The 72089-nt window shown below is 45.5% G+C and overlaps 1 protein-coding gene across 2 annotated transcripts; it reads left to right on the forward strand.

Annotated features, from left to right (window-relative positions):
• The first annotated feature begins 25357 nt into the window (after positions 1-25357).
• LOC146337943 (kallikrein-14-like) lies at positions 25358-54837 on the forward strand. Of its 2 annotated transcripts, XM_084814390.1 has the most exons (7): positions 25412-25661; positions 27577-27658; positions 29205-29301; positions 34717-34888; positions 50402-50655; positions 54160-54296; positions 54603-54837. In XM_084814390.1, exons 3-7 carry the CDS (start codon positions 29235-29237, stop codon positions 54780-54782), a joined length of 810 nt encoding a protein of 269 aa, XP_084670516.1. In that variant the 5' UTR covers positions 25412-25661; positions 27577-27658; positions 29205-29234; the 3' UTR covers positions 54783-54837. The 2 variants fall into 2 exon arrangements, with proteins under 2 accessions (XP_084670515.1, XP_084670516.1); XM_084814389.1 differs by lacking the exon at positions 27577-27658 and having other exon boundaries at positions 25358-25661.
• Positions 54838-72089: the final 17252 nt, after the last annotated feature.

Below are 72089 nucleotides of genomic sequence, written 5' to 3' on the forward strand. Positions count from 1 at the left end.
CAGAGGGGGAGCTTTTAGGAAGGTGAGAAAGAAAAATGTGTTCTTTTTCCTTCTCTCCTCCCTCTTTCCTGTGAGCCCCAAACACTCCTCTTCCATGTTGGATGGAGCCCTGAACAGAAGCATTCCTCTTAGGGGCTGAGGGGGATATGCCAAAATATATTGTTACAAGATCTCTGCTTGAAAATCACAGGCTGGCAGCTGAATCAAATATCTGGTGGATATGTGACACTAGATATGCAGCTGTGGGTTCTGCAGAGGTGGCTTCTTCCTCCACCCTGTCAGGGTGGAAACTGAGCCAATAGAGCCCCAGAGCAGTTCTGATTCTGAGGAGGAACAGCAATCTGTGGGAGAGGAGCCAGCTCATCTCTCACAAGCACAGCAGCTGGCAGAGATTCCTCCTGTCAGCATTCCTGGGATAGATAGTGACCCTGGCAGTGAGAGAGCGCTGGAGGGGGGCTTGCTGGATGCTCGGCACAGACGCAGGGAGCGACGACAGATGGAGGGCGCGGAAAGGAGACGTAGCGCTCGTTTGGCGCGCAAACAACAGTCGCATCCCAAGGACCCAAGGGAAAGAGGGAGGATCTCTCCCTAGCCCATACGTTCTGGGTCTTCCCATGGTTCTCCTTCAAACGGGGACCAACTGCCTTACCTGGAGCTTAGGCTACTCTGCTATCTTTCCCCAGTGCTGTTCCTTGCTTTGTCGCTAGTGATTAGTATTCTGAAAGAGTCATAAAGTAATAAAGGAATAAAGTCTCGGAAATAATTCCTCGTCATCTGTGTCCTGAGTTGGCTATTGATGGGGACTGCAAGAGGCAGCTAGGGTGCTCCTGACACACCCCTCCCATTGCACATTTGACGATCAGCACCATGATTTTTCTTATATCACCATTTCTGCCAGTGCCTGCCTCCCCTTTCTCCCCTGAACTTCCCTCCGAAGATCACCCATCTGCCTGATTGAAGTTGGCCATGTATCCTTCTTTACAGAGGACAGTCTCTATCAGAAGGCATCCTCTGTTTGAAGGGCTGCCTGGTCCGAGTCTGGTTTAAAGATAAAGAACCATCAGAAGAAAGAGCAGGACCTTGAAGCTGCCCATCCATAGTTAGCACCTGGGCAGCAGACTAACTATGCTGCTGGGACCAACGTATGACAAGTTACCTGGTACCAGTCTTCTTCCCTGCTACCGTATTCCTTTTAAATGGCAGCCATTAGTTCTAAGTTTGCATCTATACATATTGATCAGGTTACGCAAATCAGTGCCCGCTTTTGTTCTCTTTGGGGGTTGATGGATTTCCTCTTCTCTGGGGGTGATGTGTTTGTGGCCACCCTATTGTTCTCTCTCAACCACAGCTGCAGCTAAGCTTCAGAAACAAGCTACGCTCTCTTGCACCCCTGCTAACAAGCTTCCATCGGTGATATCTTGGGCAATGTGGGACAACATTCTATCACCCCATCCCACCGCTTCCCTGACTCCACTTAAGACCAAACGCAAACACAAAGATGAGCCAAGAAAGTTGGCATCTCTCTGAGCGGATGGCGAAGGTGAGGCAATGACTGAGGTGTGTATTAAGCTTAGAGGCTGCTAAACTGGAGACGCAAGTGAAATAGGAGAGACTAGGAGAAAAGGTGTCAGCCTTGGAAAAGAGATACAAAGTACCAAGCAAGCAGAAGGGATGAGGCCACAAGGCAGCAGAGCTCTCACCCACCAACTAAAGATGGTTTTAGTTGATGAATCACCTAGCTTTTAATCCATTCATACCAATCAAACATATGATGCAAATTCTAACATTGGTGCCTTTTCAAGAATATGTCTTAGTTCATTTTTAAAATCTCATCCTTCCTCTAAGGAAAAGAGAGTGGCGTACACAATTTCCATGCACACACCATTTATCCTCACTACAGCCCTGTAAGGTAGGTTAGTCTGAGACATAGGGGTTAGCCCAGGGTCACCCGGTGAGCTTCATGGCTGAGTGGGGATTTGAAAGAGTATGTGCCCTTTAGCAGTTAGAATGCCAGACTAGGAGACCATGGTTTGAATCTCCACTCAGCCATCAGGTTCACTGGGTAAGTTTCTCTCACTCAATCCCTCTAATTCTCTTCCTTCTCCAGTTTAGCAGCCCCGATCCAAAACATGCCTCAATCATAGTTAAATAAACAAACTTCAAGTAACCCTGAACGGAAAGGCTCCCAACAGCTTCTGTCCCCATGAGATGGCTACCATCTTGCCACTAGGACTTGATCTGAATTGGGACCACTGTGCCTGGTTAGGGGAGGTACCAATGGAGGCTTTTGTTTGTATTTTTAGTCCTATTCGTTTCGTTTCTATTTTTATTTATGCAGAGTGCAGAGCAGCACAGATGTGCATTACTGTTGTGGGAGCATCAAGAGAGGAACATAGAAAAATGCTTTATTTCAAGTCGGTCTGTCTAACTCAGTATTGTCTATGCTGATTGGCAGCAGCTCTATGGGGTCTTGAGCAGAGGTCTTTCCCAGTACTACTTGGTGAGGCCAGGGATTAACCTTTTGTATGCAAAGCAGGTGCTCTACCATTGAGTTACAGCCCTTCCCCATAATGAGAGAAGGGCCTTTGTGTTGACACTAGCGATTTGGATTCCTACCCAATTTCAAGGGTGGGGCTGTCATCCCAAAACATGCCGAGCCAGATTTTTTGAGGCCATTTATATGACTCCAATTAATTGTGGCTGCAATTATATGCCATTATATCTCAGACTCTGAGTGTACACCTGCTTATCAGCTAGTTAGACTGTCAAATGACATTATTACATGGCACCTATGGATAATTGTGGATGAAGAATGCCACACCCACAAAATTGCCCAGAGAATCCAGGATGAAAATCTGGTTTGAACTTTGAGGAACGTCTGGACCCCTCAGGATTCAAAGACTGGGGTGGGGGCAGAGAGAGAATGACAACAAGATAACCCATTTCAGAGGGAAAGTAATATAAATTCCTAAGCTGTGTACATTTGGTGGGGTACATCATGGATCATTTCCTCCTCCTTTCCCATCACTTCTAGCATACTGGAGTTCAGTCATCCCTGCTTTATGCCTGTAGCACCCTTATCTTATACAGAGGTTGATCTGTTGGTGGCTGTTTCATAAAGGAGCCTTCTTTGGAGCACCAAGTTGCAGTAAATGACTTTCCAGCCTGCCATCTTCCAGCCCTTGAAAGGGCTTTTGCAGATGCAAACCTAATTAATCTGAGTATACAAGGGGAGGAGTGAAAGGGGGGGGGAGAATGCATGGGACCAAGGCTCCCCCCCTCAAGCTCATTATTATCATTCATCTATATCTGAATATTTACACATTATTCAAACAATATGATTTCTTTACACAAAAGATGTGTATAATGCCCTCCAGTGAATAAGGAATTCTTAGGGCAGTTCACAGTAAATAAACAGTACTAGAAACATCATAGAACTGAAAACAGCAAATTAGGCAGTAGGGGAAATGCACACGCACGTGCACACTGCAGAAGAGATAAAAGCACAGCAATTAAGAAGCCTGGGAAAAATTAAAAGGTCTGTGCCTGGTGCCTAAAAGATAACAGCGTAGGCATCAGGAGAGCCACCCTAGGAGCAAATTCCACAGGTGGGATGCCACATGTGAGAAAACCTCTTTCCAAGTTGCCACCCATCTCACCTACAGTGGTGGGGGCAGCCAGAAGAGGATTTCTGGCTCTGAAGCTGATAATGGGCAGGTTGGCGTGGGTGATGTCTCTCCAGTAATCAGGTTCCAAGCTGTGCAGGGCCTTTAGAGGTAAGAGCCAGCGTGCCGGATTGTGTTTGGAAGCGGATATTCCCTTGGAACTAACATTGCTGTCGACGTCCTTGCTTCTGCATGCCTTTAATGCCTGCTCAACCTGTACATTTTTAAATGAATAGACAGTGCTAGCTCCAAGTTTTAGAGGGCCCTTGGCCAAGACATCCTCAATGAGCCCCCTCCTTCAGGGAGTCGACCTTCTCACCACCGTTGTCACCGGCTGCTATTGCCCCTCCTCCTCTTTCTCATCATTGGTATCACTTGGTTGCTTGGTAGATGGTGAGCCAGGGAGTGAGCAGGTGGGGGCATCTCCTGCTACTCCTTCTGACCACCACTATTGGCTGGGCCAGAGTGAGAGGTGGGTGAACAAACAGGTTGCAATGGCAAAGAGGAGGAGCAAGTTCAGGGGACTTTTGTCAGTGAACACCTGCTGGGACATGGACCCTTGGCAGGTGCCTGACCATGCCTTCCCTCCCGTGACACCAGCCCTGTGAATAGATGGTTACGAAGTCACCATTAAGCTTCCAGTGCTCCCCTCCAAAGGAGACTCGCCCTTATAAAGCTACTCTTCCATTCTCTCTACCTGCCATGAAAGAGCATCTTTTAATTTACCGTTGTATGTTTACTGCCAAGGAGGGGGAGTGGGGCTTGTGGGATTTTCTGCCTCAGGTGCCAAAATACTGACCAGCGTTGTGTACTACTACATACCTTGACTTGACAGAGGTTGTGGTGCCATTTGCTGCTCTGCTTCCGGCAGGAACATATCTTGGACCAGCGCTGTCTAAGATTTATGATAGGATATCGGATAACTAATTTAATATTTTCTTTTCATGCTCCTGCCAAAATCATGGTTGTACAAGTCAATCACGTTCATAGGATTTTCTGGTATACACACACACACACACACACACACACAGAGATGATAGAAATACTAACAACAGATGATGATGATGATGAGAGAGAGAGAGAGAGAGAGAGAGAGAGAGAGAGACTGGGTCTCCTATTTCAGTGGGCCAGTGAATCCACTCTGGGTTTCAGTCAGAACCATTCAGAACTCTAAAGGAGCTATCCAAAGTGCTGAACCCTATCCCCAAATGGGTTCAGAACTTTGGACAGCTCCTTTAGAGTCCTGACCAGTTCTGACTGAAATCCAGAGCGGATTCACTGCCCCACGGAAATCAGAGCTACCAGCCTCCACTGCATCTCTCTCTCTCTCTCTCTCTCTCTCTCTCTCTCTCACACACACACACACACACACACACACACACATAATGCTTTTATTGACATATTTTGGAGTTTGGCAAAATAACAAAGAAGAAAACAATGTTGGTAGCTAAAAAAAGATGTCGCACACAGTTGCATAGCATATCAGTTATCAATTTGGCACACACATTTCTAACATGGAAGATAAAATCTATAAAGGCCTTGGTAGAATGAAAGCCCAATAATCAAAAATAGTTATTGTTGACCACAAATTAATTAACAGCCAGTGTGTTCAGAACTAGTCTGCCAGTTTAGGTGTGTCAAATTACAGGCCTGTGTGTTGTAGAGCCAGGGCAGAGACTGATAGTAAGGGACAGGAACATGTATGAAATTAGAAACTATCACTGATTAAAAAAATAGAATCCAAAATTAACTATGGCCCCCTTAAGATTTACTTGGAGGCAGCAATGAGCAGCTGGGAAGAAGCCATTTAAAATTTCTAACCATGCCCCCCACATAGCGCTGTTCCAGGACCTTGTGAAAAATTTAAATGGCAGCCCCCAGGGGCATCTGGAAAATTTAAATGGTGGGAACCATTTTGATTTCCCAGAATGCGTGGGAGCGATGTTACCCCTGAGGCATTGTGGGAAATTTAAAATGGCTGCTTCACAGACTCAAGTGCCTGCTGTAGGAGCAGGTGCTTGAAGGTGCTGGGTGCTGATGGTAAACCTGACTTCAGGGACCTGGCCGGGGGGGGGGGATCCTATGGCCCTTAGACAGAGTTGGGGCGGGGGGGATAGGATAGTTCAGATTCCTGGAGCCAAGACTGGAGGCACTGATCCGACCTCGGAGCCAGGAGTGCAAGGTCCCCTCCCTCTCCCCCTCACAGCTGGCATGGAGAGAATCACACTGGCTGCCTCTCTGAGGTCTCAAAAGCTTGGAGAGGAGGGGAAGAGGAGGGAAAGTGGGGATGCTGGTGGCCAGGGAGGGCAGGGGTCTAGGGAGGCCGACTTACTATGTATCCTCAGGGCTTCCCAGCCTCCTTTCCTCCCGCTCTGCAGAGCCCCAGCTAGACAGACAAAAAAGCCTGCCTAGGCCTAGCTGAAATGCAGAGTGGAAGGACGGGGAAAGGGAAGATCGCTTCTGCCGGTCCTCCTGCTCTGCCCTGGATGGCTGCGAGCCTCTGAGTACAGAGGCTTACAGCCATCCCTATAGGACTGCCACCTTAATCGTTTGATTTGGCCATAATATGGATGGTTTCAGTTCCTTGCAGGTCACTATGTAACATTTTTCTTTTGGAAAGATTTCTTACCGTAGTACCAGCACCTACTTCTTCAGTCAATCAGATCCAGGAGGCCACGATCTCTCACAGCACTTTTAATTCTCGGAGTATTTTTTTTTAAATAGAATTGAAAGTAATTTGAGAAAGGCATCATTTACCATAGTATACACACTCTTTTGCCCCACTGTCAGCCCTGAAGAAACAGTTTTTGAAATGGTACACAGCCTGAAACACCTGTTTATCTGAGGTGGAAATGAGAGGAGTGTACATAAAACAATCAATGGTCCCTCTTTCAAACGCCTTCAGCTCTCTATAAAAATGTTGTCTTGTCTCCAGCGTGAGTCTTCCTCACCATGGGGAGGTGTGGAGACTCTCTTGGAGCCAGTGGTGCAGTGGAGCCAGGCCTCGCAGCAATGCAGCACCAACAGGTTTTTTTTATTAGCAGGGGTGCTGACTCATTTTTCAGCACACACACACCCCGCAGAATTCCCTCTGAGCTTAGCTGCAATTCTCACAGTAGCTGTGGGGAAATAAAAATTTCTGGTTGTAATGCAAAGTATTTGGGGTAGCTTGGCCTTCAGTGGGCACTTAAGACTAGGGATGTATGGACTGTGTAAAATCCATTCCGTTTGTGTTTCATGGATTGCCTGGTGCCTTTCTTTCCATCATCCACTCTTTGATGGAATTGGAATTTTTTTTATTCCCAAATTTGTGCAAATTCACTTTTGCGTAAATTCACATTTTGGGGTCACTTGTGAAAATGCAGAAATGCCCCCCAAATGCACATTTTCACGCTTTAGCCTATGGGGGAAATGCACATTTTTGGGTGGTTTTTTAAAATTTTGCCTATTTTTCTATTACTAAGTTTGCGCAAAATTTGGGAAAGTCCGAGGAATCTGCTTGACTGAGGAAAAGTTGGTCCACTGCAGAATCCACAAGTCAGTTCATAAAAATCCAAACTCATTTGATTCCGTTGTGGATTTCTGCAATATCCCTACTTAAGACCCATTAGCTTTACAAAAGACCTGTGCAGATAAAACTGCTAGAACTGGCTTGTTGATATGGATCAACAAGCTGCCTGAATGTTTGGACCCTCCTTGGGGGTGTGGCTATGGGGACTGTCATGATGAATGCCTGCACTTCAAATTTTACCACTTGTAGCTTTTAGATGCTAGGAAGATTGCCAAGATGTATTGGTCTTTGCTGCTAGAGATATAACACAGTGTAAATTTTTCATAGCACTGGCTCAAGACAGACCAAGGGAACATGGGACAGCTGTACATTTCCCCCCTGCATGAAGTGTGCCTCTGGAGCCAGTGATGAACAGGGGAATACATATAAAAATGTGTGAATGGACATGATAGAAATCAGTTTCCAGAGGGGTAGCCATGTTAGTCTGTTGCAGGCAGCAAGACCAAGAAAGAGATGCCATAATCTGCCAACAATGCCTTTCTGCTGTCTACATGGGAGAAATCAGCCAGTGTCTACAAAAGAATGAACTGGCACAGATCTGACATCAGATAAAGCAATTAAAAAAAATCAGCCTCCCAGGCCACTCTATGACAGTTCTTAAAGTGATCATCCTTCAACAAAGGAATTTCAAAGGGAAACTGCAACGAGAAACCACTGAATTGCGGCCATTTGATAAGCGCGTCAGTGCTATCTATCACCTGTGACTTAAATCAGGATAAAGGTTTCTTATCACACTATGTTAATTACGTTACCAATGCCAAGACGTTATCACCAACAACCGTTTTGTGAATGACTGCTGTTAATAATGTAAGTAATTATCACTATCTGAACTTCCTGCAGTTCATTTCCCACTGACCTCAGTGTTTACAGTCTGCCCACCCCCCACCATGTGTATATATACAGCTGCAACCTAGAATAACACTTCATGCATCTAAAGTGCTAGTCTTTAGTCTTTAGCATGCCCAACGATTCCTTGTTGTTTTGATAAAAATGAAGTAACTAATACATCACTTCCTTCCTCACAGTGAGGCACTGGGCGCAGCTGACAGTGGGCATCCAGTGGCCGGCAATCCATCTAGCAGGGGCAGGGCAGGGAGTGCGAAGCGAAGGTACAATCCACTGCCACTCCTTATATTCTCCCTAAGTCAAAGATCTTGCCCTGCCTCATGGAAGGGCCAGCCCTGGTGATAAGACCTGCTTCAGAGGCCCAGTTCTCTGGCCTATCCTTAGTGAAGATCAGGTTGGCAAGTACCAGGGACAGGGCCTTTTCAATGGTGGTTCCCCAAGTGGGGAATTCCCTACCCAGTGACTTCTGCCAGTCCTTCTCAAAACATGCACTGTGTATTGAAGACTCTTTTATTTCATCATCATCACATTTATATTCTACTTTTTTTTTAAATAGTACATTTACATGTCACCATTTTTCCTCTTACAAGGAACCTAACATGGCTTACACGGCCCTCCTCATCTCCATTTTTATCCTCACAACAACCCTGTGAGGTAGGGTAGGCCGAGACTTAGTGAATGGCCCAAAGTCACCCAACGGGTTTCACAGCTGAGTGGGGACTAGAACCTGGATCTCCAGAGTTGCAGTCCAACCCTCTAACCACTATGACACACTGGCTCTTTCATATGGCTCTTTTGGGGTAATTTTAATCTGGCTCTTATTTTTAACAGCTGCTGTGGATATATGTTTTCCATTTCTTAAGTGCTTTATTGTAATTTTATTTGTTCTCTTATCTTTTTCCTTGTGATCTGCCCTGGGAGAACATAATGTTCTTAATGTTGGAATATAAATACTTAGAATAACTTAATAAACAAATGAATGAACATTGAACAGTAGGATTTAGAGTGCAAAAAGGATAAACATGTATAAACCTGTTTCTAAATCTCTTTATTTTGTTCATGATTTGAGGTGGATTGACTTGTATTTTTAAAAAACATTTTAACAAGATGCTACTTGTCATATTCCCCAGGCTGCCAGAAAATGTATTGTACTTTGCAGCTTGTGTAAACCCTGATAAGAGGAAACTTCTCAATTAACTGATTAACTGATGATAATCTAGAAAGTGATCTTGCACTGGGGGCCTGATGCCTCTGCCATCAACATCCCACTCAGCAGAAAAGTCTCACATCAATAGAACATTGTGGCCTAGAATCTGAGGTCATGCGCACCAGGAAACATGGCAGGACCTGACTCTACCGTAAAGAGCAGGGCTGCATTATGCTGAGTTGAACGGTGGAGTCCCTTGGGGGTGTATGCCTGCAATTTCTGAACAAACAGCTCAGAATCAGCTTCTAAGGCCCTACCTACACATTACATTAAGTGCATAGCATTCAGCATCACCAACAGGGAATTTTCCCCTCCAATTAATACTGAGCGTGTCTCCACACACTAATTTTTATCACAACTGCAACGCACATGGAGGGGAAATTTAACCCTTCCCTCCCTAGCCAAGTTCTCCATGAAAATCACCAGTTCGAGCGCCTTCTTTTTCTTAAGGGTAATTGCTGTGCAGGAGGGTGGGGGCACTGGAGCATAGGAAGATGCCTTCTACTGAGTCAGACCATTGACCCTTCTAGCCCAGTACTGTAGACACTGACTGGCAGCAGCAATCCAAGTTTTCAGGCAGGATTCCTTCCTAGCCCTCCCTAGGCATGTGTGAATCGGCAACATTCGAGCTCACCAAAGTTCTCCGAATGCCATCTCAAAGCTTGTTCCAACTCGAGTCCATATCAGATTGCAAGCTTTGGTTTTTTTTTTTTTTCTTTTTGCATTAAAATCTGTGCGTATTTTTGTACGTATTGTTCCAAATGTTCTCACCATTTGTGCGCATCTTTGAAATGTACGCATTCTTCTCCCGCTGGTTAAAGTGCATTTCTGCACATTTTCAAAAGTACACCTTCTTTAATGTGCATTACTCAAATGTACACATGCTGTCAAACACATTTGGGGGGGGGGTCCCTGAATTACACTGCAGGCTCAGAATTGTACAGATTTGACCACAGATTGTGTCTGAGTCCGTGTTCGGTCTGGATGGTGAGAACTGGGTAAATCCTGATCAAAAACAGACTGTAACAAATTTCTCATACATCCCTAGCCCTACATAGGAACAGGCTCTCTGGCCCAATGTAGAGATACCAGGTATTGAACCCTGGACCTTCTCCATGCAAAGCATGTGCTGTACCACTGAGTTATGTTCCCTCCCTAATTGGGGGGGGGGGACTTTTGATGGTTTCACAGTTGCTGACAGAATGGTTAACTGCCCCCCCTGGATGCTGCAGTTCCAGGGTTGGGAGGATACTCAATATTAAATGTGTGTGTGTGTGGGGGGGGGTGATACTGTACCACTATGCATTTATGATACTGCACCACTACGCAGCACTATATATAATGGATAGTTACGATAGTGGGGGGGGGGCACAGGGATGACACTGCACTACTACGCATTTATGACACTGCACCACTACACACCACTGCGTGTAATGTATATGTATAATGCAAGATATACGTTACGGCGGGATATGGGAGAGGGCCTTCTCTGCTGTGGCACCCTGGTTGTGGAATGCCCTCCCCTTGGAGACCTGATTGACACAGACATTGGTTTCATTTTGACGCCAAATAAAAACATGGCTTTTTACCAAAGCTTTTGAGGGCTAAATGCATTCCCTAAAGTAGCACACTGTTATAACTGTTTTATTGTTTTAGATTTTAATTGGTATTAGCTTGTTTAATGTTTAATATGTTTTTACCTGCTTAAATTATTTATTGTTTTATACTGTTTAAATTGATTTTATCTGTACGCCCCCCTGAGATCTTAATGATATAGGGCGGGATATAAATGTTTTAAATAAATAAATACAATAAAAATAATGGATAGTTAAGCTTTAAAAAGACAGGACACCAGATTCATTTTGGCCAGAACAGAATGAGTTAAGAGCCAGGAGAGATTCTGATTCCATTGCAGTCTTGCCTCCTCCTCTTCTAGGCTATTGCAATTGTATCGTGCATAGAGTAGGCCGGTGAACTTATCAGCTGCTGGCTGTTTGTACAGTGCACTGTTAACGTTGCTCTGGCCAATTTTGTGTAGCCGCTTGTGTGGGCATAGATAGATCGATGGTGCCATCATTGGTCTTTGCACATTGTAAGCGGCCGCAGCAGAGGTCAAGCATCACAGCAGCTGCAATTCAGAACAGGCTCACGCTCTTCTGGGCATTTCTCAGAATCTTAGGTAACGCCTGCTTTGCACAGTACTGGATGCCAGAGAGACACAGTCAGGACCACCGGGGCTTGGCATCTGCCGGAAAAGCAGGGCTTCCAGCAACCAGTGGCAGGAACAGGCTGCTACCCCATGCCTGAATTATGAGAGGAAAGGTACTAGATGGGACTTAACAGAATCCACAACTCCACCCTTCGAATCCTCCCAGATTCAGCCAAATCATGGCCCTCCTGTAGCCCTCTAAAAACCATTGCTGACACAAAAAGGGTAAGAGGACTGGGTGTCCTTTGCCTCTCCTGTGGGTTGAAGTGCTGGGACTTTTTGATTAGCAGGGATGATGGCATTCTCTCCCACTCCACCCTGCCCCCAGGGCTTCCCTGTTCCCTCTGAGCTTAACTTCAATACTCACAGTAGCTGGGGGATTAATGGATTTTTCCCAGCAACACAATATATTGTTGTGAGCTATCCCTGATGTAATGTAAAGTATTTTGGAGTGGCTTGGTCTTGAATGGGTAATTAAGACCCATTAGCTTTACAAAGGGCCTACAAAAGACATATATGGAGGGGGGAGGGAGGGGGAGAGAGAGAGAGAGAGAGAGAGAGAGAGAGAAGCACAGTTTCCTGCATTTTTAGACTCTCCTTTGGGGCATAGTTATGAGGACTATCACGATGAGCTCCTGCACTTCAAAATTTACCCCTATGCTGCTGATTTTGATCAGTGCTGCCACATGAGCTCAGTGGGAGGAAATAAAGGCAAATAAAGACTCAGAGATCAAGGAGCAGTTCTTTGTGCATGTGTATGAGAGAGACTGGGCCACAAATTCCCTTTCCTGAGATACCTAGTTCCTTTTCTTATACTTATATGCAAAGTGGAATAGTAGCTCCTACCTGTGGCTGGGCATCTAAAGATGGGGAGTTCCTGCTTACAGACCACAGCTGGACCAGTGTTGCATTCAGATGAAAAAGTCTGGCCAGGGCTGCAGATCTCACCCAATTATCATCCTTCTCAGCACCTAATGTTTTCCAGCATTATTGGACCATTTCCAGAGGAATAGCCATGTACATCTGTTGCAGCATCTGTTGCCGCAAAAGCAACCTAGGAGTCTTGTGGCAGCTTAAAGAGTAACACATTGATAGTGGTGTTAGCCAGCCTTCCCCAACCTGGTGCCCTCCAGATGTTTTGGACTTCAACTCCCATCAGCCCCTGCCAGCATGGCCAATGGTCAGGAATGCTGGGAGTTGTGGTCTACAACATCTGGAGAGCACCAGGTTGGGGAAGGGTGACAGAAGCATTTATGGATCACAAGACTCTTTGTTATAACTGAACAGTATCACCTATGGAGCATCTCTACCAGATACATCTTGGATGGATAGATGATTGATTAGACAGATAGATAGATAGATAGATAGATCCATTAGTCTGATGTCTAGGGATCAAGCTGACAATGATGGTATCTTATTAAAACACATCACTTACGGTGCTGGGGCTGTGTTTGTGGTGATGCTGCGTTTCCACATTCTGCCTGCAGGCAGGTCTCCATCACTCAGATGATCCCACTGGGCAAAGCTAGTTTAGAATTAGAGACACAGGGCCTGCCACCCTTTCATTAGTACATCCCTAAGAAGGGCTTTTGTGTGGCTCTTCGTTGCAACACCATCCCGGCAGCTGCCTGCTTACAACGCTACACCCACCTGACCTCGATGAACCCTCTTTCTGTATCTATGAGTGGGATGATTTCCATGCACCACTAGCACCTCGCTCGATGCCACTGTGGGCATCCTCTTGTCCACAAGAGTACATGGATATGCCGTGATGAGAAAGGTCCATTTTTGCATGATACACACCCTGTTCGTTGGGACGGCTTCCGAGTGACTCAGAACCTCAAAATGCTTGAACTGGAACTGGATTGAGTGCCCTTATCAGGATGCTAATAAGTGAAGAGATAACCTCAGTTTGCCACCTCCTCATCACTTTAAGTGTCCTGCTTGAATGGTGGTGCATGATTGATATGCCAGGAAATTAAGACAGCTTCCGCCATGGGCGTTGACAACAACCTTTGTTTAGACTCCCAGAATGGAAGTCAGAAGAACAGAGAAAAATGAGTAACATGATTAACTGCAGCCATCCCATAATTTAAGGTGTGGAATCCCATTTCAAAGTATGCCATAAGATGGAATTGTCAATGGTTGAAATGGCTTTGGAGAAATCTTTTATGTTACATGCAAATGCATGTAACAGAGCACTATTAAAAACAAAATCAAAAACCTTAGGAGTCTTCATTGTTTGAGTAGAAGAGCAGTGGGGGAGTATGCTTAGTCCTTTTTTGCCAGCTGTTTTCAGCTCAAATTCACACCTGTGAGATGCTTTTTTCCTTGTGAAGTTCCAGATGCATATTTGTAAGGGTCAAAATGCATCTGAAACCCCATGGGGGTCAAAAGCAATGGAGGTCAATTTTGAGCAGAAAAAATCACCAGTGGGAAAAGGGTGTTAGACCCCTTCCCCATCACTGTGATCCAGAGGCTGATTTTTAAAAAACAAACAAACCATTAGGGATTTTTAACATACATTTGCACTATTATCTTAAATTAGTTCAGTTGCCATGGCATCCCCCAGGAATCTTGGGAACTCTAGTCATGTCTAACAAATTCTCTGAATCCCTTTCCAACCTCAAGTTCCTTGGATGGATCATGACAAACTGATAGTTTACAAACTGATTTAAATTTTATGCAGCCTCAGGTTCACATAGCTTGTCATTACAATATATTATGTAGGGCACACGGGAGCAAATAGATGTATAATCTAACCTACACCCAAATTACACTGGCGCTGGGATTTCAGCTCCTTTCCTCTCACTGACGTCAATTAGGCTAAATGTGCTTAAATCAAATTTGGTTACTTCAGTTTAACCGGGGTGTGTAGCATCCCATCATTCTAACAGTATGGGGGTTCAAGAGGTATGACAGTTGCTTGGGAATTGTGAGGAGTTAAATAGGTGAATGTATACTTTGGCTAAGTGATAAAACAGGAAAGGGTTTAGGTGGCAGGGCAGGAGCATCTCACAATTTAAATTCTTACGTTCATTTGCTGGCTTTGTGAAATCAAGATTTTGCTGTACTCGACATTGTGGATATGCATTAGTGGCTCCATTTCCATTTCGCTAATTTCATCAAAAAGATTAAGTTTGCAATCTCATACCGTGTACATGGAAGTAAGCCCCAGCGAAATCAGTGGGACTTACTTCTTTGTAGACAATTATTCGATTGTATGTAATAAAAGGACACTGTAGATGTTTGTACCCAGCGACATACAATGCAAATACACACAGCAGCACCCACAGTTTATACTGTATATTTGGATGGGTCTATTCCCCATTTTGACTTTTAAAATAAGTACATGTACAATCTATCACACAGGTGTTCATGTGTACGGACTCCTGTACATGATGTGTCCATCACAATGTGTGAACAGCTCTATAGTTAATTCTTCTAAATTCAGAGACAGCAGGTTCCTTATCCAGCAGGTTCACTATAGTACAGGCAATGACCCAGGGTAATGAGTGAGCATGGGTTGTTTTCTGTGATGACCAGACCTGGAAATGTAGATTATTGTGGGAGGAATAACCCACACCTGTAATCCATGGTTTGTTCTTGTGTTACAAATGTGGGCTGTTCCTCCCCCAACAACCCACAATTCTTTTGATTGGACATCAATTGTAGCCCATCATTTTTCCTCCTAATAGGTAGTTCATTTCCCACACCCTTTAATGTCTGGATCTGGCATCTATTGAAGTTCAGCTCATTTCCTCCCAATTTGACTGCATTGAGTAGAATCACCTACCACTCTTTCAGGAATTGCATTCTCCAGTATGTTGGAAAAATCCACAATGGATTCAAATGAGTTTGGATTTTTATAAATCCAATGTGGATTCTGCAGTGGACCAGCTTTTTCCAAGTCATGTGGTTTCCATGAATGTGCGGACCACGTTTTCATTTTTGGGGGTGGTCTGAGATCATTTGCGTTGGCACTGATTTGCATTGGCGCAAGCGCGTATTTGTTAATTTGCAATAGCAATGATTTCCATTAACTAATGCAGATTGCTGCATTTGTGCAAGTGCACATTAGTGCTAATGCTCACTTGCACTAATGTGAATTAGCACTAATGCGAATTAGCGCAAGTAGAATGAAATTATGGTAAAAACAGTTTGATTCTGTCAATGAGTGTATGATGGGGAAAAAGGTGCCTGACAATCCCTGAAACACAGGCGGAACAGATTTAACCAAATCCATACATCCCTACATTCCCCTGTCAGCTGCTAGAATGGGGACGGATGAGAAAAGATGAAAAGTAGGTAAAATCCTAATCTTTTTCTTGGGCAGTTTGCACTATCCTTAAAGAGGATAGTCCTCTGTTTGAAGGGCTATCAGAGGATAGTACTCTGTTTGAAGGGCTGACCAGTCCAAGCCCAGTTTAAAGATAAAGAGCCATAGAAAGGAGAGCAGGGACCCTGAAGTTGCCCATTGCCAGTTAGCACCTGGACGGCAGACTGAGCAGCAGGCACACAGGTCACCTGGTTACAGTCTTCCCCGTAATGGGGAGATGCACTGGATTTCAATTTCTACACTTGTATCTATCCATATACATTATTAACTTATGTAAATGTACCTCTTTGCTGGTGCTGTGCAAGAATTATGGAGAAATAGTTGGAACTTGGCTCACAGCATCCAGCTTTTGCAATTTCTTTTTAAAGTATCTTGTGCAACCTGCTTTAAATTTATCCTGAAAAAATGTGGTGCGGAGCAAATTATATCCCGAAGCTCTTCCTCATACTTTCAGAAGCACAATTCAACCAAGGCAAACACAATACATTTTGATGGCTGTCATAGGCAGTAGTGTGTTGGTGGGGGAACCGCAGGGGAGTACAGATCCCAGACTTCTTTCAAAGCAGGGGTAATGGCATCATCTGTCATTGGGCCAGGGTAATTGACTGTCCCTCCTTGCTCTGGCAAGTGCATGAAGTGATAACAAGGCTTTCAAGTTTCAGAACTGTGTGTGACAGATTAGCACAGACCATGGGTGGACAACCTCAGGCCCGCCAGCCTAGTATGGCCTGCAGAGGTTGCCCATCCAGCCTGGGGAGGCTTGGACTCTCTCAGTGGGCCCTGCCCACTTGCCTCCCCAAACCTCACCCTCTGGCCTGTAGGCTACCAGGGGCTTTGGGAGGAGGCAGGGAGAGGAATCCTGGGCAGGGAGAGGAATCCTCTTGTTATCTCCAATCTCTGATGGAGGTAACCAATGGAGCTCCATGGGTTCACCCAATGGAGGGCGAGCGGTGCACAGAGGAATCCCCCTTCTTAGAAGAGAAGAGGAGAGGAGGAATGGGTGAGGCCAGGGAGAGGCTAGGCTTGTTCTCATAATGCTAAACCATGGTTTATTGTCACATCCAAAGGCAACCATTATGTAGTTTGGCCCTGAGGCAACCACCTTGCCTTTCCTCTTAGTAGGGCTGCCTTCATCCTGGTGACCCTTGTTCCCCCTTCTTGCTGCATCAGAGCAGCATCAGCAGGAAGCGCAATAGTCATCCGTCATCCCCATCAACATTGTTTACTCTTGATGAAATTGCCCAAGTTAAGCATGACCTTAAATGACAGGTCCCTGCACTTCAGTGCACCTGACGCAAAGATGAATCCATATGCAAAAGGACCCAAGAAAACCCACAGAGCAGTAAGGTCCCACGCATAGATCACCAGTGCAGCACAACTACTTACAGAGTTCACCCCTTGGTCTGCAATTTCCAGTCTTTTCTTAATCCTTTTCTCAATTAATTTCTTAATTAACATTCTTAATTTAACACAAGGACACACTGTGACATGACACAAAGAAGCAGGGTGGCTACTTGGGCACTGCCAAAACAGAGGAAATGTGTCACCCCAAAAAGAAGAAAAAAAAAAGAAAAGAAAAGAGGAGACAGATCTGCCTCGTATTGGCAGATGCTACTTTGTATGTATAGATGCGAGTTCTGAAAGAAATACTGTCATTTAAATGGAAATACAAGACAGCTCACCACAGCAGGCAAGACTAAGACCAGGTGACCTGTGTACCTGCCCAGCCTGTTGTCCAGGCACTGAGTGTAGGTGAGCAACTTCAAGTCCCCTCCTGTTCTCCCTTCATTGGGTTCTTTCTCTTTAAAATGGCCTTGCCCTGGACAGCCCTTCAAATAAAGGACTGTCCTCTGTTAAGTAGACCACCCTACAAGGAAGAATCTAAACAGCTTGAGCCAGACGGGCTGACATGGCAGAGGCAGGAATGATCAGAGGAGAAGATCTTGTGCCGGCCAAACCAAAGTGCGAGATTTTTGTATATAAATTGGGACACAGGGCCATCCCAAGACATTTTGCTGCCTGAGGTGGACAAGATGCCCCCCCCTCCATCTACAGAAGCCAACTGGACTGGCATTTGAATCTTACTTCAGCACTGGTGATGGGACAACATCCTCCATCTCAGCTGAGGGCAGCAGGCTAGCTTAGGTATGCAGGGCAGGATGCCTGGAACACACAGCTCTGTCCTCCCACAGAGGGGAACAGCCCGGGGCCTGCCACTGCTGCCCCCTCCACACCACCCAGCATCTGCCTTCTGAGGGGACCACTTCAGTCTGCCTAATGGTAGGGCCGGCTCTGTTGGGACACACTTGCTGACGGAAATCTCAAACTTTGGAAACTCTTTTAACAAGATTTTTTAAAGCTGGATTTTGATCACACACTGCAGAACACACCCAGAAAACAGCAGGCTGTGAAAAATTCCAGTTTGCAACTTGGATTGCATCTTGGAGTCATCTTGGATTTCACCATCTTGGACTGGGGAAGGAGGGGTTTACTATGGTGGCAGTATGCAATCTGTCCTGGGTGGGGTTGCACTCCCCTTTAAGGATGAGTTTGCAGCTTGGCAGTGCTTTTACATCCAGCCTGACTCATGGATGCCCACGTAACATCTATGGCTCACGGCACCTTTTAACCAGCTTCAGCTGATGGATAAATGACCTATGGCAACTCCTAGAAAAGCAGGATTTTGCCACAGTTGTCCATATTTTAGGGAAAGTGGAAGGCAAAAGGAAGAGGGGCCGACCAAGGGCAAGATGGATGGATGATATTCTGGAGGTGACGGACTCGACCTTGGGGGAGCTGGGGGTGGTGACAGCCGACAGGAAGCTCTGGCGTGGGCTGGTCCATGAAGTCACGAAGAGTCGGAAGCGACTGATCAAATAAACAACAACAACAACATCCATATTTTGGCACTAACTTGCATAGTTTGGCTAAAGGGCAAAACATGCATGACACGAAATGTGTCACTTGGAAGCACATTGGGGTTATTTATTTATTTAAAAATAAATGCAACGGAGGGAGGTGATTTTCATTTGGATCGCAGCTGGGCAAGGACAGGTTAAACCTGCTACATTGGGGGTTACTTTACTAGAGCAACAGGCCAAGTTTTGGCTAATGGATGGCACAGAAATGTAATAAATAAATAAATAAAATAATGTTTACTCAGAAAAAAGGTCCACTGTGTTCAAGGAGGCTTAAACCCAAGAAAGCTGCAAAGGTTGCAGCCTTAGACTTCTTATAACAGTGTTCTTTCCTGCAAGTCTCAAGGGCCATTGGTGGCTCCCAGTCACCTCAAATGCGGCCCTCCACCTCTCTCTCTCTTGCTCTTTTTCTGTAGCTGCTCACTCTCAGCAGGGGCTCTCCGTCTTTGTGTTATTTGCAGTCCGCTGGCTGCTGTGATCTGGGCTTCTGGAGGAAGCTTTGGGGCTCGTCAGCTGTAAGGTGGTGGGGAGAGAGAGGAGAACGCAGGAGCAATCGGCGTACTAGCTGTGGTGTAAAAGGGAAAAGGCTTCCAGCTGCTTCCAGTGTAGAGTGTTGCCACTTGACTGGGAGACAGAGGGGAGGGGAGACTCCCGCTCCCCTATGGCTCAGGAAAGGCCACCAAGTGGCCTCAGCAGCGGTGCCTGGAGCCAGTGGCTCCTGCTTGAAAGACAGTGATCACTGTCTTATAATATAAAATAGAGCTGGAAAAAGTGCTAGGGCTGGGAAAAAGTGCAGAAGAGGGCAACTGAAATGATCGAGGGGCTGAGTATCTCCCCTATGAGGCAAGGTGACAACAGCTGGGATTGTTTAGCTTGGGAAAAAGGAGGGTAAGGGGAGACATGATAGAGGTGTACAAAATTATGCATGGTGTGGAGAATGTGGATAGGGGGACTTTTTTTTCTCCCCCACTCATAATACTAGAACCTGGGCTCATCCCATGAAGCTGATTGGCGGGAGATTCAGGACAGATAAGAGGAAGGACTTCTTCACACAGCGCATAGCCAAACTGCAGAATTCTCTCCCACAAGATGTAGTGATGGCCACCACCTTGGATGGCTTTAAAAGGGGGTTAGACAAATTCCTGGAGGAAAAGTCTATCAATGGCTACTAGGCTTGAGGGCTATGTACTACCTCCAGTACCTGAGGCAGTATACCTTTGTATACCAGTTGCTGGGGAACATGGGTGGGAAGGTGCTGTTGCACTCCTGTCCTGCTTGTGGTTTCTGGTCGACAGCTGGTTGGCCACTATGTGAACAGACTTCTGGACTAGATGGACCCTTGATCTGATCCAGTATGGCTCTTCTTATGTTCTTATGTCTTATTTTTATGTAGCCTATGAGGTTTCAAATACGTTACATGCAAAAGCATATAAGAAAAGCCCAAGCATTCATTTATGAAGATGATTTCATCTCTGCTTCCTATAAAGCAGGAGTGGGCAACCTTTTCAGGTTTGGGGCAGCAGTGGGTGGGAGCAGAACACACAGGACAAAATGCACCATGAATCCTACTTAGAGTAGACCTATTGAAATAAATGGAGCTTAAGTTAGTTCTGACTAACTTAAATCCCATTCATTTCAATGGGTTTAGTCCAAGTAGGGCTTATTTTGGATTTTGTGCGCACATGTGTGTGCGCGCACACACACACTCTGTCTCTCTCTCTCTCACACACACACACACCAGTGATCTCAATCAAGATAGCGGTTTCCTTGCTGCTAAACACAGCAAGAAAATGGCAATCTTGATTAGGATTGCTAGGGGTGAGTGGGTTACAGCCTCTCTCCCCCCAGTCCTGTGATCCCAAGATTCGTAATCTGTGGCTGCTAGATTGTGATGTGTTTAACACTGCTGTGTTTTGAACTGAGTTCTTTAAAAGTATTTTAAATTTAATTTTAATTGGATACATATTTCATTATTAAGAAAGGCACCTTGAACATCTATCTATATGAGGACAAGTAGGGAGATAAATCCTTCAAAGAAAGAAATACGTTCTTTGCGGCAGCCAGGAACGTATCTGTACTAGGCAGTGGTGTAGTGGAGGCAGGGCTGGCAGGGACGCAGCCCCGGCACTTTTTCATTAGCAGGGACTGTGATGTCATCTGCCACCCCCATCAGAAGTCCCTGTTCCCTCTGAGCTTAGCTGCGATCCTCACTGCAGCTGTACAGGGAATGAATTTTCCAAGCAGCAATATATTGTTCCATGTTGGAATGCAAAGTCTTTGGGATGCCTTGGTCTGGAATGGGCAATTAAGACCTATTCGCTTTACCAAAGACGTGCACCTGGTGGAGATGAAAACTCCTAGAACTGGACTGTTGATATGGATTGACACAGCTGCCTGACATTTTTGGGCTGCCCTTGGAAACTGTCACAATGAGCATTTCCAAATTTGCCTCTACACCACTGTGTGTGTGTAGTTCAATCCAGCTGGATGTGTGAATGTTTTTGTTGGAGGGGGGAGATATAATGAAGGAGCTTAGGGAAGGCTAATGGGTAATGTTGGGGCGCTAAGGGAGTGTGCAAGGAGGCTGTTTAAATGAGAAGGGATCTGTCCATGAGGGCTGAGTTGAGAGGGTGAAGCTTCCATAGAGGATCATATTTTGAAAACCTAAAATGTTTCTGTGTGAGTGAGTGAGTGAGTGAGTGAGTGAAGACGTTTTTAACACCCCTGCATTTTTTCTCAGATGTCCAGTTGAAATACCACTGCCTTACTCTCAGCTGCACTGCTTTTGGATCCCAGTTGAAGGCTGTATATCTTACAAGGTTGTATAATCTTGAAGGGGGCATGGCTCTGAGGGGACATGGCTGTGACTGTCATGAAGGGACCTGCACTTCTGAATTTGCCACTAAGCTACTGGTACTAGGAGAATGCAAGCTATATTTACTAACATGGAGATGACGATCAGAATACTGGCTTACCTTGCAGGCTTTGTGGCAGAGTTACAGAGATAGATTTCCGCAACCCACATAGAACCCACGCATCATTGATATGACCACATGGCAAATGTGCATTGCTCTCAGTTACAAATGGGCTGCACGGTTCATTCAGGGGAAAGGGCTCCATTCCCTTGCAGACACAGGGTGGCCCCTTACACATTGCCAAAAAAAAGAAGAGAAAATGAGGACAGAGATTTGGATAAAACTCTGCATGTGCTAATTGATAGATATAGATGCAAATTTAGGGCACAATCCTATGCATATTTAGACAGAGAAAAGGCCTACAACTCCCAACATGCCCCAGCCTGCAATGCTGGGAGTTGTAGGCCTCTTCTCTGTCTAAACATGCATAGGATTGTGCCCTGAGAAATAATGGCTATAATTTAAATAGAAATACAATACATCTCACCATAACAAGTAAGACTGTGGGGTTCATCACATGAGGCTAAAATCCCGCATCCTTACCAGAGCTTTCTGCTTCTGGATTCTTTGTGGGATTAAGATCGGCTCCTTTACATGGGCGGACATGTGCTTTGAATTGAGGACTTCCTTTCTTGGCACATTCTATATGTTTCTACATGTGTCATTTTACAGGCACTAGATGGCGCTGTGATTATAGTGCCATGCCATCATTACACACAGCCAACAGATCGGATTAACATCCCTTATCACATTATCTCCGATCTTTTAAAAAGTGGGATAAAGGTCATAAACTGCGGGAGGGGCCCTGGAGGACGATGTTGTGTAAAGGACCTGCAAAATTCCATGAGCAACCAATCTTGATTGCACAATATAGGCCCTGTGTGTGAAGAAGTTCTGTGACCCAGTGGTTGCTGTACCTCCTGTCCAGGCTTGAACTGGAGATGAGCAACTTCAAGCCCCTCCTGCTGTCCCTTCCTACAGATCTTTATCATTAAACCAGAGTTATGCTGAACAGCCTTTCGAAATTCTTCACTTTATTTGTGGGCTGAGAAACTGGGGAGACCATTCCACCAAATTTCTCCAGGAGGAGGAGAAATTCTGCAATAGTTTCTCACAGCTAGAGCTCACCGTTGGCTGAAGTTGTAGCACAGCTTCTTTCTTTTTTTCCTAAGGGCTTTTTCACCCTTGCAGCCACTGTAAGTGGCAACAGCATCAGCTGTGTTGGCAGCCTAGCCCCCATTTTGCATCCTCCACAATACAGGTGTGAGGGTGGCAGTGTTGTGACTAGCTCCAGGGAACAGATAGAAGTATTGCTATACAAAACTCTGTCCATCAGTTTCTTGAAATTTTCCTTCCCCCAGGAAAGAGGATTCCATTGTTCTGCTTCATTCGCAGGGCATTTTCTAATTTATTTTGAATTTATTTGGGTGGTGTTTTTGAGCTTACCTATTCACTGTGAAGTGGCCAAGGATGCTGTGTGGGTTCATCTTCTTTCTGTTAACATCTCTCCACTGCTCTGCAGCCTCCCAGGGTGTCTGCACTTCCTGATCTGAAAAAAAAAAAACTCTATGAGAGGAATTACTTCATAATGTCTTCCCTTGGGCTTTAATTAAAGCAAGGCTACTGTCTGCCAGAGATATTATTGTACAAGGAAAGACAGGCCACTCTTACACACTCCTTGGCCACCACATAAGGAAGGTAAACACAAGAACCCTGAACCCAGCCTACGAGAATTTCTCCAAAACATTCTTCTCTTTTGAATTTGTTTTCAAAAGCAATTTCTTTTCTATCCAATTGAATGAGACAATGGTTGAAAAACATGAAAAACATGGTGGCCCCCAAATTATGGAATGATCTCCCCAACGAGGCCTGCCTGGTGCCAACATTGTTATCTTTTCGGTGCCAGGTTAAGACCTTTCTCTTCTCCCAGGCATTCGACAGTATATGATAAGTCTTTAATCGATCCTGGAATGTCTTATGGTTATGGTTGTTTGTTTTTGAGATTGTTTGTTTGAAGTTGTTTTAGATATATGTTTATTTTGTGTATATTGTCTGTTCATGTGTTTTTTATGTAAATGGTTTTTAATCTCTGTATATTGTGTTTTTAATGTTTTTAATCTTTCTAAACTGCCCAGAGAGCTCCGGCTATTGGGCAATATAGAGATGTAAATGATGATGATGTGGAAGAGATATCTGGCACAGCTCTAAAATCAGGGACATTGATTATTCATTTATTTATTACATTTAAGGAGCCTTTTTCCCCCTCCTTAAGAAACCCAAGGCAGCGTACATAATCCTCCTCCTCCATTTTATCCTCACAGCAACAACCCTGTGAGGTTGGGCTGAGAGTCTGTGACTGGCCCAAAGTCACCCAGTGAGCTTCCATGGCTGAGTGGGGACTAGAACCCGGATCTCCTGACTCCCAGTCCAGCACTCTCACCACTATATCACATTGATCGCCAGGACAGTGGGAACCAGTGCTGCTGGTAGGATTTACAGGCCCAAAGCTGATGGAAGTAAAATGTCTACTTCACAGATATCCTAGGATCTTTCTGAGAATTGTCCTTGTGATATGTTGACCCTGAAAAGAAATCTTCAAGTCTATTTTTTTGGGGGGTGGCATATGAATTACTCCCAGTTATCTTATTAAATGAGATTTATAAAATACCCAACTGCAACTAATTTTCAGTGAATTTTCAGACTGCGGCAGAATCTGAAAGACCAAACTAGAGAGCCCTTCAAATAGAGGGAGCTTTCAGACAGAGCATTTGTGGGGAACCTTTGGCCCCTGAGCCTAATCAGGCCTGCAGAGAGTCCCCGCGTAGTCTGCAGAGGCTTAGGCTCTCTCTGTAGGTCCCACCTACTTCCTTCTGCAAGCCCCACCCCCTGGCCTGAGCAATGGCAGCCCAAGACTTTTTGCTGCCTGAGACAAAGGACAAGATGGTGCCCCCCCCATTTCATGTACAAAAGCCAACTGGATTGACAGATGGATCTGTCTTCAACACTGAGGATACTTTCCAGAGCAGTATCCTCCACTGCCCCTGAAGGCTGCAGGGTAACTTAGCCCATAGCTCTCTCCTCCAACACCTTGCTGCTGCCTCCCTGCATCTGCCGCCTGAGGAGACTGCTTCACTCTGGCTAATGGTAGGGCCAGCCCTGGCCTGGAAGCTACCGGGGGCTTGGGAAGGAGGCAGAGAGAGGAATGCTGTTTGTCATCTGTGAATGGGAGTGGGAGCAGCCGGCTAAGTGCCTTGCCTGAACTGCAGCATCCCCAACGGAGGAAGGGGAAGTGTGGGTGAAGCTGTTCCCCAGCTGAAGCAGTGGCTGGAGAAGTTCCAGCCAGCACTTCACCTGGGGAATGTTGCCCACCTCACATCATCTCCAAAGGGGAAAGGTGTGCGGCTAGTGCCCAGCAGAAGCAGCAGCTAGAGATGTTCCGGCCATGGCTTTGGTCAGAGGCCGAGTCTAGTCCTGCAGCATGTGCCACCCTTATGGAGGTGATGCGAGAAGCCAGGAACCTGGACGGTGCTGGGAAACGTGGCTGCTCTTCCCAGCAGAGTCCCTTTCTCTGTGCCGACAGAGGCATGGAACTCCATGCCTCTCTCAGCACAGAGAAAGGCAAAATGGCAGGTGAGGATGGAATTCAAGCAACAGAGTGGGCTTGGAAGGGTCAGAAAAAGAACACATGCCCACACATGCCCGCAGCAGGATGACAGTTGTGGGTCCTTTGGAGATACTGGCACACAAAAGGGAAGGAACAGGTCTGCTGTGGAGGCTGCACAGGGTGAGAAGGCAGAGGGAGTTTCCCTCCTTGCCTAGACATGTGCGATGGATAAACACCCGGGCGATTGATCAAGTGAAGATGGGCAGATAAAGCCTTAGTTGACTCACAGCCCAGACAGCGACAGCGGCGACCGCAGACAGCCTTGGAAATCTGCTCTTACTGGACACTCTGTGGCTGAAACGCTTCTTCCCCTCCCAGGAACCACAGGTGATTATGGTTTGGGGTGAGCAGAGTGGGGGAGGGAGGTTTTAACAAGCTGAAGGAAAGCCTGAAGGCAGAAGAAGAAGAACGGAGATGCTGTGGCCTGCTGGGCCCTGTTCAAGGCCCCATGTAAGATGGCTTCCAGTGGAGGCTGGGGGTGCCTATTTCAGTGGGGCAGTAAATCCGCTCTGGATTTCAGTCAGAACTCTAAAGGAGCTATGCAAGGCACTGAACCCATTTTGGGGATCAGATTCAGCACTTTGGATAGCTCCTTTAGAGTTCAGACTAGTTCTGGCTGAAACCTACTGCCCCACTGAAATAGGAACCACCAGCTTCCGCTGACGATTTCCCAAGCCAGGAAAGTGCCTCTTGGAAATGATAAAAGGCTGCAGTCCTATGCACACATTTACCTGTGAGTAAGCCCCATTGAATGCAGTGAGGTTTACTTCTGAGTAGGCATGTCTGGAACTGCAGTGAAAACATTTGTATGTCTGCCCTGACCTTGCTACATGTATACTCGCCAGGAATGTTTTATACAGAAGTGGATTTTAGGGTTCGGTTAGGCAATCCCCACAGCAGGGGTGGACAGGCTTCAGGCTTACAATGTGGGACCTGCTTTTTTGCTTTTGTTTTTACTAAAACCCTGAGATCCACCAACTGGAGCCCAGTGCAAAAGACATCCACAAAGAATTAAAGAATTCTGACCCAAGGAATTTCTTTTGAGTACCAGAACTGAATGGAGCATACAGTCCTTTCTCACAAAAACCCATTCCTGGTCACAGCAAGCTTTCTAATTTTCAGCAGCGTCATTGAGAGCAAGCGGGGGGGGGGGGAGGCAGGGGGAATTCATTTTGTTTCTACTCAGTGAAGGCTGGTGGCTCCAATGTCAGTGGGGCAGTGAATCCCACTCCGGATTTCAGTCAGAAGCAGTCAGAACTCTAAAGGGGTTAGAATTCTGCTTTGCACCTTGGATAGCTCTTTTAGAGTTCTGACTGGTTCTGACTAAACCCAGAGCGGATTCACTGCCCCGCTGACATCGGAGCCACCAGTCTCCACTGTTTCTGCTATTGTCCAACAGTTAGGACTCAGAAATCCTTGCTGATCTACTGCAAATCACCCAGAGATCTACCAGTGGATCCCAACTGACCTTCTGCCACCACTTTCCTACAGAATAGCAACTTCATGTCAAAAGAATGACGTTTTCTCTCCTGGATTTCCACCACCACTACCGCCATCCTACTTCAGCTCTGTTTTGCAAACCACCCAGAGAGCTTCAGCTACAGGGCAGTCTAGAAATGTAATAAGTAAACAAATACTAAAACAATGCCTTTCCTAATATTTGGAGAGACTACTACTGTTTGAGAAAGGGATGTTCTCATTTAAAAAATGGTTAAAGAAATGCTTAAATGTCATTGCACTGTGAGAAATGAATCAGTGCCTGGATTAATTGAATTGATTAAAAAAAAACTTGCTTTCCCCCTTAAAATTAAAAGAGGATAATGCATCCAGAAAAGGAGAAAGCGGGTAGCTGGAGATAATACAGGACTTGTTTCAAATGTCTTTTATTTGAACTCCTCCCCGCCCCACCCCTTATTTGTATCATTGGAACTGCTACATATATGGAAATGCATTTCTGATAACAAAGATGAAGTTAATGTTTCCTTTGCAGATTTCTTCCAAAATATTGACATATCCCTTTAGCGCAACTTCAAATTACATATCTGGAATGTAATCCTCTTCTCTGCTCTGAATCTACCCCATAGCATTTCAGTGCTTATAAGGTTGACTCCATGAGCCCCTCACCCATCACCCAGGGATTCACTTTCTCTAGTTAATGGCTTTCCCCTCTCTTCTTTCCCTGTGGTCTTTCCTCCTGATGCTGTTGTTGTATTCCCATCTGGACTGATCACCTGTCACTCAGCTGGCTCGACAAGCACTTCCGTTGTATTGGTGATTGCAGATTTCCAGCACAGCAACCTGTAATTCAGCTGCAGCAAACCAGTGTTTGTTTTATTTTATCTTATTGCTCGGGGATTTGCAACTCTCTTAGTGTTACCGGGTGGAATGTGTTTGAGATCTTGTCAAGGGCACCTATTACATGGTACTATTTTGAATGCTGCTTCTGCTTCAAAATACAGAAACAGAATTCAGAGGAGGATCTTTTCTATTTCAAATGCTGTTTGCTCCTTCTTTTTAGTGGTGGAGTACATAAAATCACAGAGTGGGAAGGGATCTCAGAGGTCATCTAATCCAACCCACTACCGACCAGAAAATCGATGTCTCCTTAGTAGGAAAGAAGCCCCAACTAGATCCTGACAGAAAGAAGAGTCCCATTTCTTCTCATTAAGTTAGGAGGGATATATAGCACTCCTAACACAGCACCCCATTGGGGCTGGGTACTACTTTAGCGGCAGGAACAGGAAAGCTATGGGGGTGGTCTATAAAGGCCCTCTCCCTCTTTCTCCCCAATACAGATGCATGCATGGACACACACACACAACACACATAGTAATTTTGGGATTTCCAACAAGCCCAGTGTAGCTGGGGGCACCCCTCTTGGCACCTTCCTGGTATTTACTTTATTTCTTAAGATTTTTTTAAATTTAAAAAATTTAACTGGGAGGAGGGCATGCTGCAAAGGTTAGTGCTGCCCACCAGCGCCAAGTGTATTTGGGTTCATAAGTGGTTTTGGAGCTCAGACTTGTACCTCTGCCTTGTACTTAGATTTTTGGGCAAGTTCTTTTGTTTTAGTCTTGCCAGTTTGATTTCTCAGAAATGAGTGTTTTGTGACCACTCATGGCCACCATGGCAGCCATTTTATGAGTGGGCAAGTTTCCCCCCTCCATATGGCAGCCATTTTGTGAAGACACCCATGACACTCTTTCAAAATTCCAGATGTGCCCACCAACACAAAAAGATTTGGGGGCCCTGATTAAATAAACCAAAGTGCTCAGACCGGCAACTCAGTTAAGGTTCTTGGATTCCAGCCAATGAAATCGGATTAAACATAAGCACCTCAGCTCAACTGGATTGTAGACTGGGCTGTGTTTACATGGTGATGTTTATGTTCTCATGTACCGAAACCAAGACAGCTGCAAACTCAGGGGACACAGAACTTCCTGGACGTGGCTCACCATTTGGGAACATGGGGCAATAACTTTAGTCTCAGTCTCCATCGGAAGACAGCTTGGGCTGCTCTAGAAAGGAACATCCCAGGACTGAGAACCACAGCAGAGAGCTTCCCTCTTCCTCATTTGTGTGGCCCAGGGGCGAAGCAGCAGCCAGTGGAGGCTGGTGGCTCCAATGTCAGTGGGGCACCTTGGATAGCTCCTTTAGAATTCTGACTGCTTCCGACTGAAACCTGGAACAGATTCACCACCCCACTGACATCAGAGCCACCACTGGCAGCAGCAGCAGCAGACTGTGTGGGAGGGTGCAGAACCCACATAACTGGATCTTTCTGCTTCTAGACAAAGACAAGGAAGGTGGGGCCCGCTGGGATTTAAGGGCGACGAATTCAGTGACAATAAACTGCTCTCGATCCAACAGCACTGCCAGCAACGAGACAGACGCCTGCAGATGACATCTACTCCCTGCAGGGCCGCGAGGCTTCGGAATTCAGTGCTGTGTCTGCTGGCACTTACAGGTAGGGAATTCCCATCAGGGCATATGGCTGCAATGATATGTTTGGGAGCAGGGATGACTGTGTAGGGCATCATGGGCATCCACAATGCGCTGCCTTGGTGTGCATTTGGGGAACTGACCACCTGCACTGGAGGGAAGGGGCCGTCGTTCGGTGGCAGAGCATATGGTTTGCATGCAGAAGGTTCAAGGTTCAATGGCTGGTGTTTCTAGTTAAAAGCGTCAGCTAGCAGCCAGGGGAGGCCGGCAGCTCCTGTGTCAGTGGGGCGGTGAATCCGCTCTGGGTTTTGGTCAGAACTGATCAGAACTCTAAAGGAGCTATCCAAGGTGCTAAACCCATTTTGAGGGTAGAGGTTCAGCACTTTGGATAGCTCCTTTAGAGTTCTAACTGAAACCCAGAATGGATTCACTGACTCACTGACACAGAAGCCACTAGCCTTCACTGGTAGCAGCTGATGGGAACACCTCTTCCTCTTTGCCTGAGATGCTAGAGATCTGCTGCCAGTCAGAGGAGACAACGCTGAGCTGGGTGAATAAAGAGTCTGATCTAAAATAAAGCAGCTCCCTATGCTCTTAACTATCTTTGAACTGGGACATAAGGCATGATCAAGATGGCTGGTGCATGACTGAATCGTGGTGCAATTACACCCATGCCTAATTACTCTTGTGAATGGCTCAGTATGTCCCCAAGTAACCACACTGCAGGTTTGGGTTCCATCTTCCTTCTCAAAGGATTTTTCCAGATACCTTGTGCACTGGACATGTACTACTGACGCATTGACGAAGTTCCTCAACATGCTGATATCTCGGGGGGGGGGGGGCAAAGTCATGTCGATTTCAGCCTGGAAAAGGCTTGGAGACAGTGTGGTGGAATGGTTAGATCCTTAGGCTTGGGTCAGGGAGGCTTGGGTTTGAATCTTTAATCAGCCATGAAACACACTGGGTGACCTTGGATTTAGCATGCTAAGCCATCAAGGGAATATATATGAAGGAAGGGGTGTATTAAACTACAACCTCAAGATTAGATTACTGTAATGTACTCTGTATGGGGCTTCCCTTAAAGCTGGTTCAGAAGCTGCAGCTAGTAAAAGATGCAGCACCTAGGTTACTGATTGGGGTGACTTACTGCACGCATGTTACACCCATGCTAGAACAGCTACACTTGCTACCAGGCTTCTACCAAGCTAGGTTTAAGGTGCTCACATTAGTATAGAAGGCCTTATACAACTCAGAACCAGGTTACCACAAGGAACGTCTCCCCTTCTACCAACCTCCCGGGCCACTGCAGTCTTCAGGGGAGGCCCTGTTTTCCGTGCCGCAGCCTACGGATTTCTGTCTGGCAGTGAAATGGAGACAGGCCTTCTTTGCAGTGGCACCCACACTGTGGAATGATCTGAGGAACGTCAGGCTAACACTGGCATTTGAAAACGTATCTTTTTGCTTTGGCTTTCCCCCAGCCATGAACTAGTATTTTTCTGCCAACCTCATGATATTATCTCGTGTGTGTGTGTGTATGGTCTTTTCTGTTTGTTTTTTTTATTCTTTTGTAAACCGCTTCGGGATTTGTTTCAAATGAGAAGTGATTATAAATATTGCTAAGAAGTACATTAATAATAATAATAATAATATAAACAAAATGGGCCAGTCACACACCCTCAGTCTAGCCTACCTCACAGAGTTGCTATGAGGATAAACACGGGGTTTGCCCCATGTATATTCCACCCTGAGCTTCTGGGTGGAAGCGCAGGATATATCAGTGTAATAAAATGGAAACAAACATTTGGTGGTCAGCAACTATACTGGCCATCAGGCCGATCTAGCATAGAAGAGGGGCAAGTCTTCTCCTGCCTCTTTCTTCTCTCTGCCTGCTGCTACCAGCATGTCCATGAGTGGCTGAGGCCTCAGAATGGTGTATCACCTTTCCTGGGTGATGGACAGAGGCTGTGGGTAACATGTGGGCAGAACAGCTTGTGTGACTTTGGCCATTTCTCTTTCTCTTCTGAAGTGGGTGATGAGGAGTTTAGATGGGGTTAGGGAGCTCCTTTTAGCCACTGAAAGGAGCAAAGGTGAGCATGGCCAAAGTGGCAACCCTTTCTAGGCCCTTGGAGTTCCGGTCACCTGCTTCTAAAGTCAAACTGCTGTAGAATCAAACAAGCCAGGTACCTTCACATGAATAAGGCTTGTGTTTGTCTGTCCCTCTTGCCCCACTTCTTTTCAGCTTCAAGCAGTGGAGGCTGGTGGCTCCAGTTTCAGTGGGGCTGCGAATCCATTCTGGGTTTCAGTCAGAACCAGCCAGAACTCTGAAGGAGCTATCTAAGGTTCTGAGCCCTATCCTCCAAATAGGTCCAGCAGCTTGGATAGCTCCTTTAGAGTTCTGGCTGGTTCTGACTGAAACCCAGAATGGATTTACAGCCCCACCAAAATCAGGACCACCAGCCTCCACTGGCTTCAAGGGTATCATTAAGTATGTTGACATGCTGAAGAAATAAACTAATTACTCCCAAGGCTCTTGATTTAAGAATCCCTGATGCAAGGGAGGGGAACGTTTTGTTATTCCATTCATTTTGACTGTTAAAACATTCATTCATTTCCTTAGGATTGTATTCATTAGAATTGCGCGTTCTGTCCATTTTTGTTATTCCCATTCATTTTTGTTTGACATTGAGGTCAATGGGAGACCCAGCTGCTCTTCTGATGGCTGTAACTTTGGTCTTTTCTATCTAACTGGTTTGAAATATTTAGGCCTCCTGCTACCCATTCAAAGGATCATATCAGCCAAATTTCAGACAGATGGGGGGGAAATGGTTTCCATTTTATATGCAATTAAAACGGCATACAGACACACAGCTTAACTGCTACCTAAAGTTTAGGTTTTAAACTAAATGTAAATAGAACTAAAAATTAAAAATAATTGAGCAGAAAGGAATGGAGAAGGTAGGAAAGAAGAACACTGAGTGGAATAGATATAAAATGCTTGAAGAAGCTATAAATTTACTGGGATGTTGGAACTGGCTTTTGCAGAAAAACAAAGCCCCAAGGAACCTGCAAACATTATGACTCCAATGAGAAAAGAACTTGCACAGGCAAAGAGCAAAACACAACCTCTCGCTTTTATGCATGCACAAGTCCCGCTCCTCTGCCACTGTGATTGGAGGGTTCTACTGACTAGGGAGACGACTTATCAGAATGTTGGACAGATTGGCTACAAAATGCCTTTGAAATGAAGCTGGAGGGTGTGTTTGTACTGCTCATCTCCCTTTCCTCTCTCGCTCTCCCCCCATGCCTGTAACCTCAAGCCAACCTCTTCCATCTGCTAGCGGTAAACAATAATTTCTTCTATTTTTTGTGTGACCATACTCATTGAATTTGATAGAAAAGAAACTGCTTTAAAATTTTCAAAGAAGAATTTAAAAATCTGTGAAATTCTCATGGGTAGGGTGTGGGGTTCTTGCGCTAGTTCCAAGGTGGCTGAGGGCTGTGTGTGAGTGTCTTTCTGGACACTTTCTGGACACAACAATATCTCTGGCTCTCTGCAGCCCCCCCCCCCCCCCAGCTTCCCATGCTCCAATTAAAGCCCAGGGGAAGGCATAATGAGGCATAATGCCATGGGGATTTTTCACATCAGAAAGTGCAGGCAGCCTGGGAGGCTGCAGAGCAATAGAGAGATGCTTTCTTACACTTACTTTAGTTCCAAGGTGGCTGAGGGCTGTGTGTGAGTGTCCTGTCTTTCTGGACACTGTCTGGACACAACAGTCTCTCTGGCTCTCTGCGCCTCCCCCCCACTTCCCATGCTTCAATTAAAGCCCAGGGGAAGGCATAATGAGGTGACACTGCCATGGGGATTTTTCACATCAGAAAGTGCAGGCAGCCTGGGAGGCTGCAGAGCAGTGGAGAAATGTATAACAGAAAACACACACACAGCACCCTTGGCCACCTCACACCGATAAGGTAAGCTCAAACACACCTAAAGAAATTCAAAAGAAATTCTTAAACACCCTGAGAATGAGGCAGAAAAATAGAAGCCTCTTTGGTGGGGGAGGGGGGAGGGAAACTGGAGGACATATTTCAGCATAGCACTAGTATCTTATACATTTGGACCTCATTCATTTCTATTGCATTTATTTTGTAACAAATAACACACTAAATGAATAGGTCCCATTCATTTCATATTGTCATTTGTTGTGACACAGATGCACATTCCCCTATTTCCTGGGTCTGACACCACTTCTTCATCCCACCTGCCTGGCTGTGTGGCTTATCACATCATAGGACAAGTATGCTGTCATACTGGTCTTCCAGTGGTGGATTGGGGCCCAAACCACCACAGCAGCAGTTGCACCACTGCCATACACGTATGTGGTTAAAAAAAATAGATAAATTGTCGCCCCCAAATGCATGTGTGGGCTACAGGTGGGTCCTGGCTCTGAAAAGGCTGAAGACTACTGTCCTATCACACCCCTATTCTCATCACTGTGACAGCTCAGTGCCCTTCAGAGAAGGTCCCAGCCTACTCCCAGCTGGGGATGGGTAAGAATTTTGTTTCAGTTTGGTTTTGATAAGAATTCAGGAAAATTTGCAAAAGTTCTCCATGATTGGGGGGGAAAGAACTTGAGATTTAAAAAAATTCAGATGTGGGAGAAACCAAAACTGATAGTTTCGTCTATCAAGGCCTTGGAGTGTTTTGCTCTTACAACTCTGAGTTTGAATCCCCATGTATTCAATCACGCTGGTACTTAATTTCGGTTGCCTCCTCTTTTTCCTGGCAGGCTCCTCATCTTTAACAGCTGTATGGCATGGTCCTCTCCATGCTGGGAATAGATGTACCTGTTAAATTTGGCCAGTGCAGATGGTTGAAAATTTCATTTCAGTTCATTTTTTTCAAAAAGACAAATTTACCAAAATTTGCAAAGTTCTTCACATTCAGAATATGAGATTTTAGAAAACTGAGTGCACCAGAGAGTGACAGATTCACCCATTCCTACAATCCTAGCCCTCAATATTTCTCACAGAGCCTCAGAAACTCTTCCTTACTGCTCACGTATCATGTATCCTCTGCTCATTGCCCTCTTCATTTGTGCCTGTTGGGGCTGCTAGAATCTCTAATCCTACATGTGGCCTCTCCCCTCCTCTCCCCTCCCAACAATGGAGGCAGGCAGGCTGGCCTTCCGCCCTTCCTTCTAAGCACCAGGCAAGCATAGTCCTGAGAAGAAGGGAAGGTCCCATTCTTTCTACAGTGAAGTGCTGCCCTTTACAAGAGTGCTGCCCTAAAATTCACCCAAGCTAGCCTAGCAGCATGCACTGATGCTGACCTAGAGGAAAGGCTTCTTGCTGTTTTGATGGTGGGACTTTGCTAGGTGTGGCTGACACTCAAGGTGTGGTTGAAACTGTCTCTCTAATGCTGGCTGGTTTTTCTCCCCAGTGTCTGCGCAGGATGAGTCACGGATTATCGGGGGCCAAGAGTGCCCCAAGAATGCTCATCCCTTCCAGGTCATCCTCTCCAACAGCAGGAAAAATGGGCCGGATGTTCAATGTGGAGGTGTTCTGATAGACAAGGATTGGGTGCTTACCGCTGCCCACTGTGATAATCAGGGGTAAGACAACTGAAAGGAGCTGAACCTGGGGTTGGAGCAAGGAAGGGAAGGCAAAGAGTTTTGTTCCAAGATCTCCCGTTTCCCGAGCGTTTGTTGGGCTAGAAAGACCAGCAACTCTAGAGAATATTTTGGAGTAACTCTGCAAGTGGTGCAACTAGGTCATTTTAGACCCTGGATGTAATGGTTTTCTGGAGGCTCCCTTTAAATGGCCATGTGTATTATTTCTGTTGTGAAGCACACCATTAACATCTCTTTTCCAGTCCCCTCCCCTCCCATTGCCATTGCATGCTTTAAAATTGCTTCTACATTCCCAGTATGTTAGAACAACAACAGGAGCAACAACAAAGCTTCAGGCCAACCCTGATTTTTTTTTTTAAAAGCGCACACCACTCTGAGCATGTGCAGTTTTGCATTTTCAGCTTATGTAAATCATAGCACCAGCCTGACTATAAGAATAAAATGGAGCTCACTTCTGCACCTGCTGCTGTTTGGATGGCCATGACAAATGCTAAAAGGCAAATGCTATTTGGGCTGCATTAATAGAAGCATCACTTCCAAATCCCGGGAAGTACTAGTTCCCCTCTACTCAGCACTGGTTAGGCCTCATCTGGAGTACTGTGTCCAGTTCTGGGCACCACACTTTAAGTGTGCAGACAAGCTGGAGAGGGTTCAGAGGAGGACAACGAAGATGATCAGGGGACTAGAAACAAAGCCCTGTGAGGAGAGACTGAAAGAACTGGGCATGTTTAGCCTTGAGAAGAGAAGACTGAGGGGAGATAGGATAGCACCCTTCAAGTACTTGGAAGGTTGTCACAGACAGGAAGGCCAGGATCTCTTCTTGATCATCCCAGAGTGCAGGACACGGAATAATGGGCTCAAGTTCCAGGAAGCCAGATTCTGGCTGAACATCAGGAAAAACTTCCTGACTGTTAGAGCAATATGACAATGGAACCAATGACCTAGGGAGGTGGTGGCTCTCCCACACTGGAGGCCTTCAAGACGAGGCTGGATAGCCACCTGTCAGGGATGCTCTGACTTGGATTCCTGCATTGAGCAGGGGGTTGGACTCGATGGTCTTGTAGTCCCCTTCCAACCCTACTATTCTATTATTCTATGATTCTATGGACTGTGGGGTCATGGACTTTGGATTGAACTCTGGAGCATAAATTCTAACATAATTTGAATCCATTAATTGCTTTCAGAATAACAATTTATGGAGTCATACAGGTGCAAAGGTTTTGTAGGAATGACAGTGCAATCCTAGACATGTCTGCTCAGAAGTAAGTCCCATTGATTTCAGTAGGGCTTAATCCTTGTTGGTATGGGATTGCATCTGGGATCATTGAGGGTCATCCTTCCAGAAGCCATCTTCTGGTTGTAGAACAGAATGTAGAACTGACTCTGAGAGTTTTAACTTCTAATATGAATTAATGAGTAGGAAGAAAAATAGTTTTTTGAATGGATATGAATTTTCAGTAGTCTTAGATGCTGCTTGGGATTAATAAACTGAGATATGAAGGGGCCTTTCCCCTATGCACACAGCCCCTTCTTTCCTCCCTTCACAGTGTACCTCAATCAAATGTGGAGGTCTTCAATTAACCATCAGTGCCCATTTCATCCGAACTGGGAAACTATGGTTACCAGTTTTAGAACAAGCCAGAATCGTAAAACACCGTTTGACATTGTTTTAAGGTCCTACCTTTTTCTGAAGCTGGTAACTATAGTTTCCAGGTTTGGAGCAAATGGGAAATTATAGCCCAAGGAGACAATGCTGGGCCAGCTGGACAAATAGTCTGATCTGGTAGAAGTCAGTTCCCTATTACCTGTAAAGTAAGTACCAGAAAAGAAGTAAATACCAGAAAATAGGGAGTTCTGCCTCTCATAAATAGGGACACCTGGGAGCATGTACACTATGCTAAGTCTAGGTGGATCATCTGGTGGACCAATCCAGTTAGGCAATTCTTAAATTCCTCAGTCTGGGTTGATATGTTCTATTCAGGACCCCTAAATTCCATCCAATCTTTGAGTGGGACAAAAAAAACTTCTTTCTTTCTTGGTGAGTGTGCTGAATATCCATCTTTTGTTTTCTAAAGGAAAGTAACTAGAGAAGTTTCTGAAGGGACTGAGACGGGCTATGGAAGATAGGACTTATGTGGAAAGCGTTATGGAAGACGTGAGCATGTTTACTATAGAGCAGAGATAGAGAACCTTTTTTTACTATCAAGGGTTGTATTTCCTCAGGAGTAACTAGTCATGGGGGCACATGCCATCTGTGGGCGGGTTTGAAGCTCATGGTGGGCAGGACCAGAGCCAAAAGTGAGTGGGGCCACCCCCTTTCTCTCTCTCTCTCTGCCACCACCTTTGGTCTCTCTATTGCTGCAATCCCTCTCTCTCTATCTGTCATCCCCTTTTCCCTTTCTTTGCCACCCCCTTTCCCCTCTGTTTTTACCATTCCCTTTCTCTCTCTCTCTCTCTCTTTCTCTGCCTTCCCCTTTTTTCTCTGTGTTTCCTACCCCTTTTCCCTCCCTCTTTGCCACCCCTTTTTCTTCTCTCTTTGCCACCTCTTTTTCTCTCTCTTTTTCTATTCCTTCCCACCACCCAGCAGGCTTTAGAGCACCCCCTTTTTGCCATGTCCTTTTCAATCCCTCTATCTTTTGCAGACATACCTGTTTTTCTCTCTCTGCCATCCCCTTTTCCCTGTCTGTGCCACCCCATTTCCCTCTTTCCTTACCACCGCCTTTCTCTCTCTCTCTCTCTCTCTCTCTCTCTGCCATCCCCCTCTTGCAACTACTGCCACCTGTTTCTCTCTCTCTTTGCTACCCCTTCTCTCTCTCCATCTCTCTCTCTCCTTCCATCTCTCTCTCTCCTTCCCTCTCTCTCCTACTACCCCTGTTTCTGTCTCTCTCTCTTTCTCTCCCTCTTCCTCCCCACCACCCAGCAGGTTGCTACATAGCTCTTGAGGTCTCAACTTGCAGAGTGCTTTTGAAATTAGGCCAAGGGCCACATGAAATTAGGCTGAAGGCCGCCAGCTGTCTACACCTTTGGACAGAGAAAACTGCTGAAGGGAGAAGAGGGAAGCAAACTGCTGAAGGGAGGATTTCTTAATAGCTAAAGCCACCACAACACAGTGGGAGGATGAGTGTTCCCTAGTCTTTCTGCTGGTTACCCTCAAGGAGTCAGGAAGTCTAGACTCCATCCTTTTCTTCTTCCATTGCTTCATTGGGTGGCCTTCCATGAGTCACTGTCTTTCTGTGTTCATGCATGCATAATAATAGCCAGGTTCATATCAGGATCTGGACAGTTCATATTTCCATTGACGTCACAACAGTAATCTTGCAGATGATGTTGCAAATTGAGCAGTGATGTCACTTCTCATGTCCTAATCTGCGCAGAAAGAAGAAGTGGGGGGATGGTCAAAGGAAGGAAGGAAGGAACCCAAGCTTTCCAACAAAGGTTTCCAACCAAAAGCATTTCTTTCCATATTGTTCCCATAGGAAATTTATATCATTTCACTTCAAAAAACTGGATTATTATGGTCTGTTTTTTTCTATGCTGAAATTTGAAGGATTTTCCACTTTACTATATGATAGACTGACAGACGGACGGACGGACAGACAGACAAATGATTGATAGATAGATAGATAGATAGATAGATATAGAGCTTATACTTAGATTAGTCACCTACATATCACAAAACAGAGGGAAAGAGGACACATCTGTATAGCATGTCCCTATGTAATTTATATTTATAGGTGCACATTTACATATAATTATTATTTAAATAGAATTGCAATACGTCTCATCATAGTGAGGAATAATGGGGCATCTGTGTCTTCCTGCTCAGTCTGCAGTCCTGGTGCAGATGGGCTATAGCTAGGGATGTACTGACTGTGTAACATCCGCTCTGTCTGTGTTTTGCAGATTGTCAGGCACCTTTTGTTACAGCGTCCATTCACAGATTCAATTTTTTATTGTTATGCAGAAAAATCCGCAAATAATTCTGTAAGAGGGTTCACAACAATTTACATAATTTAGCTTAAAAAAAAAAAAAGTAAAGGTGTCCCCAACCAGTCGTGTCTGACTCTAGGGTGTGGTGCTCATCTCCATTTCTAAGCCGAAGAGCCAGCGCTGTCCGAAGACGCTTCCATGGTCATGTGGCCAGCATGACTGAACACCGAGGTGCATGGAACGCTGTTACCTTTCCTGCCGAAGTGGTGCCTATTTATCTACTTGCCATTTCTTGCTTTCTAACTGCTAGGTTGGCAGGAGCTGGGACTGAAGACGGGAGCTCACTCTGTCACGCAGCACTCGGGTCTCGAACAGCTGTCCTGCCGACCTTCCGGTCTGCAGTTCAGCGTCTTAACCACTAAGCCACTGCGGCCTTTTAACTTAGCTTAGTATGTAACATTTCGTGTTATTGTCCCCCACTCCATTCAACTTTTCCCCATCTATATTTACCAGTCTCAGCAGAAACTTGCATATTTCCCTACAAATAAATATGCATACATTTCAGGAAAGTAAAAAAAAAGATCCAAAAGTCCACGGACTCCACGCGGCCTGAGGCAGTCACTCTGCAGCAGTTTCCACAGGTCAGAGTCTTAGAAATCTGAGCTCATTTTAGTTAATTTCAAATTTCTCCAGCATCTCTAGCTACAGCAGGCCATTGCTCTCCCTTCTCATGGTCTATAAAGTGGGGTTGGACAGGACAGCCTTTAATATAGAGGATGTGCCTTCAGATAGTATCAAAGATCTGTATCCTCTTTTGTCCTCATTTTTGGTGATGTGTAAGGGGCCACCCAACTGGTGTGTGTGTGTGCGTGCGTGTTACAGTAGTGTAACAATATTACTGGGAAACATGACTTTTAAAAGGATTTCACTCATTATTCTTAAAAAAAGAAAAGAAAAAAAGAAAATGGCATAAGAGTTTTTTCCCATTGACCCACAGACTTCCAACTTTTTCCTGATCTCGCCACCATCGTCCCATTTTTCTGGGCTGTCACACCACTAGGTTCTGCCATTTTACCTCTGGTGCCCCAGTACTAGGTTTTATTTTATTTTTGTCTTCCAACCACATGACATCACCAGGCCACACCTTGTGACATCACAAGTCCCTGCCTTGTGACATCACCAAGCCCTGCCTTTAAGACTCAGGCACTGGGATGCTGAAGACCTGGCAGCCCTATGTATGTGTAACAAATGCAGTGTTTGAGCTGGCCCTCAGGCTCCAAAGTTTAAAGGAGTGACACATACTGATCTAGTTCTGATACAGCTGTATCCTCTTTTGTCCTCATTTCTGGTGATGTGTAAGGGGCCGTGTGTGTGTGTGTGTGTGTGTGTGTGTGTAGAATCCTTGGCAAGTTTCTAATTTGGACTGAATACCTGAAGGTTGTCTGTGTCCTGCAAGCTTTGAAAGCACTTCTTTCACCTCAAGTTCTGAGAGTGTGGCTTGTTTATCCTGTGTTCCAGTTTTTCCTATTTACCAACACATCCCTGTCTGAATTTTTGCCTTTGGGAGATGTCTTGATAAAATGCTGTTCTTCGAGTTGCCAGAGCTGTTGTCAGTCTTCAGGATTTCAGAGTGGTAGGCGGCAGTATTGCAACCGAAACTCTCTCCACGACCTGAGTTCGATCCCAGCGGAAGCTGGGTCCCAGGTAGCTGGCTCAGGTCGACTCAGCCCTCCATCCTTCCGAGGTTGGTAAAATGAGGACCCAGCTTGCTGGGGGAAAGGTACTCATGACTGGGGAAGGCAATGGCAAACTACCTCGCTACAGTCTGCCATGAAAACACCAGCGCAAGCGGTGTCCCTCCAGGGGTCAGTAATGACCCGGTGCTTGCACAGGAGGAACCTTTCCTTTTTCTTTTTTTTTCCAGGGTCTCCAGATGTTAAAACTCCAAGTGGAGCAGTGACTACAGCACATGCACATTTTGTCTCTACAGCATCTGCATGTAAATGTGGGCTCATGAGCACTAAAGCATCATGCAGTGCACAGCCTTCCATTTCACATGCTGGTGAGGTTCATTTTGAACTCCTGAGACAACCTATTATAGTACAATTGCATTTTCCAGCTATACGTTTTAGCCAAAAGAACAAATGCCCCTGGATTTAAAATCAGTGGTGGACAAGGTCCGACAGAGTCAACAAACAGAGCAGAGGGAGCAGGGACTTTAGCAGTGTGTAGTGGTGCACGTTTGGTACAAGGGAAACTCAGGCAGCGATCTTAGACAGTGGCATTGGAATGTTTTGCCACGAACTTCAATTGTGAAATGTTGGAGGGTATGGTTTGCAACTACAAAATCCTTATGTGTCTACTCAGAAGTAAGTCCCAGTTAGTTCAAGGAGGCTTACTCCTGGGTGTGTATAGCACTGCAGCCGTAGTGATCCAGGCAAATGCAGTAGCAATCACTCCCTTAGTACTTCTGAGCCAGGGTTGGGCAACTTCGGGAAGTCTGGGGGGGGCAGTTTTCCTCCCTAAACCACCACCAACCCGCAGGCCACAACTAAATTTTCAAGCTAAATTTAACCCTTTGAGCACTCTGTAGCACTATAGATGCCATTTCCCCCCCCCCAAAATAAAATAAATTAATTGGGTTGCCCTGATTGTGGTGAGGGGGGCAGCAGGAGCTTCATGTTGCCCCCCCCTTCTGAAACTTGGATCTAGGAGTAAAATCCAACATAAATTCTACTTTGAGTAGACCCATTGAAAGGAATGGGACTTCAGTTAGTCATGACTAACCTAAGTACCATTCATTTCAATGGGTCTACTCAAAGTAGGAATTATGTTGGATTTTACCCTGGGAGTTTGACAATAGTGTAACAATATTACTGTGAAACACAACTTTAAAAAGGATTTCACTCATCATTCTAAGAAAAAATGGCATAAGAATCTTTTTTTTCCATTGCCCCACAAACTTCCAACTTTTTCCTGATCTCTCCACCATCATCCCATTTTTCTGAGCCTTCATACCACTAGGTTCTGCCATTTTACCTCTGGTGCCCCAGGACAGGGTTTATTTTATTTTTGTCTTCCAACCACATGACATCATCAGGCCGCACCTTGTGACATCACCAGGCCCTGGCTTTGAGACTCAGGCACTGGGATGCTGAAGACCTGGCAGCCCTATGCATGAGTAACAAATGCAATGTCTGAACGGGCCCTCAGGCTCCAAAGTTTAAAGGAGTAACACACACTGATCTAGTTCTGATACAACTTCATTTATACCAGTTTGGTATACTTTTAACTGAACACACACACACCATATTTAGTTTAAATTGCAGTTCTAAACAGACTTACCTCCAAGTAAACCCCATTGGACGCAATGACCTGGTTCACATGACATGACAACTCACAGTGGATTATCATCCATGTTTATTTCAGGGTGTCTTTTGCCACAACATCAAAACCCAACGCAGTTTCCTCAGAGTGGTTTACCACACGCAAGCCAACCTGAGAACCCATTACTTGTTGTTGGGTTGTTCAGGGTGGCTTGTTTTTAAGGTAGCTTGTTGTAGTGATGTGTGAATTCGGCAGAGTGGCTTATGCATGGGTTGTTGGCGAGGGCTATAGAGCCACCTGGCAGGAACAGTGAAAATGTGGTTGCTCCTTGCAATCTTGTTAGTGCCACCTCCTGCCTCCCTCCTCCCTCCTCCCTTGCCATCTGCCCCTCCGCCAGTACATCAATACGGAATTACACTTGTCAATTTACTCCTCCACTTCATCATCTTCCTAGACAGTGACACTGGGGTTCTTTTCACCATCGGGGAGATTTGCACAAATTTAATGTCATTTTTTCCCACCTTCTGGGAGATTTGTGCAAATGTAACTTCTAAAAAACTTTTGGGGAGATTTGTGCAAATTTGCAGTCACTACTGTGTTTATTCACAGTCACTACTGTGCACTAGTGCATTTGTGCAAATCTCCCCCAAGGGTACAATAAAATAAAGTTAAATTTCTGCAAATCTTCCCAAAGGAGGAAAAATTCTACAAAAACCCTTTACCCGCTAAAGAGTGCATTTGCCCTCATTAGCAGAGTAGACTGCTGAGGTTGAGCCGCAAAGGCCCATGGAATACATGCCAGAAGTGGGCGGGAGGACTAAGGGAGAAACAAGCTACAGTAAGCCGCAGAGTGCCTGATCATCTGTCAGAAGGAATGTGAATTAGCAAGCAAACAACCAACCCAATGTGGCTTATCTTCAACATGGCTTATCATAATGTGAAAGCCATGTTCCGAGTAAACATGTATAGGATTGCTCTGTTCATCATCATTCCTTCTTCCCAGGGATCTCTAGTAACTGTAGTTGTGGGCTGGGGAAAATAGGGGTCTCTAATAGAATGAGTTACGTTGTCACCAAACTACAGTTCTCAAGGATCTTTGGGATAAGCTATGAGAGTTTAACTGGTATAAAACCAATATACGTTTATAGTAAATGTACATACTGTCTTCTTAAATACTGCCTTATTTGGGGTAAGGGATGGCATTGACAATCACAAATAATGCACTTGAAATGGAAGTTTTGCATGCTTGAATACTCGCTTGTTTGTAAGACGAACACCCTTCCTTTGTTGTTCAGTCGTTCAGTCGTGTCCGACTCTTCGTGACCCCATGGACCATAGCATGCCAGGCCTTCCTGTCCTCTGCTCTCTCCCAGAGTGTGCTCAAGTTCATATTCATTGCATCAGTGATGCTATCTAGCCATCTCATCCCCTGCCATCCCCTTCTCCTTTTGACTTCAGTCTTTCCCAGCATCAGAGTCTTTTCCAGGGAGTTTTCTCTTCGCATTAGGTGGCCAAAATATTTGAGCTTCAGCTTCAGTATCTGTCCTTCCAATGAGCACTCAGGGTTGATTTCCTTTAGGATGGACTGATTTGACCTCCTTGCAGTCCAGGGGACTTGTAAGAGTCTTCTCCAGCACCACAGTTCAGAAGCATCGATTCTTCGGCGCTCAGCCTTCCTTATAGTCCAGCTCTCACAGCCATACATTGCTACTGGGAAAACCATAGCTTTGATTATGCGGACCTTTGTCGGCAAGGTGATGTCTCTGCTTCTTACTATGCTGTCTAGGTTTGCCGTAGCTTTCCTCCCAAGAAGCAAGCGTCTTTTAATTTCATGGCTACAGTCACCGTCTGCTGTGATCTTGGAACCCAAGAAAATAAAATGTCACTGCTTCCATTTCTTCCCCTTCTATATGGCAGGAAGTGATAGGGCCAGATGCCATGATCTTCGTTTTTTTAATGTTGAGTTTCAAACCAGCTTTTGCACTCTCCACTTTCACCCTCAACAAGAGGCTCTTTAGATCCTCTTTGCTTTCTGCCATTGGGGTGGTATCGTCTGCGTATCTGAGGCTGTTGATAATTCTCCCAGCAATCTTAATTCCAACCTGTGATTCATCCAACCCGGTGTTTCTCATGATGTTCTCTGCATATAAGTTAAATAAGCAGGACGACAATATACAGCCTTGTCGTAGTTTTTCCCAGTTTTGAACCAATTGGTTGTTCCATGTCCGGTTCTTACTGTTGCTTCTTGACCCTTGTACAGGTTTCTCAGGAGACAGGTAAGGTGGTCTGGTACTCCCATCTCTTTCAGAATTTGCCACAGTTTGTTGTGATCCACACAATCAAAGGCTTTAGCGTAGTCAATGAAGCAGAAATAGACATTTTTCTGGAATTCTCTTGCTTTCTCCATGATCTAGCGAATGTTGGCAATTTGATCTCTAGTTCCTCTGCCTCTTCGAAACCCAGCTTGTACTTCCGGTAGTTCTCGGTTCACATGCTGCTGAAGCTTAGCTTGTAGGATTTTGAACATCACCTTGCTGGCATGTGAAATGAGCGCAATTGTACGGTAGTTTGAACACTCTTTGGCATTGCCCTTCTTTGGGATCGGAATGTAAACTGACCTTTTCCAGTCTTGTGGCCATTGTTGAGTGTTCCAAATTTGTTGGCATATTGAGTGCAGCACTTTAACAGCATCATCTTTTAGGATCTTAAATAGCTCAGCTGGAATACTGGCATCTCCACTAGCTTTGATGTTAGTAATGCTTCCTAAGGCCCACTTGACTTCACTCTCGAGGATGTCCGGCTCAAGTTCCGTGACCGCACTATCATGGCTATCAGGGACATTCAGATCTTTCCTGTATAGTTCTTCTGTGTATTCTTTCCACCTCTTCTTAATCTCATCTGCTTCTGTTAGGTCCCTGCCTTCTTTGTCCTTTATCATGCCCGTCTTTCCAAAAAACCTTCCCTTGATATCTCCGATTTTCTTGAAGAGATCTCTAGTCTTTCCCATTCTATTTTTTTCCTCGATTTCTTTGCATTGTTCATTTAAGAAGGCCTTCTTGTCTCTCCTTGCTATTCTCTGGAAATCTGCATTCAGTTGTGTATATCTTCCCCTTTCTCCCTTGCTTTTCACTTCCCTTCTTTCCTCAGCTACTTGTAAAGCCTCATCAGACAGCCACTTGGCTTTCTTGCATTTCTTTTTCTTTGGGATGGATTTCATTGCTGCCTCCTGAACAATGTTACGGACCTCCGTCCATAGTTCCTCAGGCACTCTGTCTATCTGGTCTAAACCCTTAAATCTATTCCTCACCTCCACTGTATTTTCATAAGGGATATGATTTAGGTCATACCTGAGTGGTTTAGTGGTTTTCCCTATGTTCTTCAATTTAAGCCAAAATTTTGCAACGAGAAGCTCATGATCTGAGCCACAGTCAGCTCCAGGTCTTGTTTTTACTGACTATATAGAGCTTCTCCATCTTTGGCTGCAAAGTACATAATCAATCTGACTTGGATATTGACCATCTGGTGATGTCCATGTGTAGAGTCACCTCTTGTGCTGTTGGAAAAGAGTGTTTGCTATGATCAGCATGTTCTCTTGGCAGAACTCTATTAGCCTTTGTCCTGCTTCATTTTGTACCCAAGGCCATGCTTGCCTGTTATCCCGGTGATTTCCTGACTTCCTACTTTAGCATTCCCATCCCCTATGATGAAAAGGACATCTTTTTTTGGTGTTAGTTCTAGAAGGTATTGTAGGTCTTCATAGAACCGATCAACGTCAGCTTCTTCGGCCTCAGTGGTTGGGGCATAGACTTGAATTACTGTGATGTTGAATGGTTTGCCTTGGATTCGTACTGAGATCATTCTATCATTTTTGAGGTTGTACCCCAGGACTGCTTTTCCCACCCTTTTGTTGACTATGAGTGCTACTCCATTTCTTCTAAGGGCCTTCTATTTCTTGCCCACAGTAGTAGAATTAAATTCGCCCATGCTTGTCCGTTTTAGTTCGCTGATTCCCAAGATGTCCATGTTCAATCTTGCCATCTCATGTTTGACCACCTCCAGCTTACCTTGATTCATTGATCTGACATTCCAGGTTCCTAAACAATATTGTTCTTTACAGCACTGGACTTTCTTTTCACCACCAGACACATCCACAGCTGAGTGTCCTTTCGGCTTTGGCCCAGCCGCTTCACTCTTTCTGGCGCTATTTGGAAATTCCCTCTGCTCTTCCCCAGTAGTATATTGGACACCTTCCAACCTGAGGGGCTCATCTTCCGGCGTCATCTCTTTTAGCCTTGTGATACGTTCCATGGGGTTTTTCTTGGCCAGAATACTGGAGTGGGTTGCCATTTACTTCTCCAGTGGACCACATTTTGTCATAACTCTCCACCATGGCCTGTCCGTCTTGGGTGGCCCTGCACGGCATAGCTTATGGCTTCACGGAGTTACGCAAGCCCCTTCACCACAACAAGGCAGTGATCCACGAAGGGGCTGTTCTCCTGTATACAGAGATGTAATGGTGGTGGGGTCTCACAGGAACAAAGACCCGGGACTTTTTTAAGAGCCAGGTCTCAGCCAGGTCTCTCCCACTCCCAGCCTACTGCTGTGGGACAGGCTCTTCCAGCCATCTCCTCCCCTTCCCTGCCGCCGAGTGAGGGTGAAAAGGACATCTTTTTTTGGTGTTAGTTCTAGAAGGTAGGGATGTACGAAAGTCACTTACCTTTCGTGGATTATGTTGATGGGGGGGGAGGCGCTCCGTCCCTCCCCCCAGAATCCTGGACGGGGGGGGGAGGCGCTCCGTTCCTCCCCCCCAGAATCCTGGCCAGCCGGCTGTGCTCCGCAGGGATTCTATGGAGCCGCCGGCCGGCTCCACCAGCAGCCGGACATCTGGCCGCTGGCTAGCAGGGACGCAAATGGCGGCAGCCGTAGCCGCCGCCGTTTGCGTCCCTGCAGTCAGCCGTGATAGGCTACATAAATGTTTACGTAGCCTATCACATCTGACTTAAAAAAACCCAACAACAACGCGTGTACGCAAATGGCGGCGGCCACAGCAGACGTAGTGCTACGCTATTTGCGTTCCCCTTATTTTCGCCGTCTTAGCCTACATAAATCTTGACGTAGACTAAGATGTGCCAAAATAAGGAATGCAAATGGCGGCAGCCGTGGCCGCCGCCATTTGCGTATGCGCGTTTTTTTGTTTTTTAAAAAAGGTCAGACGTAATAGGCTACGTAAACATTTACGTAGCCTATCACAGTTTTTTTAAAAAACCTAGGCATGATAGGCTATGTAAATCTTTACGTAGCCTATCATGCCTTTTTTTTAACTGGAAATGGTGGCGGCGGCAGCCAGTCGGAAGACCGGCTGCCGCCGCCGCCGCCACCACACCGCTGCCGGAGCTGCCACCGCCAGGAAGATCCACCCCAGGTAAGTCTCGTCCCGGGGGGGCGGGGGGGGCAGACCGTTCCGCCACCGATTTCGGGGGGGTGAATGTGCTGGAATTCGGCCTCCCCGAGATCCGTGGCAGAATTCTCTGACATCCCTACTAGAAGGTGTTGTAGGTCTTCATAGAACCGATCAACCTCAGCTTCTTCAGCCTCAGTGGTTGGGGCATAGACTTGAATTACTGTGATGTTGAATGTTTTGCCTTGGATTCGTACTGAGATCATTCTATCATTTTTGAGATTGTACCCCTGTACTGCTTTTCCCACCCTTTTGTAGACTATGAGCGCTAATCCATTTCTTCTAAGGGATTCTTGCCCACAGGAGTAGATATAATGGTCACCTGAATTAAATTCACCCATGCCTGTCCATTTTAGTTTGCTGATTCCCAAGATGTCCATGTTCAATCTTGCCATCTCATGTTTGACCACCTCCAGCTTACCTTGATTCATTGATCTTACATTCCAGGTTCCTAAACAATATTGTTCTTTACAGCATCGGGTTTTCTTTTCACCACCAGACACATCCGCAGCTGAGTGTCCTTTCAGCTTTGGCCCAGCTGCTTCACTCTTTCTGGCACTACTTGGAAATACCCTCTGCTCTTCCCCAGTAGTATATTGGGCACCTTCCGACCTGAGAGGCTCCTCTTCCGGTGTCATATCTTTTAGCCTTGTGATACGTTCCATGGGGTTTTCTTGGCCAGAATACTGGAGTGGGTTGCCATTTCCTTCTCCAGTGGACCACATTTTGTCAGAACTCTCTGCCATGACCTGTCCGTCTTGGGTGGCCCTGCACGGCATAGCTTATGGCGTCACTGAGTTACGCAAGCCCCTTTGCCACAACAAGGCAGTGATCCATGAAGGGGACACCCTTCCTTAGTTACTCCCAAACATCTCATAATTAATTATGTGTACTTTCAAGGTTGGGGGGAGTGGTGTTTTGTTTTTGCATATGCACATGCATGGACAGAAGGTCAGCTGCTGCTATTGGGCACATGCTCAGGGAACGTGACTACATTAAAAAAATACTGCAAGTATGTTTACCTTGGAGAAGAGGAGAATAAGAGGAAATATGGATAGCTGTCTTGAAATATCTGAAAGGCTTCCACACAGAACATGGAACAGACTTGTTCTCGGTTGCTCCAGAAAGCAGGACTAGACCCAGTGGGTAGAAACTGCAGCAGGGCCAACCAAATATATTTTGCTGCCTGGGGCAAGAACAAGATGGTGCCCCCTCCCATTCCATGTACAAAAGCTTACTTCAAGACTGAACAACTTTGTTCAACACTGATGGTTGGGACAGCATTCTCTGCCACACCTGAAGGCAGCACACTAGCTTAGGGGGCAAAAGGAAGGCCATGTGGCACACAATCATTTCCTCCATCACCTTGCCACCACCTCCCAGCATTTGCTGCCTGAGGCAATTGCCTCACTTTGCCTAATGGTAGGGCCGGCCCTGAATTTCAGGGAAGCAGATTTCAGCAAAACATTAGGAGAAACGTCCTAACGATTAGAGCTGTTCAACAGTGAAACAGACTATCTTGGGAAGCAGTGGGTTCTCTTTCACTGAAGGTGTTTAAACAGAGGCTGGACAGCCATCTGTCACAGATGCTGAAGTTGCATCCAGCATTGTAGAGCCTGCATTGAGCAGGGGGTTGGATTAGATGACTTCAAAGGTCCTTCCCATTCTGTGATTCTATAATTTAACTGAAACTGTCATCCAATGGTCTCATCACTGTCACCAGTGGAGTCTGAGGGCTCAGATGTCAGTGGGGCAGTGAATTTGCTCCGAGTTTCAGTCAGAACCAATTAGAACTCTAAAGGAGCTATCCAAGGTGCTTTGCAGAGCTGGGAAAGTCCCTTACTTAGGGTGGCCAGGTGTCCTACTTTTCAAAGAATAGTTCTCTATTTGAAGGCATCCTGTAGTTGAAGGTGTGTCCAGTCCAAGTCTGTTTTAAAGATAAAGAACCCCAAGGAGGAAGAGCATCAGGGGCCTTGAAGTTGTACACTGAGCAGGCACACAGGTGACCTGGTCACAGTCTTCCCAGTTATGGTGAGATGTACTGCATTTCTATTTCAATTATAGTAATCATTCCTACATTTGCATCTATACATTTAAATTAGCATGTGCAGATTTTGTGCAACTCTGTGTCCTCTTTTTTGACAATGTGTAACTTACGTCAGTGGCCACCACTGTGGAAAACAAGACTAGATGGACAAGATATGGTGATGGCCACCAACTTGGACAGATTTAAAAGGGGCTTAGACAAATTCAGGCTATCAATGGCTACTAGTCATGATGTCTGTATATTTCCTCCAGTATCAGAGGCAGTATCCCTCTCCATTCCACCTCTTGGGGAGCACAAGCCAAGAGGGTGCTATTGCACTTATGACCTACTGGAGGCCTTCCCATAAGCATCTGGTTGGGCATTGTGGGCACAGATGCTGAACTAGACAGACCTTTGGTTCAGGTAGGCCAGACCTACCACTTGGCAGAGTGAGGCAGTCAAGAAAGTGTTGGAGGAAATACCTGTGTGCCATGCAGCCTGCTCTGTGACCCCTAAGCTAGCCTGCTGCCTTCATGTGCAGTGGAGGATGCAGGCCCATTGTCAGTGTTGAAGACAGACTCACCTGCCAGTCCAAGTCGGCGTCCGTACATCGAATGGGAGGGGGCACCCTCTTGTTCTGCACTTCATGCAGCAAAATGTCTTAGGCTGGTCTTGCTTTGGTCTGATGCAGCACAGCTCTTCTTCTGTTGTCTTCTTATGGCTTTTCTTCTCTTCCTATGCTCCTCCCATGCAGGGAGCTCCACACACGAATGGGGGATCACAGCCTCAGGGCCAACGAAGGTACCGAGCAGTGCATCACGTCAGCAGAGAAATTCCCACATCCGGCCTACAACCCCACCACGCACGACAGCGACATCATGCTGATACGGCTGCGCAATTCCGCCAACATCAATCAATATGTCAGGCCCATTGAAGTGGCCACCGAATGTGCTAAGCCTAACACTCAGTGTGAGGTGTCAGGCTTTGGCACCATCAAGACCCCTCAATGTACAGTAGTGAATTCCAAATACATACCAGGGTCAGGGTGGGGAAAATCTATGAGGAAGAGCTACCAGCAGTAAGAATGGCTCCAGCCAGCTCATGCTGTTTCCACCTCTGCACCACCATTAGTGTTGATTCGAACATCTGCCCATGCAGAATTTCCCAACATCGAGGTGGGTCATAGACAATGGAATCTGGTGATACCAATTCTAGTGGGACTATGAATCCATTCTGGGTTTCAGTCAGAACCATCCAGAATTCTAAAGGAGCTATCCACAGTGCTGAAACCATTTCAGGGGTAGGGTTCAGGACCTTGGATAGATCCTTTAGAGTGCTGACTGGTTCTGACTGAAACCCAGCATGGATTTACAGCCCCATCAAAAATGGAGCCACCAGCCTCTGCAGGTCATAGCAGTGGTATGGCGGAGAAAGGGCTTGTAGGGATGCACTTTTTGATTAGCAGGGATGCTGACATCATCTGCCACCTCACTTCCAATTTCCTCCTTCCCTCTGACCTTAGCTGCAATTTTTCATGGTAGCTGGGGGAGCTGGTTGTTCCCAGCAACAATATATTGTTCCCTATTGCAATGCAAAGTGTTTTGAGGTGGCTTGGTCTCGAGTAGGCAATTAAGATCCATTTGCTTTACCAAAGATGTGCTCCTGGTAGAGATGAAAATTGCTATAATGGGTTTGTTGATAAGGACCAACACAGCTGCCCGCATTTTTGGACCTTGGGGTCATGGCTATGGGGGCATGGCTGTATTGTCATGATGAGCGTCTGCACTTCAACGTTTACCACTACACTACTGAACATAGGGAAAGATCCAAAGATTGAGGGGATAGAGCTGAACATTTCGGTGTGGGAGAGATCGTTGAGATGGGGGTACTTACAATTTCAAGAGGTGGCCAACTGGTCTCTTTTTTTCTTTTAACATTAAACGAAGGCAAGCTGCTTGTTTGATGTAAAAAGAAGAAAAAAGAAACAAGTGGAGACCATTCTGCTACCTTGTGAAATTCTAACTACTTCTGATCCCAAAAGTGTAGCAACCTTGATGGGAACCCCACGAATGTTGCAGAAATGCTCACCACGCCTTTGCCAAAGGACAAAAGTCCTGTGAAAGTGAGTGGTGAGTTCGTGAGCAGCCCAAATCGTCATGTTTCCCCATTCCTTCCCACTTTTATTCCCTCTCTACCTTTCACACAGCTTCTTAAAATTTCCTGCAATCACCAACACACACCCTCCTATATTCTTTTGATCACTTATTATTTCTAGCTCTGTCACCCAGTTCTTTAAAAACAATCTTTAATCAATTAATATATAATTTTTATCTAATTAGAGTGCAATCCTATGCATGTTTAGACAGATAAAAAGTCTTACAATTCCCAGCATCCCCTAGCCAGCACTGTAGGACTTTTTCTGTCTGAACATGCATAGGATTGAACCCTTAGTCAATTAATGTATCAAATGTGTATAAGCTTGCATAAACAATAGTTCTGAACTAAGAGAAGCATACTTGCATGAATGTGTCATAGTAGATGAAAAGTAAGAGAGGCATTGGCCTGTTTCGAATGCAATAATAACCCAGCATCTTTTCTATGGTTTGTTCTTGAGTTATTTCTTTGGCTTATTGGGGGAGAAATAAGCCAGAGTTCCCAGTTTGCACATAACGCTAACCAAACCACAGATGAAAGGTCCATGGTTTGTTTAGCCACACCCACTTGCAGTGAGAGTAGCTAGACAAGCACAGTGCCTCATCCCTGATAATCCAGAATTTTAAAATATTCTGCATTATTGTTGTATGCGGATGGGGCCATTCCCTCTTAAAAGAAACATTCCTTTCCATGATTCCTTCTCATGGTGGAAGATGCATTCCCTACTATGTGAGAGAAAAGGGGGAATGCCTCTTTTAAGATGGTGTTTGCCATCTGCAATTTTAAAAATAACTGTTTTTAAAATTGCCACCTGATTAATTGGGGCAATTTTTAGACAGTTAAAAGTTTTCTTAATCAGCTTTCCCCAATTTGGTGCCCTCCAGATGATTTTTACCACAACACCCATCATCCCTGACCATTGGCCATACAGGGTAAGGCTGATGGGAGTTGTGGTTAAAAATTGTGGAGGGTACCATGTTGGGAAGGCTGGATTAATCTATCTGATAAATCAATTAAATGCTACAGCACTAATTATTCCCTCCTCCTCCTCCTCCTCCTCTTTGCTTCGCTTCCCTTCCCTTCTTCTCTTCTTCTCTTCTAATTATCTCCCCTTCTTCCTTTCTTCTCTTCAATTACAGCCTCATATTTCAGGTAATTTCTAGGTATGGAAGACATTTTTATTTACTGCTGATAAGATTTTAGAGTCAAATCCTGATGTCTTTTCAAAATGAAAAATCATTTCTTCCTTCCTTTCTTCCTTTCTTCCTTCCTGATGTCGGCTCTAATTTTCTTTCCTTCCTAATTACAGCTCTAGATTTTTGAGGGTCATCAAAGTCTCCAGCTGACACACCCAACTGCTCTTGACACTTTCAGTCAGAACTAGGAGAAAGAATGTTTTGTATATATTCTGACTGATCTTCAAAGGATTCCATGAGTACAAATTCCACTCCTTTTAGTGAAATTGTGGAAACAAAGATTTTTGAGGATCGAACTATCATGCCCTGTATAACCTCTGCTCAATGTGTCCTCTCCTGCACCTATTTATTTCTTCAAGATATTTATGTACCACCATAAATATCTTGTGCACTATCCAGTGCACTCACGGTAGTTTATGATCTTAAATAATGACACACTATGTCACAGATATGAAACAAACATAAAAGGGACAGAGAGGAGAGGAAAATAAGTAAATCAGGTGCCAATTCTTACACATTGTTATAAAATGTGTTATCGTATAAAACATGTGATATAATGTGTTTTAGCCATTTATTGAAAACTTGTATTTTAATTTTGCCTTTCCCCCAGCCATGAGCTATTTTGAATGCCCTCCAATATTATATTATGGACTTTTTATTGGATTGTTTTATTGCTTTATTAGGGTGTTGTTGTAAATGACTTTGGGATTTGTGCAAATGGGAACTGGCATAGAAACATTTCAGACCAACAAACAACCAGGAGGAGAGGCTGCTGATGGAAGAGGAGGAGGCAGACAGTAGATGGTCCCGGAGGGGGTGTGGCTGTCTCACTTCTCCCCCTGATGCAGCCAGGTGGAAGAGACTCTGATGGAGGCAGTTCTGGAAGGGAGGACCTGAATGGCAGTTGGTTCAACCTGGTTGATGGAATGATCCCTACTGTCTTATCTCTCCCTTTGATGTTTTTCATGGAGGCACAGGAAGGAGCTTGGACTTTGAGCCAAGCCAACATTGGGAAGGGGAAACACACACTTCTTGCAGGATGTAGAAAGAGACAGTGCAGTAGCAGCATCCTTAAAGATGGCTTTAGCAAGTGCTGAGGGTGGTGGCTATCTCTCTGGCACCTTTAGCATATCCATAAACAATTGGTGTTCTTTGTTTGTAGCAAAGTTTCCTGACCTCCTGCAGTGTGCACAGGTCTACACGATATCAAATGAAGAGTGCAGCCGCGCATACCCAAATTCCATCACGGGAAACATGCTGTGCGCTGGTGTGAGGAGAGGTGGTGTGGACTCCTGCCAGGTGAGAGGCCTTCCCTTGTTGGCCAAGAAAATACATACCAGTAAGACATTTGCCTGAAGAGAAGCCCAAAGCAGCTTTGGGTGGTATAAGTAGGGCAGGATAAAATGGGCCCTTCCACACACAGCCAGCCCTGATGCACGTGTGGTCCCTACCGCTGGCAGCTGTGATGTAGCACTTCCAGGCACAAGCCCCCAAACAAGCAGAAAAGCTCATTTCTGGAAGGGGCATGACCTGTGAGCTGCTTTGGGAGACAGGATATAAATAGTTTAAATAAATGAATGAATAATGATGCTCTTCTCCCTGCAGGGTGACTCTGGTGGGCCCCTGGTGTGCAACAATAAGGTCCAAGGCATTGTCTCCTGGGGGATGGAGATCTGCGCAAAAGCCGGGAAGCCCGGGGTCTATACAAAGATCTGCAGATTCACTGACTGGATTCACAACACCATGCAAAGAAACTCCAGCAACTGGTCTGCATACACTTGCTAGTGCAGTAGAAAGCTGTCAAAGCACCTTGATGTCAGAATAAATGACCATGAAACTGAGCTTTGCTTCACCACCTCTATATTCTTCCAACCCTTTGGGGTATCAATTTTGCTGTGCTATGTAGGGGGGGGAAGGCACTTAGGCTTTGCCAACAAAGAGGAAATGTATCACACACACACAAAAAGGGCAAATGAGGGCACAGGTTTACATAAATGTGCATATGCTAATTTATAGGTGTCGATGCAAATGGAAAAATAATTACTGTAATTTAAATAGAAATGTAATACATCTCACCATAGTGGAAAAGACTGTGACCAGGGGAGGATCTCCACGACCACGGAAGAAGAAGCTAATGGTGCCTTGTCCAGATTTTTCTAGGAATCGGCTTTGGTCCACACAGGGCTCCACAAATGAGTGCACCATACCAGTATAAGTATACTTCACAAAACATACTTCCAGGTGGGGTGGGGGGGATTGGAGTGAACATCATTTGATTGGCAGGGACTGCTCAACCAGTATGAGAGGCTTCGCCCACCCCCATCCAGGCTGTCCCCCCTTTCTCCTTTGATAAAATTCTGGGGGGTTTCCTCCTGTGTCTCAGCAAAAATCACTCACCACCCTGCATTAATTACTTCCTTAAAGCAACAGTCATTAAAGAAACAAGGACAGGAAACACCCCTTGACTGGGGTCATGGTGAAAGGCATACCCCTTGGCAGGGCTAGCATACCGAAGGTAAATGTGGGCGTCAGGGCACACAACACCTGTAGCACGGAGAATCCGACTTAAGAGAAAGAATCAGACTTAAAGGAATCTCAGGAAATTCAGTTTTTCCATGAAAAGCTGTGGGGTGACTACGGGATGGCCATGATGTCATGTGCCCTGAACGACCTCCAAATGCATCCAGCTCACAGTAAATCACCTGTGGAGACCCCCCCCCCCCCGGTTGACCTGGGTGCCTGCCTGCTTAGTCTGAAGTTGCTCTCCCTTTTTAGGGTTCTTTATCTTTAAACTGGAGTGAGGACACCTTAAAACAGAGGGCTGTTCTCTATAAAGTAGCACACATGGCCACCCTGGTGCTATGGCATTTCCCATCCTTGGATTCATTGGTGCCAGGCATTTCTTTATTTAAACTTGGAGCCTGCAACAAAATGTTACAGCATGGAGTGCTGCTGTTCAGAATTCCAGACAATCTATTCCATTCCCCCTCCCCAGTTTTCCAGTCCCCCCACCAACAGTCAAGTCAGAACTCCATGGTCAGTCTTCATTAGACCCAATGGAGTCTGGTGGCTCCAATGTCATGGGCGCTGCATCCGCTCCAGGTTTCAGCCAGAACCAGTCAGAACTCTAAAGGAGCTACCCAGGGTGCTGACCCCTATCCCCCAAAATAGGTTCAGCACCTTGGATTGCTCCTTTAGAGTTCTGACTGACACCCAGAGTGGATCCACCACCCCACTGACCCTGGCGCCACCAGCCTCCACTGATTAGACCATTTTGTGGTCCCCCCACTGAGGTTTTTTCCCCCATAAATATATTTTGGACTTCTGCCAACCTTGAGTTCCCCTACGCTGGCTGATACCTCTCTCTTGTGCATGGGTTTGTAGCTGTTTGGCTGCATAAGCAACGGCACTCACAGCCTGAACGCTGGAAACAGAGGGAATGATTGCCACCTTTTGCATACCGCTATTTAACAGCTTATTGTTAAAAGTAGTTTACTGCATCAAACACATCTAATATCTAATATACCATCATAACAACAACTGAATAAAGTTTATTGTTTAAAGCCATAGGCCACGACAATATAAATGCAACAAACGAACAGTTTGATCTATTCAGCAATTTCATTTCATTTCAATTTATTTATTTATTCATTCATTCATTCATTCATTTCATTTCTATACCGCCCAATAGCCGAAGCTCTCTGGGCGGTTCACAAAAATTAAAACCAAACAGCACACAATAAAACAATTTAAAATATATAGAACATTAAAACCACAATATAACAATACAAGCACAACCATTTCATTTATTATATTTCTATACTTCCCCCTTACCAAAGCTGTCTGTGGCAGTTCACAGAAATTAAAAACCATTAAAGCACATTACCCATTAAAACACATTAAAACACACGCACATTCACATCTGAGTACACCTAACTCCTCTACAATGAACTAAATTTGTTGTTGTTCAGTCGTTCAGTCATGTCCAGCTCTTCGTGACCCCATGGACCAGAGCACGCCAGGCCTTCCTGTCCTGCGCTCTCTCCCGGAGCGTGCTCAAGTCCATATTCATTGCATCAGTAATGCTATCTAGCCATCTCGTCCTCTGCCGTCCCCTTCTCCTTTTGCCTTCAGTCTTTCTCAGCATCAGGGTCTTTTCCAGAGAGTTTTCTCTTCGCATTAGGTGGCCAAAATATTTGAGCTTCAGCTTCAGGATCTGTCCTTCCAATGAGCACTCAGGGTTGATTTCCTTTAGGATGGACTGATTTGACCTCCTTGCAGTCCAGGGGACTCGTAAGAGTCTTCTCCAGCACCACAGTTTGAAACCATCAGTTCTTCAGCGCTCAGCCTTCCTTATAGTCCAGCTCTCACAGCCATACGTTACTACTGGGAAAACCATAGCTTTGATTAGACGGACCTTTGTTGGCAAGGTGATGTCTCTCCTTCTTACTATGCTGTCTAGGTTTGCGATAGCTTTCCTCCCAAGGAGCAAGCGTCTTTTAATTTCATGGCTACAGTCACCGTCTGCGGTGATCTTGGAGCCCAAGAAAATAAAATCTGTCACTGCTTCCATTTCTTCCCCTTCTATATGCCAGGAAGTGATGGGGCCAGATGCCATGATCTTAGCTTTTTTAATGTTGAGTTTCAAACCAGCTTTTGCACTCTCCTCTTTCACCCTCAACAAGAGGCTCCTTAGATCCTCTTCGCTTTCTGCCATTAGGGTGGTATCGTCTGCATATCGGAGGTTGTTGATAATTGTCCCAGCAATCTTAATTCCGACCTGTGATTCATCCAACCCGGCATTTCTCATGATGTACTCTGCATATAAGTTAAATAAGCAGGGCGACAATATGCAGCCTTGTCGTACTCCTTTCCCAATTTGGAACCACTCGATTGTTCCATGTCCGGTTCTTACTGTTGCTTCTTGACCCTCGTACAGGTTTCTCAGCAGACAGGTAAGGTGGTTTGGTACTCCCATCACTTTCAGCATTTGCCACAGTTTGTTGTGATCCACACAATCAAAGGGTTTAGCGTAGTCAATGAAGCAGAAATAGACGTTTTTCTGGAATTCTCTTGCTTTCTCCATGATCCAGCAAAAGTTGGCAATTTGATCTCTAGTTCCTCTGCCTCTTCGAAACCCAGCTTGTACTTCCAGTAGTTCTCGGTTCGCATACTGCTGAAGCCTAGTTTGTAGGATTTTGAGCATCACCTTGCTGGCATGTGAAATGAGCGCAATTGTACGGTAGTTTGAACACTCTTTGACATTGCCCTTCTTTGGAATTGGAATGTAAACTGAACTTTTCCAGTCTTGTGGCTGCTGTTGAGTGTTCCAAATTTGTTGGCATATTGAGTGCAGCACTTTAACAGCATCATCTTTTAGGATTTTAAATAGCTCAGCTGGAATACTGTCATCTCCGCTAGCTTTGTTGTTAATAATGCCCACTTGACTTCACGCTCAAGTTCAGTGACCACACTATCATGGCTATCAGGGACATTCAGATCTTTCCTGTATATTTCTTCTGTGTATTCTTTTCACCTCTTCTTAATCTCATCTGCTTCTGTTAGGTCCCTGCCTTTTTTGTCCTTTATCATGCCCGTCTTTGCACAAAACGTTCCCTTGAGATTTCCGATTTTCTTGAAGAGATCTCTAGTCTTTCCCATTCTGTTGTTTTCCTCGATTTCTTTGCATTGTTCATTTAAGAAGGCCTTCTTGTCTCTCCTTGCTGTTCTCTGGAACTCTGCATTCAGTTGGATATATCTTCCCCTTTCTCCCTTGCTTTTCGCTTCCCTTCTTTCCTCAGCTACTTATAAAGCCTCATCAGACAGCCACTTGGCTTTCTTGCATTTCTTTTTCTTTGGGATGAATTTAGTTGCTGCCTCTGGAACAATGTTACGGACCTCTGTCCATAGTTCCTCAGGCACTCTGTCTATCAGGTCTAATCCCTGAAATCTATTCCTCACCTCCACTGTATATTCATAAGGGATATGATTTAGGTCATACCTGAATGGTTTAGTGGTTTTCCCTACGTTCTTCAATTTCAGCTGAAATTTTGCAAGAAGCAGCTCATGATCTGAGCCACAGTCAGCTCCAGGTCTTGTTTTTACTGACTGTATAGAGCTTCTCCATCTTTGGCTGCAAAGGACATAATCAATCTGATTTCGATATTGACCATCTGGTGATGGCCATGTGTAGAGTCGCCTCTTGTGCTGTTGGAAAAGAGTGTTTGCTATGATCAGCGTGTTCTCTTGGCAAAACTCTATTAGCCTTTGTCCTGCTTCATTTTGTACACCAAGGCTATGCTTGCCTGTTATCCTGGTGATTTCTTGACTTCCTACTTTAGCATTCCAATCCCCTATGATGAAGAGGACATCTTTTTTTGGTGTTAGTTCTAGAAGGTGTTGTAGGTCTTCATAAAACCGATCAACCTTAGCTTCTTCGGCCTCAGTGGTTGGGGCATAGACTTGAATTACTGTGATGTTGAATGGTTTGCCTTGGATTCGTACTGAGACCATTCTATCATTTTTAAGGTTGTACCCCAGTACTGCTTTTCCCACCCTTTTGTTGACTATGAGTGCTACTCCATTTCTTCTCAGGGATTCTTGCCCACAGTAGTAGATATGATGGTCACCTGAATTAAATTCGCCCATGCTTGTCCATTTTAGTTCGCTGATTCCCAAGATGTCGATGTTCAATCTTGCCATCTCATGTTTGACCACCTCCAGCTTACCTTGATTCATTGATCTGACATTCCAGGTTCCTAAACAATATTGTTCTTTACAGCATCAGGTTTTCTTTTCACCACCAGACACATCCGCAGCTGAGTGTCCTTTCAGCTTTGGCCCAGCCGCTTCACTCTTTCTGGCGCTACTTGGAAATACCCTCTGCTCTTCCCCAGTAGTATATTGGACACCTTCCAACCTGAGGGGCTCATCTTCCGGCGTCATCTCTTTTAGCCTTGTGATACGTTCCATGGGGTTTTCTTGGCCAGAATACTGGAGTGGGTTGCCATTTCCTTCTCCAGTGGACCACATTTTGTCAGAACTCTCCGCCATGACCTGTCCGACTTGGATGGCCCTGCACGGCATAGCTTATGGCTTCACTGAGTTACGCAAGCCCCTTCACCACAACAAGGCAGTGATCCATGAAGGGGTCATGAACTAAATGAACTAAATACATAGATGTTAAAAACACAGTATAAAAGCAACTCATCTCATCCATCCCCCCTAGGTTTTTTGAGGTATGGCTTTTATTTTCTTAACTTGTAATTGGGGGGCGGGTCTATTTGACAAGGACTGGAGAATAGAGATAAGAAATGTCTGCTGCTGTCAGGGTTCCCTTTTTGCCCCCGCTGAACTTCAAATAGCCAAATCAAAACACAGACAAAAGGCTTCTCTCCACGGCTCTTTAATCCTTTGACTTCAAGGGCCATATAGATGCAAATTGTCAGTAACTCACAGTCTCCAAAGGAAAGCCTTCAGGGAGTTCCAGGGGAAGCTACGAAGGCTGAAAGTTGCCCACCATTTGAGAAATACCAGGCATGCTTTCCTAACTTAAGGGGTGGGGGGGATCTCCCTCTATCTTGTGAGGTCTCTACGTGTAGCTGTTCCTGCCGGGCCAGTCAGGCAGATCGCCTAACCTCCGCCCCTGCCATCTCTCTCTTGGCTCTGCATCTGCACCTGGCATCTGAGAATTCAGGCTCTCCAAGCCCCACCCCTCCCTGTTCGCTATCTCTCACAGGGGTGTGTGAAGAGAGGCCCTCTCCATCCAGCTGGACTATTGAAACCTGAGGAGTCTGTCTCTCCCTGTCTGGAAGAGTCTGAGAAAGTTCCTCCCCCATGTTTTGCGGTTCATCTTTGGAATCTGAGCTACTCTGCCACTGCCTATGCTCAGAGGCACCCCTGACATCCTAGGAGGCTCATATAAGGGACAACTTAGTACATAAAACATCCTCAACCTCCACAGACTCAATAATACAAAGTCTTTGGTGGGTTGGGATGTTATTCAATCTCCCTTCCAAAAAAGCAGAAGACACACTGAAGTTGTAAGGCTGTGAGTGATTTTGTTAAAGAAGCTGCAGTTAGGATTATAAAATAATTCTCCAAACCAAATGTCATTTTATATAATGGGTCCCACTTAGAATAGGACATCTGTGAAATTGATTACACATTGCACCACTTAGAATAGAAATAAATTATCTCTTTGAGCATCTGTTTAACTCTATTAGAGGAAAGGGTGGGTAAAGCCTCAATATTGATCCTGTAGGCATGTAAAATAGTTCTAACAAAATTTACCCAGGTCTTTCAAAATGAAATTGGCAGTTGTTCTTGAAAACATTTTTCTTGACAGACAGGAGCCACTCATACAAACCAGCTTCAATCAGTATAAAGCAAGTGCAACATGCATACAAGCGTTAATAGAGATTAATCCTATTTCTGCCCTTAAAAGTGTCACAGGTGTACCTTGGTGAACAGCTCACAGAGATCTTGTGAAAGAGTTCTGAACCACCACCATAGTAGAAACATTTGTATATGCCCATATCTTTGCATCACACATCAGTTGTGGGACTTACCTTCTTCAGAAGCACCTGAACTGCAGGTACAACCAAACTCTCCATGTGGAATCTAGCAAATTGCATCAGGGACTGAACAGAATGTGAAGATTTCAACTTAACCACATCTAAGTGTTCCTTCCAGGAAAGTTGTGTGTTAAGACAAAGCCCCATATATATGAAATTATGCAGCTGTGCAATCAGTTTGTTATCCTATTTCCATTTATGAACGTTTCTCTTCTTCCCAAAAACTACTGTTTTGGTCTTAGCATAATTAATAGTCAGATGTTCTTCTATACATAACTTACTCAATTTGCTCAGTAACCTTTGCATCCCAATTAATGTAGTAGAGATCATTGCAATATCATCTGCATACAACAGGACTGAATGCTTAACATCCAGGATTGAAGCTGGAAAATATTCCAAAACACTCTGTTCTTGTACAATGTTGTTAATATAGAAGTTAAAACAGAATGGTACCAAAAGACATGCCTGACAGACTCCTCTGTTGGTTGATATATTTTCTGATAACTGTCCATTCACTCCAAGTCTAACCTTGACTGAGGTATTGGAGTGAAGCATTTGTATTAGAAATAGCAGCCTTCCATCAATATGATTGGCAGATAATTTGTGCCACAAACAGTGTCTATCTATAGGAACAAAGGCTGAAAATCCACAAAGGAAAAAAATAACTCTTTTCTGCCATGGAGAGCATTTCAATCACATAGCATTGATATACTGTAGATTTTCCCTTTATTATCATCATGACAGCCAGTGTGGTGTAGTGGCTAGAGTGTTGGACTGGGGCTCAGAAGACCCAGGTTCTAGTCCCCACTCAGCCGTGAAGCTCACTGGGTGACTTTGGGCATGTCACTGACTCTTAGCCTAACCAACCTAACAGGGTTGTGTGATGATAAAATGGAGAGGAAGAGGATCATGTAAGCCGCCTTGGGTTCCTTGCAAGAGGAAAAAAGGTGGGATAGAAATGTAATAACCATCATCATCAATACTACTAGCCATTCAGTCAACTAAGTAAAAGAGATCAAAATCATCACCAATCAGAGCTTCAGAGTTTTAGGTCTCAGCTAACAGAGGTTTCAGTCCAAAACTGTTTTACCTGCTTCCAAAAGAGGCAACCAGTGAAGCCAAAGAATCTCCAGGAAGAGGGCATTCTATAATTTTGGAATGACTACTGAAAAAGCCCTGCTTTTAAGCCCTAATCAGAAATGCCCTTCATGCATTCACTGAACATGAGGAGCAGATAAGGCTTCCACCCCGGCCCACAACATCAGTGTGCCTGCTGTCCCCATATGTTCAATGGAAAGTCTGACCGGGAGCCTGTAAAAGTACACCTATCTATGGGTAGGGTCCTCCACTTTATCAGGAACTCCCAGTCACATAGAGGAGCTCCCAGCTGCATGGAGTACAGCTGGATGTGTATAGGCTTCCCATTCATACCTTCTGCCCAATGGTCAGGGGTCCGATGGGTAGCCACCTACACATCGCCAAAAAAGAGGATAAAAGAGGACACAGATTTGTTCAAACTGTGCATGTGCTAATTTATATGCATGGATGCAAAATGAGAAAATAAACTTCAAATAGAAAGGCAGTACATCTCACCATTTATTTTATTTATTATTTATTTAAAATATTTCTTGGCTGCCTTTCAGGGCAGAAGCCCTCCCAAGTTGGCTTACAACAATAAAATACTTAAAAACAGTTAAAATATTAAAAGTGATAAAAACAATTAAAACAACAATTAAAACCAACAATAAAACCAACGGTGATGTTAACAGCAGCAACAACAACAGCAGCAGTCATAGTAGGGATGTCTGTAGTTTGAAAATAAATCGAGCCCTTTTGGAGCCAGATGGATTCCTACTGCCCTCCCCCCCCCCCCAGCTCAACTTGCATTCATGATCCAAGCTGCGGGTTTTTCCTGAAATCTTGGGGGGGGGGGGCTCCATCATAAACAGAAAGTTGCACAAATGGCAGCTGCAATTTGTGTCATTTGCATAAATCCTGGCCATAATGTGCACAAATTCAGAAAACTCCAGCCATAATTTGTGCAAATTATGCAAATGGCAGCTGCAATTTGCACAACTTCCTATTTACAAGAAAGAAAGACAAACCAGAAAATCTGCAAGCTGGCCCAACCCAATGCAGATCAAGTTGGGCCAGCTCAGAGGAAGCGAGCCGAAGTCTGGGGGGGCCAAGCTGATGAAAGTTTGGCAACCTCCACCCCACACCTACCCCAGATGGATTTCTACAACAACCCTACACCATAGTGGGGAAGACTCTGGCCAGGTGACCTGTGTGCCTTGCTGGGTCTGCTGCCCAGGTGCTAACTGTGGGTGGGCAACTTCAAGACCCTGGCTCCACTCTCCCTTTGTAGGGTTGTTTACCTTTAAAATGGCCTTGGACTGACCAGCGTTTCCAACAGGGGACACCTTCAAATAGAGGACTGCCCTCTGACCACCCTTCAAATAGAGAGTTGTCCCCTGTAAAGTAGGATACCTGACCACCCTAAAGGAGGACACCTGGCTCCACCTTCCACTCATCCAAGGAACACATAGAGGGCATTTCTGAATGGGGCTTTAGTGGATGCTAATCTTGGATCTGCAAAAGATATATCCTAAGCAGGACCTCATTAACAGATCTTGAAGGGTGTGGCTAGGCATTGGGGAGCAGAGTGGGTATTCATAGGGGAGAAGATGCTTCTCTGGCAGGCGGGGCCATGTTCCTATGGGCCCAAATCATTTATAGTTCTCTTGATCAAAACCAGCCATTTGAACTGAGCCTTGAAATATATTGGTAGCCAATAGAACTTTTGTAAGGCAGAGGTAAGTTGCCGTTGGCTCGTGCCTGTCACAGGACAGCCAGCAACATTTTGAACTCATTGGAATTTCGAGACAGTCCTCAAGGGTGATCCCCTGCCCTTGCCAGGGCCAGCCCAAGACACTATGCTGCCTGAGTCCAGTGGAGGCTGGTGGCTCCTATTTCAGTGGGGCAGTGCATCCAGTCTGGGTTTCACTCTGAACCAGTCAGAATTCTCAAGGAGCTATCCAAGGTGCTGGACCCATTTGGGGGGTTGGGTTTGGCACTTTGAATTGTTCCTTTAGAGTTCTGCCTGGTTCCAACTGAAACCCAGAGTGGATGCACTACCCCACTGAAATAGGAGCCACCAGCCTTCACTGCATGAGGAGAAGGACAAGACAATGTCCCTGTCCCCATGCCATATACAGAAGCTGCCTGGACTGGCAATTGATTCTTACTCCAACACTGGCAATGGGGTAGCATCCTCTACCACACCTCAGGCAGCAGGCTAGTTTAGGGGGTCCAGGCGGCATTCACAGCTCTGTCCTCCAAAAGAGAAGAGCTGCCTAATGGTAGGGCCGGCCCTGGGCTTTGCTCTCAGTCTAAGGCTAAGCCATGCTTGGAGCAACATCTGGGGAAGAGGGAAAGCAACATGTGGAGGTTTTGACAAGTCAGACAAAGGCGCTTAAGGCACCCACCACTAGGAGTGTGTGGGGCCAGCCTGTCCCTTTGGTATATGGGACTTTTGTTCTGGGTGTCAGCCCTGAAGATATACTCTACTGGGCACCCCTGCCATTACTGCTGTCCCTGGTGGTGTGCTGGAGGTGACCTTTCTACACCCAGAGGCTGACCCAGACTTGTTTGGGCAGCGTGGGCTGCAATTTCCTGGCAAGCATCACATGCTTCTCTCATGCATTGTGTCTGACAAGAAGTCAGGTTGGGCTGGTTGTGAGGTGCAGTGCTGCTGCCATCAGGCAGGGAACGATTAAGGAGAAAGGCAGAGGGAGGGATCACTGCTGGGTATAGGTCAGAAACATCACCGCAAGATTCTGGAGAGGCCAAGGAGCTGGTTGGACTGAGGGAGGGAGCACAGCAGTAGAGCAGAAACGTCTGTGATTACACAGGTCTTATATACAGGTGGTAGCTTAGTGGCATATTCAGAAGTGCAGGTCCCTTCGTGACAGTCCCACCATACCCCCTCAGAGCCACGCCCCCTTCTAAGATTATACAACCTTGTAAGATATACAGCCTTCAACTGGGATCCAAAAACAGTGCAGCTGAGAGCAAGGCAGGGGTATTTCAGTTGGGCGTTTGAGAAAAAATGCAGGGGTGTTAAAATCTTTTTCACTGACTCACTCACACACACAGAGACATTTTAGGTTTTCAAAATATGATACTCTATGGAAGCTTCACCCTCACTCGGTGGCAGGGAAGGGGAGGAGATGGCTGGAAGAGCCTGTCCCACAGCAGTAGGCTGGGAGTGGGAGAGACCTGGCTGAGACCTGGCTCTTAAAAAAGTCCCGGGTCTTTGTCCCTGTGAGACCCCACCACCATTACACCTCTGTATACAGGAGAACAGCCCCTTCGTGGATCACTGCCTTGTTGTGGTGAAGGGGCTTGCGTAACTCCGTGAAGCCATAAGCTATGCCGTGCAGGGCCACCCAAGACGGACAGGCCATGGTGGAGAGTTATGACAAAATGTGGTCCACTGGAGAAGGAAATGGCAACCCACTCCAGTATTCTGGCCAAGAAAAACCCCATGGAACGTATCACAAGGCTAAAAGATATGGCGCCAGAAGATGAGCCCCTCAGGTTGGAAGCTGTCCAATATACTACTGGGGAAGAGCAGAGGGAATTTCCAAATAGCGCCAGAAAGAGTGAAGCGGCTGGGCCAAAGCTGAAAGGACACTCAGCTGTGGATGTGTCTGGTGGTGAAAAGAAAGTCCGGTGCTGTAAAGAACAATATTGTTTAGGAACCTGGAATGTAAGGTCAATGAATCAAGGTAAGCTGGAGGTGGTCAAACATGAGATGGCAAGATTGAACATGGACATCTTGGGAATCAGCGAACTAAAATGGACAAGCATGGGCGAATTTAATTCTACTACTGTGGGCAAGAAATAGAAGGCCCTTAGAAGAAATGGAGTAGCACTCATAGTCAACAAAAGGGTGGGAAAAGCAGTCCTGGGGTACAACCTCAAAAATGATAGAATGATCTCAGTACGAATCCAAGGCAAACCATTCAACATCACAGTAATTCAAGTCTATGCCCCAACCACTGAGGCCGAAGAAGATGAGGTTGATTGGTTCTATGAAGACCTACAACACCTTCTAGAACTAACACCAAAAAAAGATGTCCTTTTCATCATAGGGGATGGGAATGCTAAAGTAGGAAGTCAAGAAATCACCGGGATAACAGGCAAGCATACCAGGTTTTGGAACGGAAACTGCCTTGGTCGCCCTGTGGGATGACCTCTGCCAGGAGAGGGACAGGAGGAGTGCGACCCTGTTGATTCTCCTAGACCTCTCAGCGGCTTTCGATACCATCGACCATGGTATCCTTCTGGATAGGTTGTCTGGGTTGGGAGTTGGAGGCACTGCACTACAGTGGTTCCGCTCCTACTTGGATGGCCGATTCCAGACGGTGGTGCTGGGGAATTATTGCTCTGTGCCATGGCAATTGTGCCATGGGGTTCCACAGGGCTCTATTTTATCCCCCATGCTGTTTAACATCTACATGAAACCGTTGGGGGAGGTTATCCGGAGGTGTGGGCTGAGGTGCCATCAATATGCGGATGACACCCAGCTCTACCTCTCTTTCTCATCAAAACCAGGTGAGGCAGTGGCTGTTCTGAACCAGTGCCTGGGCACGGTAATGGACTGGATGAGGGCTAATAAACTGCAACTCAATCCAGACAAGACGGAGGTACTGTTAGTGGGTGGTTCGTCTGCCCGGCTAGGTGATATTCAACCTGTTCTGGAGGGGGTTGCACTCCCCCTAAAGGATCAGGTTCGTAGTTTGGGGGTGCTCTTGGATCCAGAACTGTCACTTGAGGCACAGGTGAACTCAGTGGCACGGAGCACTTTTTATCAGCTTAGGCTGGTATACCAACTACGCCCTTATCTGGACAGAGATAGCCTAGCTACAGTTATCCATGCTCTGATAACTTCTCGTCTGGATTGCTGCAATGCGTTATACGTGGGGCTGCCTTTGAAAACGGTCCGGAAACTTCAGCTGGTCCAAAATAGGGCAGCAAGATTGTTAACAGGGACTGGCCTGCGAGCTCATATTACGCCAGTACTTTTCCAGCTGCACTGGCTGCCAGTCCATTTCCCGGCCCGATTCAAAGTGCTGGTGTTAACATTCAAAGCCCTTAACGGCTTGGGGCCAGGTTACCTGAAGGATCGCCTCCTCCCATATGTGCCTGCCCGGACCTTAAGATCATCATCAGCGGCCCTTCTCCGTGAGCCCCTGCCAAAGGAAGCGAGGCGGGTGGCTACTAGGAGGAGGGCTTTTTCTGTTGTGGCACCCTGGCTCTGGAATGAGCTCCCTAGTGAGGTTCGCCTGGCGCCTACATTGTACTCCTTTCGGTGCCAGGTGAAGAGCTTTTTATTTTCCCAGGCATTTTAGCTTTCTAAATTTTTATCTTTGCTGTTTTAAATCTGTATTTTAAACTCCTGTACCGCTGCTAGGTTTTATTGTGGTTGTATTGTTATATTGTGGTTTTAATGTTCTATATATTTTAAATTGTTTTATTGTGTGTTGTTTGGTTTTAGTTTTTGTGAACCGCCCAGAGAGCTTCGGCTATGGGGCGGTATAGAAATGAAATAAATAAATAAATAAATAAAAATAAGCATGGCCTTGGGTACAAAATGAAGCAGGACAAAGGCTAATAGAGTTCTGCCAAGAGAACATGCTGATCATAGCAAACACTCTTTTCCAACAGCACAAGAGGTGACTCTACACATGGACATCACCAGATGGTCAATATCCAAGTCAGATTGATTATGTACTTTGCAGCCAAAGATGGAGAAGCTCTATATAGTCAGTAAAAACAAGACCTGGAGCTGACTGTGGCTCAAATCATGAGCTGCTTCTTGCAAAATTTCAGCTTAAATTGCAGAACGTAGGGAAAACCACTAAACCACTCAGGTATGACCTAAATCATATCCCTTATACAGTGAAGGTGAGGAATAGATTTAAGGGATTAGACCAGATAGACAGAGTGCCTGAGGAACTATGGACGGAGGTCCGTAACATTGTTCAGGAGGCAGCAACTAAATCCATCCCAAAGAAAAAGAAATGCAAGAAAGCCAAGTGGCTGTCTGATGAGGCTTTACAAGTAGCTGAGGAAAGAAGGGAAGTGAAAAGCAAGGGAGAAAGGGGAAGATATATCCAACTGAATGAAGATTTCCAGAGAATAGCAAGGAGAGACAAGAAGGCCTTCTTAAATGAACAATGCAGAGAAATCGAAGAAAACAATAGAATGGGAAAGACTAGAGATCTTTTCAAGAAAATCGGAGATATCAAGTGAACGTTTTCTGCAGAGACGGACATGATAAAGGACAAAGAAGGCAGGGATCTAACAGAAGCAGATGAGATTAAGAAGAGGTGGAAAGATACACAGAAGAACTATACAGGAAAGATCTTAATGTCCCAGGTAGCCATGATAGTGCGGTCACTGAACTTGAGCTGGACATCCTCGAGAGTGAAGTCAAGTGGGCCTTAGGAAGCATTATTAACAACAAAGCTAGCGGAGATGACAGTATTCCAGCTGAGCTATTTAAAATCCTAAAAGATGATGCTGTTAAAGTGCTGCACTCAATATGCCAACAAATTTGGAACACTCAACAGTGGCCACAAGACTGGAAAAGGTCAGTTTACATTCTGATCCCAAAGAAGGGCAACGCCAAAGAGTGTTCAAACTACCGTACAATTGCACTCATTTCACATGCCAGCAAGGTGATGCTCAAAATCCTACAAACTAGGCTACAGCAGCATGTGAACTGAGAACTACCAGAAGTACAAGCTGGGTTTCCAAGAGGCAGAGGAACTAGATATCAAATTGCCAACTTTTGCTGGATCATGGAGAAAGCAAGAGAATTCCAGAAAAATGTCTATTTCTGCTTCATTGACTACGCTAAACCCTTTGATTGTGTGGATCACAACAAACTGTGGAAAATTCCTAAAGAGACGGAAGTACCAGACCACCTTACCTGTCTCCTGAGAAACCTGTACAAGGGTCAAGAAGCAACAGTAAGAACCGGACATGGAACAACCGATTAGTTCAAAATTGGGAAAGGAGTACGACAAGGCTGTATATTGTCGCCCTGCTTATTTAATTTATATGCAAAGTACATCATGAGAAACGCCAGGTTGGATGAATCACAGGTCGGAATTAAGATTGCCAGGAGAATTATCGACAACCTCAGATACGCAGACAATACCACCCTAATGGCAGAAAGTGAAGAGGATCTCAAGAGCCTCTTGTTGAGGATGAAAGTGGAGAGTGCAAAAGTTGGTCTGAAACTCAACATTAAGAAAACTAAGATCATGGCATTTGGCTCCATCACTTCCTGGCATATAGAAGGGGAAGAAATGGAAGCAGTGACAGATTTTATTTTCTTGGGCTCCAAGATCACCGCAGACGGTGACTGTAGCCATGAAATTAAAAGACGCTTGCTCCTTGGGAGGAAAGCTATGGCAAATCTAGACAGCATAGTAAGAAGCAGAGACATCACCTTGCCGACAAAGGTTCGTATCATCAAAGCGATGGTTTTCCCACTAGCAATGTATGGCTGTGAGAGCTGGACTATAAGGAAGGCTGAGCGCCGAAGAATTGATGCTTTCGAACTGTGGTGCTGGAGAAGACTCTTACGAGTCCCTTGGACTGCAAGGAGGTCAAATCAGTCAATCCTAAAGGAAATCAATCCTGAGTGCTCATTGGAAGGACAGATACTGAAGCTGAAGTTGAAATATTTTGGCCACCTAATGAGTAGAGAAAACTCCCTGGAAAAGACGCTGATGCTGGGAAAGATTGAAGGCAAAAGGAGAAGGGGACGGCAGAGGATGAGATGGCTATTGTCTTTGGACCAAGCCATTGGTCCATCCAGCTCAAGTATTGAGTAATATTCCATATTAGTCCTACACAGAGTAGACCCGTTGACATGAATGAGACTTCAGTGAGTCATATTGGATACGACCCACTGTCTACACAAGGCTTGCTGTACCTGGTGCTCTCCAAATGTGTTGGACTAAAACTCCTATCATCTGCAGCCAGCGTGGCTGTTTTTTCTTGTCAGCTATTAATTTTGAGTTTTGAGAAGTTTGTTCTGGGTGGGACCCAGTATGGAGAGGAAAGAAAGAAAGAAAGAAAGAAAGAAAGAAAGAAAGAAAGAAAGGTAATTGCAGTTACAGCTGGGAATGGAAGTGGTGATGATCAATAAAGTGCTCTTTGGAAATACGGGAATTTCTATCTTTCTGTGGAGGAAGTGGTAGACACAAACTCAGTGGCAAATCTTCTCTCTCTCTCTCTCTCTCTCTCTCTCTTCCCCCCAGGTCCCACCCAGGACAAACTTCTCAAAATTCAAATGAATAGTTAACAAGATACAACAATGATGTGTAGTGGTGTGGTGTGGTGTGGTGTGGTGTGGTGTGGTGTAGTGTAGTGTAGTGTAGTGGTTAGAGCATTGGACTAGGACTCAGGAGATCTGGGTTCTACTCTCTGCTTGGCCACAAAGCTCACTGGATGATTCTGGGCCAGTCACTGACCCTCAGCCTAACCTACCTCACAGTGTTGTTGTGAGGATAAGATGGAGAGGAGGAGGTCTATGTAAGCCACCTTGTGTTCCTCCCAAGAGGAAAAAAAGGTGGGATATAAATGCAATAATAATAATAATAATAATAATAATAATAATAATAATAATTGGCCGTTAGATGGAGATCCCCTAACTGACTGTTGTTCTCCATGCTGAGGATTGAACCCAGGACTTTTTGCATGTGTTCACCTTCTACCACTGAGTCATGGACCTTCCAGGAAAACTTAATGGCTATGGGACAAGACAGATTTGACAAGGGAGACTTTAATCCAATTAAGGCTCTGCATCACAGCCTTTTTTGTTGTTTAAGTTAGGAGATCTATCTGATCATGTATCGCCCAAGGAACACGTGTTTGGTTCCTTGATAGGGAAGATGGTCCTCCCTTGAGTTATTCTTTGGAAGCACCGATATCGCCAGTTGTTATCAGGTATAGAAAGTAAGCACAACCACTTAAAAAAAGATGGTAAAGCACCATGGCTTCTGTTTATTTCCTATGTGGAAGTCCTTCAAGTAGGGCCGGCGTCAAGAGTAGGCATGGCTGGGCACCTGCAGTGGGCCCACACCCCAGCAGGGGCCCACTGACAGGAGCCCACTAGAGTTGCTCCTCCTCTTCACCATCGCTACCTGCTTGTTCACCTTCATCTTGCTCTGGCCCAGATAACGGTGGTGATGAGATGAAAAAGCAGCAGATGCCACGGCCTACTTGCTCACTGGCTCTCTACCTGACAAGCAAGCAACGAGAGCAATGATGAGAAAAAGGACGAGGAGCAATTGCAGCTGGTGACAGTGGGAACGTCAGCTCCCTGAGGAAAGGGGTCATTGAGGGTGTCTTGCCTCAAAAACCTTGAGCTGGCATCATCTGTGTCATTCACTTGCACAATTCCTCCTTTACAGGTGGAGGAGGGGAA

This window comes from Heloderma suspectum, chromosome 10 (assembly GCF_057233095.1).
Source record: "Heloderma suspectum isolate Gila_16-S chromosome 10, 16-S_ref, whole genome shotgun sequence".
NCBI classification, from domain to species: domain Eukaryota; kingdom Metazoa; phylum Chordata; class Lepidosauria; order Squamata; family Helodermatidae; genus Heloderma; species Heloderma suspectum.

What these genes read in the sequence shown, in the direction of transcription:
- LOC146337943 (XM_084814389.1), top strand. Translation starts at nt 29,235, where the DNA reads ATGACATCTACTCCCTGCAGGGCCGCGAGGCTTCGGAATTCAGTGCTG. An exon ending in GTGTCTGCTGGCACTTACAG is followed by an intron (nt 29,302 to 34,716) that starts GTAGGGAATTCC and finishes TTTTCTCCCCAG; the next exon opens with TGTCTGCGCAGGATGAGTCA. An exon ending in GCCCACTGTGATAATCAGGG is followed by an intron (nt 34,889 to 50,401) that starts GTAAGACAACTG and finishes CCTCCCATGCAG; the next exon opens with GGAGCTCCACACACGAATGG.